The sequence below is a fragment of the Protopterus annectens genome, chromosome 3.part1 (assembly GCF_019279795.1).
Source record: "Protopterus annectens isolate FY-2018-M chromosome 3.part1, PAN1.0, whole genome shotgun sequence".
In the NCBI taxonomy this organism is placed as follows: Eukaryota; Metazoa; Chordata; order Ceratodontiformes; family Protopteridae; genus Protopterus; species Protopterus annectens.
Window position 1 is genome coordinate 1,403,178,769 of NC_056732.1, and position 72,089 is coordinate 1,403,250,857.

A 72,089-nucleotide genomic window follows, 5' to 3' on the forward strand; every position below is an offset into this window, starting at 1 on the left:
GCAGAGGGGGGTTCACAAAACCAGGGAAACAGAGAGTCTCTCTCTGACAAGCCCTTTCAGCATCCCTGAGATGTTGCCCGGCTGTCCCTCCTTGGAGGCAGTCGGGGGAAGACTATCACTGTACCCAGAAGCCTGGCGTTCTCTCACTCAAGACAGATGGGTACAGTCGATCATATCCGAGGGTTACAAAATTCCTTTCGAGGAAAGTCCTTTCTATCCCTCAAATTCCCTTCCAGATGTACCACCCGGTCTAAGGGAAATTGCAGAGTTGGAAGTCTCAAAACTACTGCAAAAGAGCCATTCAGCCAGTTACAACAGACCATTCAGAGCCGGAATCTACTCAAGGTTCTTTTGGTCCCCAAAAAGACGGGAGACTGGAGACCAATATTGGATCTCAGCAGACTCAACAAGTCTGTGAGGAAGACAAGATTCCGAATGGTCACTCTTCAGTCGATTCTGCCCTTCTTGCAGAAGGACAACTGGATGTGCTCAATAGATCTTCAGGATGCGTACTATCACATAAAAATTCACAGACGCTCCAGGAGATTTCTCTGCTTTGGCTGGGGTCCAGTCATTTCCAGTTCAGAGCCCTGCCCTTTGGTCTCACCACAGCCCCCAGAGTGTTCACCAAATGCATGGCAGTGGTCACGGCTCACCTGAGACGCCAAGGATTCCAGGTGTTTCCGTATCTCGACGACTGGCTCCTGTCAGCCACCACCAGGCATCAGCTTGTTCAAGCCAGGGATTACACAATAAATCTTTGTTCTCATTTGGGCATCTCGATCAACTTGAAAAGTCATCCTTATTGCCCTGCCAGTCTATTACTTTCATAGGCGCAAACTTAAACACTGTTCGGATGTCAGCTACCCTTACAGACCAAAGAGTTTCAGACATTCAAAGTCATGTCAGGATCATTCTAGCCAACAAGAAAGTACAGGCCAGAATGGTTCTAAAGGTATTAGGTCTCATGGCTGCGGCCATTACTCTTCTTCCCTGGCTCGCTTCTACATGCGCCTTCTTCAGTGGATGTTGTTCACTCAGTGGTCTTACCAACAACTTCCAATGCGTCACCAAATTCTGGTGACACAGATTTGCAAAATCATCTTGCTTGGTGGATCACTTCTCCCCAGATTCACCAAGGCAGACACTTTGTACCCCATCCCCGGTAGCCACTGTCACCACGGATGCCTCCCTGATCGGGTGGGGGCATTATCAGGGCAGGATGGTTCATGGCGTGGCAACCGTTCGAGTACCACCTGCACATAAATGTCCTAGAGATGAGAGCAGTGCTTTTAACGTTGCAAGCCCTCAACGACTCTCTTCCTGTAGGGACAATTGCAGTCCACACAGACAACATGTCTGTAGTTTGGTATATCAACAAACAGGGCGGAACCAAGTCCTACCCCTTGTGTCGAGAAGCGCTCAGACTGTGGCAATGGGCGATCTCCTCTCATCGGTTTCTGGTAGCAACGCACATCCCTGGGAAAACCAACATTTTAGCGGACAGATTGAGCAGAGCTATTCTCATGCCTCACGAGTGGTCTCTCAAGCAATCTATAGTGGAGGAGATTTTTCTGGAATGGGGTCGCCCATGTTGCGATCTTTTTGCTACTCCCCAAAACAGCAAATGCCCAGACTTCTTCTCTCTCTTCCTCTGTCAGGCCATCCCCCCAGAGACGCTCTGACCCAGGATTGGCCCCAGGGACTTCTTTATGCCTTTCCTCCTTTTCCTCTGATCCCTCAGGTTATCCAGAAAGCTACCGTTTTGAGAGCCAAAATGATTCTCATTGCTCCTTATTGGCCTCGACAAATTTGGTTTCCGTTCCTCCATCGTCACCTTTTGGTGCAGCCGTGGCATCTGGACCCGGTGCCAGATCTTCTGGTTCACCAATCCGGTCAGCTGCACCGGTCTATCCCTTCTCTCAACCTCTCAGCATGGTTGCACCACTTCCTTCCTTAGCCAGGCTTCCTTTGATCTCTAACCCTGTTAGAGACATCATAGTAGCTTCTTTAAAATCCTCTACCAGGAGGATTTATACAAGCAAATGGAAACGTTTCTCTTATTGGGCTAAAGCTAATAATATTGATCCCTTCACTGCCCCAGTTCAGGCAGTTTTGGACTTCTTAGCGGAGATTTTTCATGCAGGCTCCTCTTCTTCCACAGTTAGAGTTCAATTGGCTGCTATCTCGAACTTTCATGTCGGGATCGCAGATCACAATATTATGTCCCATAGGCTTTGTAGAGCCTTCTTGAAAGGAATTTTCCTGCTAAAGCCTCCAATCAGGAATCCTCCTCCTCAATGGGATCTAAATTTAGTGCTGACATCCTTGATTCTTCCCCCCTTCGAGCCAGCTGTTTCTTGCTCCCTAAAATTTCTTTCTTGGAAAACATTATTCCTAGTAGCTATTACATTGGCCAGGAGGGTGTCTGAACTTCATGCTCTATCGGTTCGACCCCCCTATTTGGTCTTTCACAAGGACAGAGTATCATTGAGAACTAATCCGACCTTTTTGCCTAAGGTCACCTCAAAGGCTAATTTGAATCAATCCATTGATCTCCCTGTATTTTTTCCAAACTATTCAAACAGATCGGAACAAAAATTACATTATCTTGATGTCCACCGCCAACTCAGATATTATTTGGACAGAACTAAACAATTTAGGAAATCCGATCAACTCTTTGTTTCCTATGGATAACAGGAAAGGCCTTCCTGTCTCTAAAGTGACTTTATCTAGATGGCTTTCTTCTGTCATCTCTGAAATTTATCTGCTCAGGGGAAAACAGCTGTGCTCAAAACCTAAAGCACATTCAACTAGGAGCTTAGCTACTTCTACAGCCTTTCAAGCTAGACTTCCTTTAGACACTATTTGTGCAGCGCCACTTGGGCCACTCCTCATACTTTTGTTTCCCATTACAAATTGGACTTGGCCTCCAGGGACAGAGCCAGTTTTGGCTCTACAGTCCACAAGAGTCTGTTCCATTGAGCCACCCAGGATAGAGGTGCTAGGACGCGGTCCCATCAAGCAAGAATGAAGGCGAGATTGACAACTTAACATTAAGAAGTTATGTACCTACCATAACGTTCCATGTTAGTTGTCTTCTCGCCTTCTTTCTTGACCCTCCCTCCTTCCCCCAGGCCTGGACAGACCTTTCTACAAGAGATTATTATGCTGAAGACCATTCAGAGCTGGTCCTTCTTTCATCCTGTAGGCTTTCTTTCTTCCTTTGGGAAGTATTTATGCTTGGTGCTATTGCCCTTTGTCATCAAACGAGATCTGGGTACTTACCGTCTTGCATCATGGGATATGGGGCTGCCTCGAGCTGGTAAAAGTGACTCTCGAGCTTAGCAAGTGCCGAGTCGGAGCCGAGGATCAGCTCCGAACCCATCAAGCAAGAAAGAAGGCGGGAGAAGACAACTAACATGGAACGTTATGGTAGGTACATAACTTCTTATTTCTGCCTAACAGACAAAGACTCTGAGATTAAGTCAGAGTGCTAAAGAGTTTTAAAAAAAAAGTATGCAGTCTTGCAGAAGCACATAGCAAATGTACAGAAACCGCTTGTAGACTACATGGTGAAAGGAAGGGGATGGAATACATGGTCTGATGAAAAAGTACGCAGTATTGCAGATGCACATAGGAAATGTACAAAAACAGCTTGCAGACTACGTGGTGAAAGGAAGGGGATGTAATACATGGGGCAGGATTCACGAAACCTCTGTGTAAGAGTTAATATGTCTTATACGGAGGCTGCAGTCTAATGGTATGACATCAGCATGCCATGCATATTCATGAGGGCATGCAGAATCACACCCTAGGCTAACACGGTCCATGTAGGAAAGTAGGGGGCATGTCCGAATGCCGAGTTCTGCAAAGGGACACCCCCCCAGAAGAGTCAGAGTCCTGAAAGTAAACTCCCACGAGCGAGTCCTCGGAAATGTCAAGGAACACAGCACCACACATGCCCCCACAGACTATAAACCCAACTGTAATGTAAAACGTAAAAATAGCAGTTTCATTTTTTTTTTTATAATTTCCAAAATGTTTGCCCGTAGTTGTGCTGGTTTGCACGGGTATTCCCTCCGCTCAGCCACAGTTAGCAGTCATTGAAAAGCATGTAAGATCTAAATATGCAAATTAAGCCAAGTAACAATAGCGTAGTGGTAGAGACGTTGGCCAAAGAGGAGGTTGTCACGGTTCGGGCCCCCACAACATCATTTTCTATTTTTAGTTAAATAAGCATGAAACAATCCCCTGACATATATGTATATATATATATATATATATATATATATATATATATATATATATATATATATATATATAAAACTATAATTTAAGTAAAATGTAATGAAACGGGCCATGTATTTTTGAAGAAATCCGACACAAGAAAATATAAAAAAATTGTATAAGTGCCCATAGCTGAGCAAGGCTTTACAAATCCGAGTATGAGTGCCCATAGGTGAGCAGCGCTCTAACAAGCGTAATATGACTGCCCGCAGGTGAGTAGCGGTTTAACAGGTGTAATATGAGTGCCCGGAGTTAAGCACCACTTTAACACGCTTAAAATGAGTGCCCGTAGCTGAGCAACACTTCACACAGCGTAATATGCGTGCTCATAGCCAAATAACGCATTACCCAGTGTAAGCCATTTGCGTGGAGCTGCGCAGTGCGCCAACCGGCTTGCCAGCGGGCAACGTTGAGCAAGCTGTATCAAAACCGCCTTTACACAGACATACCTCCTAGCCTGTCTAGACAGTGGTAAAAACAAAAAAAGCAATGCCCAGGTTCGAACCCAGGATACTGTGCACCATAGTCAAAGTATTGAACCACTAAACCATGACAGTTGTACTGAGAAATGCAGTATTAGCATATATATAGGAATGAATGGAAATAGAAGCATGACAAAGCAGGTTTTCTTAAGCTGATAAATATCCAAAATGGCCAATCACAGATAAGTGTGGGAAAACGGGCATATATGAGCCCCATAGGCGGGAATACACAGCATAACTGATTGTGGTAGCCATTTGCAGTCAGGATGGCAGGTGCAGGAGAGGGAAGTCGCTTTAGAGCACAGAGGTGGGGTGTTGAAGAGTCCAAATATATGGTTTGGCTCCTAGTCCACGATCATGAGGCTCAACTCATGCAGGGCCAGGTTCACTGGGGTGCATACAAGGCAGAGGCTTGGAACCGGTTGGCACATGATCTCACCAGTGCCACAGGCATACCAAGGACTGGTGAACAGGTCCGTCACCACCATGCGGACCTGAAGAGACGTAAGCAGGACCAACTGAACTGTTGGATCCAGGAGGCCCAGCAAATGCCCAATGTCCCACTACTGAGTAAGTATCCATGTAATTAAGTATGTAAGAAATTATCCTAGCCTATATTATGGAGATGTATGTTCCAATATTACTTCATTTATATTACAGCTGCAGGTGTCCGTTCCATGAATCAGCGAGCCTATGCTGATAGGCTGGTGAGGTTGCGCCACCAGGCAGGTTAGTAATTATTTTGCTGGAATTGTTATACAATATAAGTGAGACAGCTTGTAAAAGAGTTCAGTGTTGTTACATATTAATAAAGTTCAAATAAGCCTAGAAGAAAGATTCTGCTAGTACTGTAAGATTAGATAAGTGATGCAGCCTGTAATCCAGAAATAAACGTTAAACAAGTCTGAAATAGAGTTTCCACCTGTATTGTAATATCAGATAACTGCTTCACCCTGAAAATGACTGGTAATCAATCTACAAAGGATAGACATGTGTCAAATACATCCCCTTTTAAAATCTGCCATATGAAATAAGTGAGTCTGTTGGAAAAGATTGTTGTAACCAAGTAAGAAATGTTAATAACGCCTAGAATTAAGTACCATCTTGAATTGTAAAAATAAAACAAGAGAGAGTGTGAGAAAGAGGGTATGAATCGACCAAGAAAGCTGTAATAAGTCTGGAATAAAGTTATACTGCAGTCAGTACATAATGAAATGAATGAGACAGCTACAACCAATCAGTGAAATGTTTGTAATAAAGTACTGAACCTGGAATGTGTCTGTCCCACAATTTGGATATGGTGCTGTACCCTTGCAATATGGAGATAGTATGGTTGTATGAAATACTGAACATCCACAGTTGTCTAGAGCCATATAAATCAAATGTAGCAGGATGCTGTACCTGAACACAGCCAGATATGAACATGTATGAATAAAAATGGAATGTATATTAATGTAGCAGTAACATTCCCATCACCAGCATTCCTAAGGTTACATATAGGAAACTGTAAAAAGACATGTAGGGGATATATATCTGCAGCTACTAGGAATGTACAGCATATGTATAGGTAGTTTATGTTGTTAATGTAATATTTCTTCACCCTACCCCATTTTCACAAATGATGCCATTCCACGCCAAACTGGGTATGTGTATACACAATTAATTCCCATGAACATTTGTCCTGTTGGTTCATACATATCTGCATGTACGTTGATGCATGTGCCCTGTTCACATATCCAAACCTGATGGCCTGTTGCCATCAATCAACCATGCATGCTGTTGGATTGTGTACTGTTGTTCTAAATATGCATGTGTTATGCTTGCTGTTCAATGTTTGGAATTCATGGGTGTTTGGTTAATGGGAATACTGATGCATGCTGTTACAACTAATTTTGAATGGTGTTGTTTGTTACTAACCCAAAATGTCATAAAATACTGATAAACATAGGACAACAGGGAAGGCGGGTTCCAGCAGACCCACTTCTCCCACCTCAGCTGGCGAGTGCACCTGGCACCAGTGCCCAGGCCGGAACCTCCTCCGGTGGCCCTGTGCCACCTTCGGGTGGAAGCGCTGCAGGGGATGGGGCTCATCCCCCCTCTGCAAGCGTGGCCGGAGAAGAACGTCCACTCACCCTCCATAGTGTCCGGTCTGTGGTGCGTAGCGAGATAAGGCATGCTGTGCTTGATCCCCTACGCCAGCTCGAGGCAAGGGTGGCGCAAGTCATGGGTGTGCCTGCCCATCCTATACAGCCCCCAGCACAGCCCCGTCCTGGGCAGTGAAGGTGCAGTGGTAACTGCCCATGTGTGGGGATCTCAGTTCCACTGTTGCTATCTGTGGGCTCATGGGCTTGCGATATCCAAACATCCATCCCCGTCAATTGTGTTTACCCCCCACATGTGTCTTACTCCGCCCCTGTATGCGTCTTGTTTGTCTTGTCTGTTAACCTCCCCAACCAACCTCCCCAAATATACCTACTTCCTGTACCTCACATTCCACTCTCACCTGAAAAAAAAAATAAAAAAAGGGCACTCTGTTCCCACAAAAAAAATTACGCCCCATACATAGCTGCACATTTTGCAGACATGTCTGCTGGACATGTCAACTGATAATTAACATTGGCTGTACAACATATTTAGTTGTCCTCACCCCTCTCTCAGGGGTGGAAGGTTTCAAAATTCACACCAAATTTCACACATATGCACAGCTGTTGCTGGTAAAGAAATGGGCAGCTATCGGCCTTCCCTACATTCTTCCTGCACATCCCGAGCTTGTTTTCCTACTGTCCTACCCTCTTTGTGCCCCCTTTTTCATCACTTTCCTATCTCCCCATTTTCTTTTCTTTAAAAGAAATTAGCGTGGGTGTTAGCGGAAGTAAGCACTTTTAAGCAGTTGTAAGCGCGTGTGCTCTTGTGTGCCCTAAGCTAAGCGAGGGTGCACTTAGCTAGGCGAGTGTGCGCATGTGTAAGCATCACGCAAACCAGTGCAAACCTGCTTACAACTGTTTAAAAGTGCCTTAGTCACTCTGTATGACAAGGCCTGTAGTCTGCTCATCAGCAAAATAAAATCCCCCTGTCAGTCTCGAACACAGGACCTTGGAAACACTATCTGCATGACTTACCACTAAGCCATAACTGATATACAAGAACTTGGTGCTGAAAGCAATATATCATGACATAGAAGGACTGAATGTAAAGGGAATATAGGAAGGCCATTACACAAAGCTGGTTTCCTGTATCTTTGCTGGCAATGCAGACTAGTGTTCCCCCCCTTCCCCACCAAAAGGGCAAATATCTATCCCAGCAGAGTGCTGCCCCCCTGACATCTCAGATGCTCAGGTAAGAGCCGCCCTCTCCAAAGCAAAAAACACAGCATCAATGGGACCAGACGGTGTCCCGGGCTGCGTCCTACATGAACTCCAAGAAGAACTAAACCCAAACATAAAACTACTGTTCAATCTCAGCCTTACTACAGGATATGTACCCAAAGAGTGGTGTACAGCAACAGTGGTCCCTCTCCACAAAGGTGGTGCCTCAACGGATCCTGGAAACTATCGCCCCATAAGCCTGACTAGCTTGGTCTGCAAAGCTATGAAAGGATCATCATGGACCTCATAAATAAAGATATTGGGGACCTACAGACACTGGATCCTACCCAGTTCGGCTTTGTTAAGGGCAGATCCTGCCTCTTAAACCTGGTTGATTTCTTTGAAACAGTCACCAAGGCCATTGACGAGGGGAAGGTGGTCCACACAGCCTACCTGGACCTTGCAAAAGCCTTTGATACAATACCCCACTCGGGCATTATAGATAAGCACACCAGCTTAAATATAAACCTCTATGTCACTAGATGGGTTGCAAACTGGCTCAAGGACAGAACCCACATGGTTAGAATTGCTGGAGCCATGTCAGACTCCAAACCAGTTACAAGGCTCAGTCCTGGGACCTCTCTTGTTCGGTATATATTTCTCGGAGGTAAAGGCTAACACGGAAGGACTGTGGCTGACCAAGTTCGCAGATGACTGCAAACTGGGCGCCATAATAGACTCTCCAGCCGACACAAGCATCCTACAAAAGGGCCTCATAGAAACAGACAACTGGTGCCAGAGCCATGGCCTCAAGCTAAACACCAAAAAGTGTATAGTCATCCCCTTTGACAAAAACAAAGTGCCCACAAATTACCACATAGGTGGTAATCCATTACGTACGGAAGAAGTAATTAGGGACATGGGGACCCAAGTTGATAGCAATCTCTCATTTGACAACCACGTGGCCATAGTGGTTAGAAAAACATTTTATATAGCCCACCTAATCATGAAGGGATTCACATCTAGATCAGGGAAGGTCATCGTGCCTCTTTACTCATCCCTCATCAGGCCCATAATTGAGTACAATGCCCCTTTTGGGATGTACCTTACCAGACACCTGCAGCAACTGGAAAGACCCCAAAAGTACCTCACCAAGAGGATCAAAGGGCTCAAACAGATGCCATATGCTGCCCAGTTAAAGAAACTCCAGCTCTACTCAGTGGCATACCGCCTGCTCGGAGGCGATCTGTGCCTGATGTATAAAGCCATGTCCAACCCGGAATTAATGGACATGCTGCACCTCAGAAAATCCAAATCCCATTGAGCTACGTGCTCGAGAGACTTGAACCTCAGCACTGAAATAAATAGGACATGCTGGAGGGACAGATTCATAACCCAGAGGCTCCCTTCACTCTGGAATAAAATCCCAGTGCAGGTTAGGCAGAGTCCCTCATTGACTCTCTTCAAGAGGAATCTTGATGAGTGGATGGGAGATAGTAGGTTTACCCTGGGTATCACTTCTGTGTCACTGTTAGACAGAGACATGGTATACTAACCTCGAAAAAGGGCATAGCAAAATTAATTTAAAATGGGTGGCGAAAGCCAAACACACTCTGGCTAGGCTTATAAATGCCCTAGGGCAGATAGCCTAGTATGAACCTGTGATCCTATGAACCTATGAATTCTTGTGGAATTGCATTACGTTAGTGTGATAAGAGAAACAGCCATGCTAGGAGGTAATAATGTTAGAGTAGCACCTTACAAACCACACACGGTATCAGAGCAGGATAAACACCACCATATTTGAATAGGTATGAGGCCAGACATCCCAACTGTGACTGATTTACAGGGATGTCCTTCATTTGTCAAATAATGTTACCTGTGCCCCACTGACTCCCTGTGAAATGTACTAACAGTAGGCAGAAAGGTGGGGAATCCCACATAATGGTGACCGTCAATAAGTTAAAGTACACACTACTTGCATGTCAGAAATGGTGTAGTAATACATATGCTCAAAATACCCCACAGTCACAACTGCAGAATATCTGAAATATATCACGGGTGTATCCCACTGATATGTACCATTCCCTAAGGCTGCTCAGATATATAGCCGAGAGTATCTGAGGCCTGCAAGTGTCAGAAACACACAGGCATATCAGCCTGTCTGCTGTTACACACTCTACGAATAGCTGCAGAATTGCTTCCACAAGCACACCCTCATGTAGGAGTACAACCCAGAAATATCAAAGGATGTAGCCATCTAACAAACTAAGGACAGTATAGCAGTTTACAAGCACTGCATGTGCCTGATATTCATAACTGTTAGTACAAAGTACAAGGCCCTACTACTGCTCAGCAGCAAAATAAGATATCCTTGTAAGTGTGCTACAACATAGCCTTAGATATGAGAGACATACCGACCTTTTGACTGACACAACAGTGTCCACAGCAAACCAGCATGGTCCCCACCTTGCAAAACTGAAAGGCCTACACCTACCTAACCTAACATTTTATAGCACTGTCCTGAAATCACAGTGAGAACTGCAATTACCACACAGCAGGCTGCATGCAATTAGTAAATGCTGGCCAACAATTGGTGCAGAGGCCATCACATGCACATGTGCAGATACCTACAAAAGCAGCCTGTACTGCCAGTCCACACATGCAATAATATCATTGCAGCAACTGGAGGGAGAGAGAGAGAGAGAGAGAGAGAGAGAGAGAGACCAAAAAAAAAAACAGCCAGCCAGCAAGCCAGCCATCCAAAAAAGCTGTCAGAAACAAAGGTAATGTAAACTACATAATCTAATAATCTACATACTGTGAATCCTCCATATGTGTTAGCAGTCTGTATCTATATGTATATGAAGATGTGCATAGGGCAAGGGACATACTGCAACTGTTAGTGAAGGCTGGACATACATATGTAGTTGAAGGTTGCTATGTGCACATATCAATGTAGGTTGTAGTACAATGTACAATGTAGGTTGTACAGCAATGGATATTTAGAAGTATGTTAGTGTGTGTATGTGTATGTAGATATATATATATATATATATATATATATATATATATATATATATATATATATATGGACATAGAGAGGTATGTATAAATAGATAGACATATATAGATAGATAGATAGAGTATGTATATATATATATATATATATATATATATATATATATATATATAGATGTAATAGACACATACATATATATATATATATATATATATATATATATATATATATATATATATATATATACATACACATATACAGACAGATATGAATGTCTATAGATATGTATGTATATGAATATATCTATCTATCTATCTATATATATATATATATATATATATAGAGAGAGAGAGAGAGTGAGAGAGGCACATGGGGGCAGATGTATTGCAACAGGTGCCTGGTGACGAAGGCATGGACTGAACACCAGTGTGGATACTGGAGTACCATACCCCATTCCAAAACACTTTAACCACTAACTACCACATAGGTGGTTGCCTGCCTGCTACTGGAGGTGTCAGAAGGGAACATGGGAAACAAGTGTACAATAGCCTCCCCTTTGATATTCACAGTGGCACACTAGTCTTTTAATCCCTGTACATGGTACGTGTCATCACAAATGGTGTGTCAGCTAGGGAAATGTAGGTCAGTGTACCCCTCTACACCTCACAATGTCCTACATGGTATGTACCTCCCATGACAACTACAGCAAGGGAAAAGGCCACAGACATACCTAACAAAGAGTGATAATGCCCTCAAACACATTCCCTATGCAGAGTGACTGACAAAACCAAAGATAGAGTGCCTTTCATACTACCTACACAGAGGTTACCACTGCTGGATATACAGAGTTATGTCACACCCATACTAGTTGTCCAACCGCCATGGTAACACCTCACAATCTGTCCAGCCTAAATGACCTATGGCCCTCATCCTTGTCACCGCAGTAAAGAGCACATGCTAGAGGTACAGGTTCCTATCCACAAATAAGCCATACCCTGGACTAAACCACCCAGCATTAACAAGCAAGGCTCCTTATTAGTAGATGTCAGACATACCCCTGATGAATGTTATGGAGATAGGTAATATGCCGTATGCGTCACCTCTGTGTAACTGTTTGACAGGAGCAAGTACAATCACATTACATGTGTCCCAAGGGGCAGGGTAGCATAAGGCTATGCTGCCGTAGGCCCAGGGCCAATAGCATAGTACCTACCTATGACACAATGCACACACACATGTACTCATTGCAATACCAACTATGTGAGGTGGCATGAGTGTGACACTGACTGTGTTCAAGGTCTGTAATGGTGTGATTGCTCAGCATGACTTTATGTCTGTCATGGTAGTTTGTGTCCTCGGTGTGAGGCCAGAGAAGGATGCATCAGTTATTGGGATACAAACATACTACATTGCCATATGTTGTGCTGTAGTTCCCTGTGTACGACTGCAGTGTAGGTAGGGGTATGGCAGCAAAGACTAGGGTGGATTACCAGTGAAACTCTAAATGTGCATTGCATGCATTGCATGGGATGACAGTATTCTCCATCCATTAGCTTGATACATACCCCCAGTGTGAGGTTGTGCATTGTACCTCAAACAGTGTGCGGAGTGCTGGTGTATACTAGTTTGTTGTATGGAGTGTGCCAGGCACTGTCACACAGTTGTTGGCTGAGCACTGATATGTGGTAATTTACATGTGTATCCCCTGATAGACAGGCAGATGCTATATATGGCAGTTCAGTGATATCAGTACAGTAGAGTATTAAGTGTGCCATATTACTTGCTCACATATTTTTCTTTTCCTTCCAGGGCGATGGTGCATCAGCGCAGCCCCTGTTATTCAGCTGCAGAGGATGAGGAGATACACCAGAGCCTGGTGCGGGATTTTTCCACACTGTTTTCCAGGACCAGCCAGAACCAGCAGGAGAGGGCTGCACAGTGGCAAGACCTTGTCCGTCGGGTAAATGACATAGGCATGCATAACCGGACATATGAGCAGGTACGCCATCACTGCAGTGATTTAATTAGAAATGTCCATCAGCGTGCATCTGATATCCACAGACAACAGCTTGCCACAGGTGGTGGGGTACTACACACACCCCCCCGCACCAGAGTGGAGGAGCTCCTCCTAAGTGTTGTGGCTCCAGGCCAACAACAACAACATCCACAAACATGTGTCATGATGGAGACTGGAGCCACCCAGCATGTGGGCATGGAGTGTGCAGGTAACATGCCATATCTGTAGCTGACTGTTCTCTGCACTGGTAGTTCATGCATGTGTGAGATGTGTACTGTGTGTGTAGCTGTTATCCTGCCTATTCTTGTGCAAGATTGATATTCTGAATATCATCAGTACACCTGTGAAAGCCAACTGTTGTACTACTGTACTGTATCATACTCACAGTATCAATGGCACAGTTGTGGCCACTGACAATAACTCTCTTATTTGTGCAGGTCCCTCTGGAGTAACAGCAAGGCAGCCAATCCATGCTGGTGAGTGTGTAATAACAATACTATTAATACTAATAATAATATTAATACTAATAATACCCTCAAACAGTATTGTGTATGTGTTGGCTTGTAGGTGTGTGTGTGTGTTTGTATCTGCTGTACTGAGGATTGTGCATGTGTGCCCGTGTGCATGTGTGCATGTGCCTGTGTGCATGTGTGCATGTGCCCATGTGCATGTGTGCATGTGCCCGTGTGCATGTGTGCATGTGCCTGTGTGCATGGTGCATGTGCCTGTGTGCATGGTGCATGTGCCCATGTGCATGTGCCCGTGTGCATGTGTGTATGTGTGCATGTGCCCGTGTGCATGTGCCCATGTGCATGTGTGCATGTACCCGTGTGCATGTGTGCATGTGCCCGTGTGCCTGTGTGCATGTGTGCATGTGCCCGTGTGCATGTGTGCATGTGTACATGTGCATGTGTGCATGTGTGCATGTGCCCGTGTGCATCTGTGGTAACATTGTGTACACATTGTAAACTGTGTTTCCTGTCTTCCTCTCACAGGTTCTGGTTTTGCTCTGTTGGCGTGCAGCAGGGAACCTGAAGCCACTGCTGGGGATGTTGATAATGAGGATACATGTGTAATGGCACAGGGAGGTGTGACAGGGTCTGTTGTTAATCAGCCAGTCGACAGTACACAGCAGTCAACACCATCAATGCTCACAGTCATCCTGCCGATACATCCATTGTCACCAATGTCCTTAGCTGAGGGACAGCATACAGTGGGCATTGACCAGGGTAATGTGGTATCAGTGGCACATGCATCCCCTCACAGCAGCCATGGCCAGAGTCCTGACATGGTACCACACAGGCAGATGTCCAGGGGTTCTCGTGGGAGCATCCATGGTCGTACTGCCCCTGTCAGACATGCCCACAGAGGTCTTTCAACCTCAGCTATGTTCCGGGCTGTAATGCAGGCACAGGCATGTATGGAACGGTACACCAAACAGGGTCTGAGGGAGCTTAAAGCACATCGCACTGCTATGAATGACACTATGCGTGACGTTGCGGCTGCCATCCGTACTGTTGGCGAGGTCATTGACAGACGTTGGGGGGACACATTAGATCTGTTCCACATCTACATGTCCATGAGCCAGGGCAATGCAGGACGGTTGAGGCGTCGACGTGGACGTATGCCAGCAACATCATCAGCTGGCAGTCGTCGCGGACGACAACAAACCCACCGCTGCTCCCATAGTGCCAGTACCAGCCCCAGCAATGCTGGGTCTGTGCTGTCATCAGACCATCCTTGAAGACCACATGCACGTGGCTCTGGATAGTCCCAGCAGGGACATGTGTCCAGTCATCAACCAACTGCTTCTGATGACAGTACCCAGTCTGGTTTAGTACCTGATACTGTCCATAGCACCCCTGCCAGGCACAGGTACCATGTCCGTGGCCAGAGACAGTGATCTGTATGACCTTGCAGGTACAGTCTGTGGCTGTCCACAAACACCCGTATATGGCAGCCATGTGGTGGAACTGTGTGCATGCATACATACATACATGCAAAATGCTAACACTTAGGGCTAACACATACACACACACACACACACACACACACACACACACACACACACACACACACAAACACACACACACACACCGCATCAACATTGCCCCATTTTGTAATGTTGTCCCTCACTAACACACACACACATACATGTTGATTGGATGTGTCAATGGCAGACTCTGACATACCAAGTACACACCCTGTGCATATGATGAAACTGTGCCACCTCTTGCAATCTGTAACATTGATGCAGGAACAGGATACCATGGTGCTGATGCACAGGGTGACTACATAGCACTGTAGTAATATTATCATGTTGTTTACAGTACAGTGTAATGATATCAATGTGGGTATATCCCAGCATGCCTGATGCATTAACAGTATGATTGTCATTGTAGTTTTTTATACACCAGTGTTAATTCCAAAAGTGTAATGTCTGCACATGTTTGCATTCTGGTGGTAAGGCTGAAAACACAAACCCACCTACATAGGTATCACAGGGGATAAGAAACTGGAAGTAATTATACTCAGGGCCAGACATCTAAACCGCAAGATGCATGCAGTTCAAACCCTACTCAGCATGGAGAATGTTGATATCTGTGCAGTAACAGAAACCTGGATCAAGGCTCCCAAGAGCACCCTCGCACTACCAGGTTACACCTCATACCATGCTTTACAGCCCCAAAACATGGCACTAACTATGAAAGGAGGGTGAGTATCAAAACATGTCAAGGATACCCACACCCCCAGGTTGGTGCCACAGCATGAAGCATCACAGACTATCCACGTGCAACTAACAGTGGGTAAAACTGCCTTCCAGTTCATAGCCTGCTACAGACCACCCTCCTAAACCCAGGAAACCCACTTGGCCTACTTAAGAACACATGTAAATATGAATGTGTCTCCAAACAACATTATATTGGGCAACTTCATCTACCCACACATAGACTGGGAGCAGTACTGTAGCTCCAACACCCTAGGCCAAAGGTTCTTAGAATTCATAAACTCAAAAGCTATGGAACAACTTGTTACCACTCCCACAAGAGGGGAAAACATACTGCACCTGATCATCACCAACATGGGGACTCTATGCTCCAGACCAGAAGTGTATCCCTCACTGGTAAGATCAGACCATAGAGTAATCTCACTGTATATTCACATACCAACCCCAGCCCCTGCCCAGAAAACCACAGTGAAAAAGTTGTCTATAGCAAATTCCGCACACCTCAAAACCGAGACAGAGGTGGAATCCTTCAAAGCCCCCGGGCCTGTGGAAAATACGGCCCACACTGCTGAATCCTTTATAAACACATTCTATGAACACCTTCAGGAATGCACAGATCATGCAATTCCAAATATAACCATGACCCAATCCTCCAAAGACAGGCGTCATGTCTGTTGGACCCCAGCCACATAACAGAAAACAATAGAAGGAAGAAGCTACTACATGATCGAGCAATATCCCACAAAGGGAAGGCATCTCTGATCAGTATTTTGAAAACATTACAGGCACTCATAAAATCGTCTAAGGCCAGCTTCAAGAGAAATATTGCACAAGACACTAAGGATGATCACAAGGCTTTCTTTACTTATGTTAGGAATCTGGGTGGGAATTCCCAGATATGCTCAGAAGTTGTCCTAAATGACAAAGAATACACCTAAGCCACATACATTGCCAACATCATTGCTAACAGGTTCAGCACAAACATCTCACCCCCCTCCCCACCACAAGGGCAAATATATATCCCAGCAGAATGATGCCCCCCTGACATCTGAGATGCTCAGTTGCCCTCCCCAAAGCAAAAACACAACATCAATGGGAGCAGACAGTGTCCCAGGCTGCATCCTACATGAACTCCAAGAAGAACTAAACACAAACATAAAACTACTGTTCAATCCCAGCCTTACTACAGGATATGTACCCAAGGAGTGGCGTATAGCAACAGTGATCGCTCTACACAAAGGTGGTGCCTCAACAGATCCTGGAAACTATCACCCCATACGCCTGACTAGCTTGGTCTGCAAAGCTGTGGAAAGGATCATCATAGACCTCATAAATAAAGATATTGGGGACCTACAGACACTGGATCCTACCCAGTTCGGCTTTGTTGAGGGCACATCCTGCCTCTTAAACCTGGTCGATGTCTTTGAAACAGTCACCAAGGCCAGTGACAAGGGGAAGGTGTTCAACACAGCCTACCTGGACCTCGCAAAAGCCTTCGATACAATACCCAACTCGGGCATTATAGAGACGCTCACCAGCATAACTATAAACCCCTGTGTCACTAGATGGAGTGCAAATTGGCTCATGGACAGAACACACATGGTCAGAATTGCTGGAGCCATGTCACACTCCAGACCGGTTACAAGTGGCGTCCCACAGAGTTCAGTCCTGGGACCTCTCTTGTTTGGTATATATTTCTCAGAGGTACAGGCCAACACAGATGGACTGTGGCTGAGCAGATTCACAGATGACTGCAAACTGGGCGCCATAATCAACTCACCAGCCAACAGAAGCATCCTACAAAAGGGCCTCATAGAAACAGACAACTGGTGCCAGAGCCATGGCCTCAAGCTAAACGCCAAAACGTGCATAGTCATCCCCTTTGGCAAGAACAAAGTGCCCACAAATTAACACATAGGTGGTAAGCCATTAAGTACTGTACACATGATTAGGGACCTGGGGACCCGAGTTGATAGCAAACTCTCATTTGACAACCACATGGTTGTAGTGGTTACACAGACAGTTTATATAGGCCACCTAATCATGAAGGGATTCACAGCTAGATCACGGAAGGTCATCATGCCTCTTTAGTCATCCCTCATCAGGACCATAATTGAGTACAATGCCCCTTTTGTGGTGTACCTTACCAGACACCTGACCTGCAGCAACTGGAAAGTCCACAAAAGTACCTCACCAAGGGGATCAAAGGGCTCCAACAGATGCCTGACATATAGAACCATATCCAACCTAGAATTAATGGACATGCTGCACCTCAGAAAATCCAAATTCCATGGAGCTATGCGCTCGTGACACTTGCACCTCAGCACTTACATAAATAGGACATGCTGGAGGGACAGATTCATAACCCAGAGGCTCCCTTCACTCTGGAATAAAATCACAGTCCAGGTTACGCAGAGTCCCTTAAAGACTCTCTGCAAGAGGACTGTTGCTGAGTGGATGGGAGATTGTAGGTTTACCCCGGGTTTCACTTCTGTGTCACTGTTACACAGAGGCTGAGTATACTAACCTGGAAAAAGGCCATATCAAAATACATTTAAAATGGGTGGCTAAAGACAAACACAGTCTGGCTAGGCTTATAACTGCCCTAGGGCAGATAGCCTAGTATGAACCTATTACATGATGTATCCTCAACTGATGCACAGATGTAGGAAACCCAGTGTCAGTGATATCCCTGCAGTACTACACTATACCAGTAGCCATTCTTACTGAGCTCCACACATCCCTGGGAAGAATACTGTTTGGCATATAGCAGTCTCACGTACATGCCAACACACTAGCGATATGTTCATCCACGACTGGAAATGTATACAGTGGCCTACAATGCATTCTGCACATGACACACATGACCACTACAAGGGTATCATACAGATAGATACCTGTTGTCCAAGCCATGCTCTATTACTGTAACGCAACTGTAACTTTGTCATCAGCATGTACTTAACATAGTATTCCAGTAGTACCATGTAGGTGGCAGCACCCATCATGTAGAACGGGTAATGGTGTGTACATATGGACAAGTGTTTTCTTGTCTATCCTGTGATAGTCACATTTCCAAAGGTATTGTGCAGTCCCTTGGTGTATCGCCTAAGCAAGAAGGTGTCTTTATGCATATCAGCAACAGTTGCCATACACCTACACTAGATGTCCATTACTCACAGACTTTGCTGTGTTATAACATGTGTGACATATACTCCAGACATGAACCCTCACCCACATTAATATATCACAGCTTTCATGAGTGTGTGTCACCCAGTTGGCCTAGGACACAGATCACTGCAGTAGCCTGCATTGTCAACAACATACATGTATGGCGTACAGTCTGGGAATCTGCAGGACATGCTGGCACAGGTAACAACTGTATTCATATGAGGCGGGCTTCACACATAGGAACTATTGAAGGTCACAGGTACATATCTGTATGTGGCACACACATACCTGATGTGTGCATTGCAATTACTGTAATAATTATATGTCATACAATAATAAAAGTAAAACCCACCACACATTGACAAAGTGTGTGACAAACACACACATGACTTTTGTAGGATTCAAACCCCTACCTAACTATGTTATGACACTTGAGAGAGACGCATTAGCACAGCGCACTATTTGCATTACTGGGTGGTTTCTCTTCTCCTGCTGTACTTATAGGGTGCTGACATCATCAGTCTTTACAAAGAGGAATGTACATCATGTAGTGTGTTATTCCAGTTGTCAAAAGGGACATTTCTTTCAAAGAGAATTGCACGCATGCACACCCCCTGCCCCCCCAACACACACACACACACACACACACTGAGCATTTGCAGGATTCAAACCCCTACCTAACTATGTTATGACACTTGAGAGAGATGCATTAGCACAGCACGCTATTCGCATTACTGGGTGGTTTCCCTTCTCCTGCTGTACTTATAGGGTGCTGACATCATCAGTCTTTACAAAGAGGAATGTACATCATGTAGTGTGTTATTCCAGTTGTCAAAAGGGACATTTCTTTCAAAGTGAATTGCACAGATCCTGCCCCCCCCAACACACACACACACACACACACACACACACACACACACACACACACACACACCATTTGCAGGATTTAAACCCCTACCTAACTATGTTATGACACTTGAGGGGGACGCATTAGCACAGCTTGCTATTCGCATTACTGGGTGACTTTTCTTCTCCTGCAGTATTTATAGGGTGCTGACATCAGTTTTTACAAAGAGGTATGTACATCTATTACTATCCCTCAGTATGGGGGATAACAATATATATGCATTAACAGACGCCTAGTTCAGGGTCACATATGCACATCAGCACTGCCTGGTTATATTTTATACCATGCTTCGTGAACACAGGACTTGTAACACACAACACAACCAGGGAGTGTATCCATATACATCACAGATACACACACCTCTGGGTTGTTACCACTGCACTAAGCATGACAGGCCATACATATACAACTACCATTGTGCAAAACTGCCTTTTGGTTTGGTGTGTAGTTCAGACCACCCCCTCCCATATCCAGGAACCACACTTGGCTTCCCTGGGAACAGTGTGGGATATGAAGGTGTTCACATACGCCATTACAGTGGTTAACTTCAGGTACAGGAATATTGACTGGGGGAGCTACTCAGGCCTCAACAACATCACCCTACAGCCACTACAATTTGTGAATCCATGTGCTATGGCAGAACCAGTCACCACAGCCACAAGGGGGAATACATATTGGACCTGATCATCACCAACATGGGGACTCTGTTCCACACCAGAGGTAGACCACCATTGTTAAGATATGACCATAACCAACTTTCCCTGGACGTCCATATCCCATCCCCACCCCCAGGCAAGGAAATCACTGCTAACAAAGTATTTCTCAAAAGCAGACTTTGCACTTGTGAAGACTGGGGTGGAATACTTCAAAGGCCCTGTGCTGGAGGATTATACAGCCCAATCTGCAGAATCCTTTACTAATGCATTCTATGAGCACCTGAAGGTTTTCATTGATCATACTATCCTAAATAAAACCAAGACTCCTCCACAACAGGAGACCTGTCTGGTTGACACCAGCCATATATAAGCTGTACAACAGAAGGAGTGAGCTAATACATAACAGAGCAATATCCCACAGAGGGAGGACATCTCTGAACAGTATTGGCAGGACACTTCAATCCCTCAAAATCATCACTTGCAAGTTTTGACAGTGAAATTGCCCAGACACTACAGATAAGGCTCCCCTCAGTCTGGAATTGAATCCCAATTAATGTTAGACATAACCCCTCGCCAACCCTCTTCCAGCAAACTCCGGCCACATGTATGTGACATTGCAAATTCAACCCCTGGGATCTCCACTGTGTCCCTGCTTGACGGAGGCACAGCAAACTAGCCTTAAACGGTGCCTTCTGTGACCTACTTTACAGAGGCACAGTAGGCTACTGTACTGGGGAGGCAGACGCCAAATACACTCTGGCTAGGCTTATGTATTCCCTAGGGCAAACAGCCTAGTATCGACCTCTGCACCTATATGTTTATGTTTGGGATGCACAATGTTTGTTGCTGATAAACTGTTTGCCATAGCTTTCCCTGTTTCTATGAACAACTTGTGTATCTGTGGAAGATGTTTGATCATGGCAGGGTTCCAGTATATTACTTATGTCTCTGTTGTCATTTAACTGTGTGCACTGGGCAGATTGCTGTATTGTGGGAGGTTCCTGGCTTAACACATACAAATGCCAGATATGTGTGTCCGACTGCTATACTGAGACATGGCCTAAGTGTGTGAGCATGCCCAGTTCAGGCTTTCCATGGTTTGTTGCCTAACATATGTCTCATTTATCAAAGTGTGTGAGCTTGACCAGTGTGACCTTTCCATGTGTTGAGATCTGAGGTCCACTACATTTGTGGTTGTGTGTGAACTTAAACAATATTTGACATTTATAGTGTGTGTGTTGGAAGTCATGTTGTGTTCTTACTGCCCAACTGCTTTGTGTCTGAACCCAACAGGGATTATGCTGTGCCTGCAGGGTTTCCATGGGACAGTTTGCATACACTTGTCAACATTCTTTCATACTGACCAAACACTGTAATATTGTCATAGTGTAGTGGTTCAGTCCTTTCACTCTGGTGCACAGTATCCTGGGTTTGAGTCCCATCACTGCTTTAAATATTCATACTGAGCACACCAGACTAAGGTATGACCATGTTGCATTTTGTTCAGCTATGGCCTACTTAAACCAGGCTTGTCCAACATTACTAGTGTATTCCGCAACTTGGGTGGACATTGAGAAACACTAGGCTATGTGCCCTAGGGCATTTCTAATCCTAGTAAGAGCGTGCTTGTCCTTCAGCACACATTTTAACTGGAGTTTGCCAGGACATTTTTCAAGGTTGGTATACTGTGTCTCTGTCTAACTGTGACATAAAAGTGATACCCAGGGTAAACCTACAATCTGCCATCCACTCATTAAGATTCCTCTTGAAGAGAGTCAATGAGGGACTCTCTGGCTAACCTGGACTGTGAATTTACTCAAGAGTGGAGGGAGCTTCTGGGTTATGGATCAATCACTACAGCATGTCCTAATTATTTCAGTGCTGAGGTTCAGGTCTCTCATATGCATAGCTCAATGGGATTCAGATTTTACAAAGTGCAGCATGTGCATTGATTCCAGGTTGGACATGGCTATATACATCAGGCACAGATCGCCTCTGGGCAGGCAGTATGCCACTGTGTGGTGCTGCAGTTTGTTTAATCAGGCAGATTTGGGGTCTTTCCAGTTGCTGGAGGTGTCTGCTAAGGTACATCCCACAAGGGGCATTGTACTCAATTGTGAGCCTGATGAAGGATGACTGAAGAGGCACGATGACCTCCCCTGATCTAGATGTGATTACCTTCATGATTAGGTGGGTATATGAAATGTTTTTATAACCACTACAGCCACATGATTGTCAAATGCATGATTTCTATCAACTTGTGCCCCCAGGTCTCTTATTACTTCTTCTGTACTTAATGGGTTACCACCTATGTGGTAATTGGTGGGCACTTACTGTTTTTCCAAAGGGGATGACTATACACTTTTTTGTGTTTAGCTTGATGACATGGCTGTGGCACCAGTTGTCTGTTTCTATGAGGCCCTTTTGTAGGATGCTTGTGTCAGCTGGAGGGTCAGATATGGCACCCAGTTTGTAGTCATCTGCAAACTTGTTCAGACACAGTCCTTCCATGTTGGCCTGTACCTCCGAGAATTATATACCAAACAGGGGGGTCCCAGGACTGAGCCTTGTGTGATGCCAGTTGTAGCTGATTTGGACTCTGACATGGCTCCAGCATTTCTGACCATGTCATTTCTGTCCTTGAGCTGGTTTGCAACCCATCTAGTGACATAGGGGTTTATATTTAAGCTGGTGAGCTTATCTATAATGACCACGTGGGGCATTGTATGGAAGGCTTTTGCAAGGTCCAGGTAGGCTGTGTGGACCACCTTCCCCTCATCAGTGGCCTTGGTGACTGTTTCAAATGACTCAACCAGGTTTAAGGGGCAGGATCTGCCCTTAAGAAAGCCACACTGGGTAGGGTCCAGTGTCTGTAGGTCCCCAATATCTTTATTTCTGAGGTCCATGATGATCCTTTCCATAGCTTTGCAGACCATGCTAGTCAGGATTCTGGGGTGATAGTTTGCAGGATCCATTCAGGCACAACCTTTGTGGAGAGGGACCACTGTTGCTGTACACTGCTGTTTGGGTACATATCATGTGGTAAGGCTGAGATTGAGCAGTGGTTTTATTTGGTGTTCAATTCTTCTTGGACTTCATGTTGGATGTAGCCCGGGACACCATCTGGTCCCATTGATGCTGTGTATTTTGCTTTAGGGATGCTGGCTGTTACCTGAGCATCTGCGATGTCAGGAGGCCAGCACTCTGCTGGGATAGATATTTGGCCTTTTGGTGGGGGGGGGGGGTGGTTGCACTGAACCTGTCAGGTCGGATGTTGGCAATGTCTGTGGGTTTGGTGTATTGTTTGTCATTTTGGACTAATTCTGAGCATATCTTGGAATTCCCACCCAGGTTCCTACCATCAGTAAAGAAAGCCTTGTGATTATCCTTAGTTTCCTGTACAATTTTTATCTCGTAGCTGCCCTTAGAGGGTTTTATGTAGCCATAGTTTTTTGTCATAATACTGATCAGTGATGCCTTCCCTTTTTGGGTTTTGCTCTATCATGTAGTAGCTTCCTCCTTCTCTTGCATGGTTTGTTAATGGCTGGGGTCCACCAGACAGGATGCCTGCCTTTGGAGGATTGGGTCTTGGTTTTATTTGGGATTGAATAGTCCATACATTCCTGAAGGTGTTCATAGAATGCATTCATAAAGGATTCTGAGGTCTGGGCCATATTTTCCACAGGCACAAGGGCTTTAATGGATTCCACCTCAGTTTGGAGGAGTGCATAATTTGCTTTACACATGTTTTTCACTGTGGTTTTCTGGCCAGGGACTGGGGTCAGGATGTGAATATCCAGTGATATTACTGTATGGTCTGATCTTACCAGAGAGGGATACACTTCTCGTCTTGGTCATAGAGCCCCCATGTTGGTGATTATCAGGTCCAGTATGTTTACCCCTCTTGTGGGAGTGGTGACAAGTTGTTCCATAGCATTTCGGTTTATGAAGTCTAGGAACCTTTGGCCTAGGGTGTTGGAGCTAGAATAATGCTCCCAGTCTATGTTTGGGTAGTTACAGTCACCCAATATAATGTTGTTTGGAGAGACCTTCATATTTTCATGTGTTCTCAAGTAGGCCAAGTGGGGTTCCTGGATTTAGGAGGGTGGTCTGTAGCAGGCTACGAACTGGGAGGCAGTTTTAGCCACTGTTACTTGCACATGGATAGTCTGTGCTGCTTCATGCTGTGGCACCAACCTGGGGGTGTGGGTATCCTTGACAATTATTGATACTCACCCTCCTTTTGTAGTTTGTTCCATGTTTTGGGGCTGTAAAGCATGGTATGAGGTATAACCCGGTAGTGCTAGGGTGCTCTTGGGAGCCTTGAACCAGGTTTCTGTTACTGCACAGATATCAACATTCTCCATGCTGAGGAGAGTTTGGACTGCATGCATCTTGCAGTTTAGACTTTTGGCATTGGGTAGCATTACTTCTAGTTTCGTATCCCTTGTGATACCTACGGAGGTGGGTTTGTGTTTTGAGCCTTACCTATTCAAGGCACTATGGGGGTGACAACAGCCTTTGCCAGTATCCAAAAGGCCAGGGGTGATAGGTGCAAGCCATCCATAGTGGAGCATCATGTCTTGCTCAGCATGTCATCTCAGGCTGACAGGCATTGGATCCCCTTTGACTAACAACAATACTTACGCCAATTGTTGTAATTGATCATCTTGTCTTCATATTGTGGCATCATGCTTGGTGAGGGTAGGATGTTACTCATGGGTCATCAAGTTTGCATATACTACATGGTGTTACATTGCTTAACACATGGCAATCATGCCTCAGGTGGTTTTGCAGGGCTGCCTATGTTGGATGCACATACTACACTCCCTGTACATGTTTGAAAGCAGGTTGTGTCAACTTAGGCATCCCTTTTACTATATGTGTGAGTCAGGGAGAGGTATCATTTCCAGGGTTCCTACTGAGCCAGTGTATGTGCTATGCGTTGCCTCTTTGCCAAGGCCAAGGCATACTGGGCACGCCTCCTTCTGCCTACTGGGGCAGGCTCAGGTTGTTCCTCCTCCAAGTCACGCTCTGCCTGTGATGGCCTTGGCAATGGTGGGGGGGCTGTTTGAGCCGGGCCTATGCTTGTCCTGCTGCAGCTGTTTTCACAGAATCATATTATGTAGCATAGCACATACCATGACAATTTGGGTACATGTAGTTGGTGAGTACTGCAAGGCTCCACCAGATGTGTCCAGGCACCGGAACCGTGACTTGAGCAGCCCAAACACACACTCTATTACATTACGTGTTTGTGCGTGTGCCTCATTATGGCATTCCTGTTCAGGTGTGTGTGCGTTTCTGATGGGTGTCATCAGCCACAGCTCCAGTGCATAGCCAGCATCCCCCAATAGGTGACCATGTGGGATGTCCCCATTGGCAAATGTCTGGTACAGCTGCGTCAGATGCCAGATATGGGAATCATGGTAGCTTCCAGGGCAGCCAGCACACACATTAATTATTATGCCCTGGGCATCACACACAACCTGGCAGTTGATGGGGAAGCCCTTGCGGTTAATGTAGGCCCTACCCCGCTCACTGGCTGGCGCTTTGATGCATATATGTGTGCAGTCTGTTGCACCCACTACCTCAGGGTATTCCGCTATTTGCTGGAAGAGATGCATATTGCTGGCCAATACCTCACGGGAATTGGGGAAATATACATGATCACCGACATGTGCTGACATGGCATCCAGGAACTAGTGCAGTACCCTGTATGCTGATGCCTGTGATATCCCCATCATATCACCAGTTGGTCTCTGGAAGGTACCTGTTGCTAGTATCTCAAAAAAACACTTTAATCCTGACAGTTTTATAAACAAACTAAAAGCATGTAATTGGTCACCACTAACATATCTGGAACTTAATGAGGCTGTAACCTACTTTAATACTAACTTTATTCAAATACTAAATCACCATTCTCCATACCGCTCCATTAGAATAAGAACCAAATCTTCCCCTTGGCTAACTAAACAAACTAGGCAGAAAATGCTACTTAGAAACAAAATTTGGGCTAAATGGAGAACTACCAAATGCCCATCTGATCACCTTCTCTTCAAACAATTAAGAAATGCTACCAAGAGAGATACCCTTAGGGATAAAAAAGACTTCTACCTAAACCTCCAACAAACTTCACAACATACACCAAAAAAAATTTGGTCAGGAATTAATAAACTTCTTCAGCCAGGAAACACTACTACTCCCACCCCTGTAGGTTTCAACCAAAATAATTCCAACCTAATCCCTGATGCCTTTAATAAATACTTTACAGAAGCCAATCAATCTCTAGCAAACTCTCTACCACCTTTACCTGCTTCACAATTGAATACCTCTAATACTTCTTCCCCAGCCTTTCATATACACCCTGTTCCAACATCTCTTATTTACAAACTTCTTACTAAACTAAAACCTTGTACCCCATCCGCTGACCATCTCCCATCTGAATACCTACAAATTGCTGCACAAGCCATTGACTACCCCATATCTATCCTGATTAACAGAACCATCACTGAAGGCAAAATCCCTACCATATGGAAAATATCACATATTATCCCTCTACACAAAGGTGGAACTTCAATTGACCTCTCTAACTACCGACCTATTGCCTTACTCTCCCCATTAGCCAAAATAATGGAAAAATGTATTCACAAACAAATACTTAACCACCTTCTACAAAACAACCTACTAGCCAACTGCCAACATGGCTTTAGACCATTTCATAGTACTACTACTGCTCTTCTCTCCTTCACTGACACTATAAACAAAAACCGCAATAATAACTCCTTTTCCTCTTGCACTATTTTTAGACCTGTCAAAAGCCTTTGATATGGTTAATCATACCCTACTTCTTGAAAAACTAAAGCACCTTTCTCTCGACCTACAAGCATTACAATGGTTCAGATGTTATCTTCAAAATAGACAGCAAGCTGTACTCTGGGATAACAATTTGTCTTCCTTACTTCCTGTTAATATTGGAGTCCCTCAAGGCTCGATCTTAGGTCCACTTCTTTTTCCATATTTATTAACGATCTCCACTTGAACATACCCCACGCCACTTGCATCCAATATGCAGATGACTCTATCTTAATCTGTACTACCAATAATATATCCTCACTCCAATCCCTAACCCAAACTGTATTCCAAAAAGTAGAAAACTGGTTCATGCAACATCGTCTTCTCCTGAATCCAAAAAAAACAAAACTACTACTTTTTACACCAACTCATAAGTCACCCACTCCATTCTTCTCTATAACCTCCAATAATGCTACTAATATAGCACCAGATACTACCACCCGCCTACTAGGTGTCACAATCGACAATCATCTTAACTTTGATGACCATATTAACTCCACCATAAAGACTGTTAACAAAAAACTTGGTACCCTCTACAGAATCAAACCCTTCCTTACACCCTCAGCCAGGCAAACTATCGCACAAACTCACCTCATTTCTACCCTTTTCTATGCCTCTGCTATATATACCATACTCGTTTCTATCTTTTAACGCGTAAGGTTTACGTCATTCTTCAAAATGTACCCTGACAGCATTGTCCTTACCTTCTTAATAGTGAAACGAGTGCTACCATGGGTCCTGTGAGGGGGAAGATCGCTTACCTGAAACGTCGATGTTATGAAGTGTCGATGATGTGGAGTCGAACATGTGAGTGTCGCTGTTTTGACTTGTCAGTGAAGTAATAGGTACCCATATATATATATATATATATATATATATATATATATATATGGATCTACTACTATTCACCAAAAGCACATTTCACTGAAAATCAAATTAGAGTGCACTTTCCACAGAAAGCTCATTTCACCGAAAACACAATTCACAGAAACACATTTCACCGAAAGTTTGTAGATGGCCTTTACCCCACTGTAGTGCGACCCTGGAGTTAGTATATATAGTAAGGGGGGGGTTATTGTCAGAGAACATTAATATATTGCAATTACATGTATCCATGTATATAATTCAAAATATTTAAAATATGTGTTTTGCTAGTGCCTCCAAGAAAAACATTGTCACTCTCCAGACTATCTCTAACAGCATCTGCAGATTCATTACAAGCTCGACTCTCTGTGAGCATCACTGTATCACCCTAGAAAAAGCCAAATGACCCAAAAACAAAGATCAAACCTAGCATTAGGATTCCCAGTACTACAAAACACTCCAGCTCCACGCATTTACTCCCTTTGCAGCTAGACTTCATGAAACAGCATAAGATCAAGGAACTTATTGAGTATCCGTAAGACAGATGCCTGGGAAATAGTCATTCTGTCCCCACTTGGTAAACAAAAGGTTCCCGGAGCTAGGATGGTAAAAGCTATATATTTCTTGCTAACTATAAGTATAGGAAGATCACTTAATCCAGGAGATTCAGCAAGTGGGTGAAATATATTGTCTGAGCTTCTGATGATATTCCGGTCGACTCTATAGAGAGCTTTTCTCTGGTCATCAGTGAGGGTTATGGTAGGTCAGGTGCTTCTGTAATGCTTGCAAACCCTAGGTCTGAGAAGACACACAACTACATCAGAACAGCTGTCCACTAGGGCAAGATAATGCTGCTCAACATTAAACTGCTTGCAACTCGCTACACATCTGATGAGCTGGTCAGATGTTTTTTTTTTTTTGAGCATTTCCTTTATATCATTATGTATAAAGAAGGTGTGTGACCTTTGCACTGACATGTATGCATTGCAACACTTGTTTATTGGTTCATTCACATAACATAGTGCAGTTCTCTCCCTGTTATCTTTTATGTTTAATTATGCATTCACTTGCATATGCTGTGGTGGCTCTTATTTGACTGTGCAGCTACAGTCTTCACCATGCATGTTGCCAAGACCTGTGCAAAAGGCCCTAATGTGCTACGCAGTTTGTTTATGAATTCTAACCATAGTCAAGATTGCCAGCTGAAGTACATTAAAGTTTAAAGTATTAAAGTATAGATCAAATCAGTTCCTGTTAAGTGTAATGAAATGTAACAAAAGCATTCAATGCATTAAAGTAATACTGTTAGAACATTACTTAAAAATAAACCAATGCCAGGAAGCAACTATTACCGTGACTGTTTTTTTCCTGGTGGAGTGGAAGAATGTAGTTACATTGCCCACTAAAAACTAAACAAAACATGGAAAAGACTGTATTATAGCAATATATATTGACAGAGTTTAAGTAATGCATATCTTGCATACACCATGTCTTAGTGTATCCCCATAATATTTTGGATTACTTGGGTTTTTTTCTTCTTTAGTTTTTGCCTACTCATGCACTAAAATGTTGTTTTATTAGCATGCACACACTGGCCAAGTCTTTTGACTTATTTCACCTTGTAAAACTTTTCTTGAAAGGAACTTTGCATTTAAGGCTACTTCACCCTAATATAGTTTCAGTACGGGATCCAAACTTTGTGCTAGAGAAGTTAAACTTCACTCCAGTGTGAGCTAGTGCATCTGGCTAGAATTATATTTGTGATGTGGAGTTGTTTTTATTTGCAGTGACATCTGCCAGGAGAATTTCGAATTGCATTCTTAATGTCCTTTTAGCTTTACTTAGATTTTCAGCAAGAAAGGGTTTAAGTGCTGGCTATTAATTTCTAAGAATAGTGGTATATCCTGATTAACCTGAAATCATTATTCAGACACACCTTCATAATGTTTGAACTGTAGCAGCTACTCAAAAACTAGAAATATAAAAAAATAATCTGTACACAAAGACATTATCATAGTTTTCTTTCATGCAAGCTTGTATCTTTGATTTCTTTTTTTGTTTGTTATTTGATAGCTGCAGTAGTATGTTCTTAGGTAAGTGCAAACCTAGTTGTCCTTTTGGGCCATTTTAAGCCTAGCCAATTTCCCTCAAAGGTGAGAATCAAACCCTGTACCTTGTGTCTGTGAGGTACCTTAACCATTATGCCAACTCCCATACTTGATTATTGCATTCAGTTATTATGGTGATCAGTACATCTGCGAACTTCACTCACCTAACCACTAACATTTGGGGCAACTGGGAATAAATATGGCTAGGCTTGTAAGTGCTCTAGGGCCTAGTAACCTCCTATGAACCTATATATATATATATATATATATATATATATATATATATATATATATATATATATATGCATACACAACAGTACCAACTACTCAACTTCAAACAACATGGATTCTGGCCTGGGTTAAATAATATGGCAGTACTTTAACCCCTAACTAATGACATCCTGCTAAAATCTGTGGCCTCCTTACAGGTGCCCTGTTTATAGACTCGACAAATTAATTTGATCTCGTTGACCACTATCTTCTCCAAAACAAATTAATTGTAATTTGGTATCAGTCCAGGTCCCACTCCCTGCTTTAAAAACCTCCTCAGTGACAGACACTTCAGAGTTAAAATAGGATCCTCCCAACTAGAATCTGCACCTGTTATCAAACGTGTACCACACTCCAGTGTAAGCTACTGCATTTGGCTAGAATTAAATTTGTGCTGTGGAGTTTTTAGTGGCACTGACATTTGCTAAGAGAAGTTTGAATTCCATTCTTAATGTCCTGTAAGCTTTATTTGCATTTTCAACAAGAAAGGGTTTTAAGTGCTGACTTTTAACGTCCTTTGTAAGAACAGTGGTATATCCTGCATTATCCTGAAATCATTTTACAGACACATCTTCGTAATGTTTGAACAGTTATTATGGTGATCAGTACTCAAGTTAATATTGATACCATACCATACCATGGATTTAATTATTTAGCCAATCAACGATTAAGTGCCACTGTGCTAAACCTTTTTTTATAACCTTACTGGAATGAATATAACCACTAAATGAATAAGAAAGTGCAGTGATTCAGCAACCATAACAACTGTACATATTTTGTTTTCTGTTACCAAGTCTTAATTAGGATGCCATTCAAGTTACTCAGGGATTGACTAAACAGCATTTTTACATAAATTGTTTAACTGTATTTTCAGTATGGTCCAGTAAATAGTAACCCACCATTTAAAAAAAAAAAAATCAGAATGACTGGAAAATTGAGGTATTCATCCAAATGATGAGCCACTGTTCCAGAATCTGGGCCTGTTATAGTTTGCATTTAAAGAGTGTTTTATTTTTCATAAATACCCTATTTTGCTGTACTAATAGCATTTGTTATTTGTTACATGTTGCTTTGTAACCCGCCCACCCCACCCATGAGCAGGTGTGTAAATGATCAGTGCCTACCTCAGTTAACACAATTAAATAAATAAATAGACAAATTATGCTGGAACTGTGAAAAGAAGAGGAAAAAATATACTACAAATTATATGACTGCACATACAGATTGAATATTTAAAAGATACAGTGCAGTATAGCCATGTGTATCTGTCAATGAAATGTTAAACAAAATGTGATAAAATGTCATCTTTACAAAGTTATCCCAAATATTCCTTCTTTTCTGTTCACCCCAAACACTCCATGTCCATATTAATTTGTATTTAGTTAAAGTACCTATTTTTGATAATGACTATACACATCTGTAGGGCAAACTCAGAAAACGTTACTACGAGAAAAATTAGTAAAATATATTACTTTTTCGCTACCATTCATATAAACAAATTATAATTCCTCCCTTGCATTTGTTTTGTAACATACCTACTTTATCTTGAGCATTGCAAATAACTTTTTATACATTAATTTCTGTTCAAACCAAATATACCTTATATGTACTGTATTGTTGTATTTAATGTATCTGATCCTGACCATAACTCACAAGGCACACTTAACAATTATTAGTAATATATGCACTTGTTTTGGAGAGTCACAGAATCCTACAACTAACCTTGCTCAGTTGCAAAATTCTGAGATAGAAATCCTGGAATGGAAAGTACTTAAAAGTTCAGTATCCCAAATGAAACGCTATTAAAAAAATAAATGATCGCTAACAGTAATACAAAAAACAGTTATAAAGCTGACAATATAATTACTATAAACTTCTCAAGTCCATGTTTGTGAAAGAAGGAAACCACTCCTTGCAACTCCTATGTGGGTGGGGAGGCTGCACTTCCCATGCCTCCACTACTTAATTGTTGTCACTCAAATGTTCCATGACTTCTGAGATTAGTGTAATACCTGATTTAAGATGAACCCGAATATTTCAATAATTTCTGAGATTGTGTTTGTGGCCTGTGGCCTGTAGGTATTACTTGCCCCTTATGTATACAGTGCTATATGGATTGTATTCTCAGTAACTACAGTAAGCTGTCAGTTAACCAGCACCAATGGGGATTGGAAGATGCCAGATAACAGTAGTTTCTGGTTGCTTGAGAGTTACTATTAAAAACAGGCCTGACTAATACTGTACCTATACTATTTGTTTGGTTTGACTTGTTCTCGGGTTGGGGAGAAAGGGAATTTATTTCTGTCTTCCTTTTTAAAACTATAAAACTATGAAAACGTAAGGTATGTTTTACAAGAGGAAAACAAAGTGCAACACATGAAACTTGTACTGTATTTCTTTGATATATTTTTTTTTTTTTGCCGGTTGCTTGCATTCCGGTTAACTGAGAGTTTACTGTATGTTGTTAGTGTTGTATTTAACCTTTTTCAGAATACTGTTTGTTGGGTATTTTCAGCTGTAGGATTTTAGTCTCTGAATTTTGTTACTCATCAAGAGAGCTTTGAATTCAGCTATGCCCCCCAAATTTCCTTAACTATGTCAGTAACTCATATCTTTATTTTTATGATTTATACCCTAGCTATGTCACACACAGAAACACAAACTCTCATGGAGTTTGACAAAATCAAGATTAAGTTTTTATAATTGCTTCTTGTTAATGTTAATGAATCGTACGTACCCAATGACTAGTTATAATTCTGAATAATTAATAAAAATGCTGCAGAGCAGAATTGGTAGTGTAGAATAATAAATAAAACATTTGCAGACTTGCTTAGGCTTTGATTGAAGTAGGACCAGGCATTCCCATGATGAATGATTTCTCAAAAAAGTTAGAAGCTGAAAGCTACTGCATTTCTTAAGATGATGTGTTAAGACTAACAATAAACAGTTTATGATACCAGAAAGCTAGAAGCACATAACAGTCACCAATTTGTAGTCTGTTTTAAAGATACGTTGCTCACTACATGCTTTTATCTTTTGCCTGATGCTTGCAAGAGAAAGCTTTATAACAGGATGCATCAGTGTGCAGTCCTATCATAAGGGCACATTACATACTGTACATTAATATAGCAATAACCCACGCCTGGGTGTGGGTAAAGCTAAATTTACCCACGGTTGGCGTAGTTCGCCCGAGGGACCAAACAAAGCCAACCGTGGGTAAATTTAGCATTACCCACACCCAGAAGTGGGTTATTGCTATTATACCATGACATTATTTAAGAAAAGAAACTATTACTTTTCTTAAATAATGGCATAGTATAATGCCTGTTTACTGCCCTTCCGCAGATGTCTGGCATCCGGGCAGTTCTGATGTACTGCGCGCCTGCGCAGTACATCAGAGCTGTGGGCAAAAGCAACGGAGAAAGCAAGCTCTCTGTTGCTTTTTTTTTAGTGTTTCGCTATGTTAAATGAGTTTAACATAGCGAGACAGTTTTAAAATAAGCAACGGACATCTCCGTTGCTTATTTTAAAACTGTCTCGCTATGTTAAACTCATTTAACATAGCTTAAAAAAGCAACGGAGATCTTGCTTTCTCCGTTACTTAAAACACTGTCTCGCTATGTTAAATGGGTTTAACATGGCGAGACAGCTTTAAAATAAGCAACGGAGATCTCCGTTGCTTATTTTAAAGCTGTCTCGCTATGTTAAACCCATTTAACACAGCGAGACAGTGTTTTAAAAAAACGAGTTATACTAATGGAAAAAAGTCCGGGCGACCGGACCTTTTTCCATTAGTATAACTCGATTTACAACGGGCATGCTGGCCAATCAGCGTGCACGTTTTGGGGGGGTCATGGTATAATATGAGTGTATACTGTGTATACTTCCTAAGTTCCATTGGGAATGAAAGCGCTAAACTCTTTGTGTTCTACAATAAAAAAAGTTTGTTTTTTTGAAGCACGTGTGTTGAAATATCATTGGAAGAATATCTGGTGTTCTTCAGCTGCCTTTTGCCAGGGTTTTGTGTGGATTACTGGTTTGTGTGCATTTTTTCTAATTGCCATAATATAAACATGCTTTGTTTCTGATAAAATGTGCATTGTTATACACAGCTATATGTTTAGGCAAATTTCCAGCAAGCAGGGTAACTGATGCAACAGCTATATATAAAAATGTAATTAACTGCTAGATCAGTTATATTGTCAGACAAATAATTTGCAGAGTAGAGTATTTCAGAGAAATATATGTCTATGTAGCGTATGCCTCCATATTCCAAAAGATGGTGTATATAAATATGGGACAAGTAGTTTACCCCAACAAAAATAAATAAATAAATAACATGTTACAACAGGCAAAGGTTTTCGGCTCTATTTTTTTGTTGACTACTTATTATATTTATAATTCCTTATTTTATTTTGTTGCCATTGTTATTCTTATTGCAGTGCCACACTTTGCAAACCACTATAGTATTTGATTTGTAAAAAAAAATAATTAAATGATTCTGTTTAAGCTGGGGAATACATGTCAATCCCAATATGTTACATTTAATTTCACTATAGCTTGACAAGAAAGAAGGTATACTTGATATGGCAGTATTGTCACACTGTTTAAATTTAGAGCAGTATGTCTGAATTTTATAATAATTGCTAAGATATATCCCTATATAATTAATTCATTGAGCAATACCTTATTTATCCTAGTGAGGATTGTGGAGTAGCTGGAGCCTAGCCTGACAGTCACTAGACATAAGGCAGAGAACTGATGCAGGACAAGACACCAGTCCACTGAAAGTATAAAGAAATAGGTAGCAAATGATGATCTGTAGGGGTGTATTAGTTTATAAGGAGGCTGTAAGACTTATTTTCAGAGCAGGGAATATAGTACTTGCTAACAACGTATCTAATTTGCAACCCACCACACAAAAACTGCTAACATTGTAAGATATCAGTTAACACAGTTAAGTTTTATTCAGCTAAGATGAGGAAGGGTGATCCAACGCAACACAATATATGGTTTATATAAAACAAGTATATGATTTCTGTTCAAACTGAGAAACAATATTTATTTTTGACCCCGAAGTGTGACATTTATTTTCACTGTAGTGTGCATTTATTGCATACTTAGGGAAATATATAAATACATATATTTCTTATTTATAAAAAAAATGCCGTGGAGATATGTGATTAGACTAGTGAATGCTTTGAAATGGATGTATTTTTTTTACAAGAGATTGGTATTGAAATAGTGCAACAATTTTGCCCTTTTTAATACTGTTTTCTTGCCATGCATACTATAGTAAAATGCTATAAAAATCCATGCTTCTTTGCTATGTGTAAAATATATTAAAACAATTTATTGCACGCGGCATGCAGAGATTTTAGGATAATGCTCTGTAGATAGTAATGAAGGATTTAAGACATGTTGCACAGTTAATGAAATGTATGCCCCAAACTTTACTGACTTAGGCAAATGTGCCTAGAGAATCAGCGAAACAAACCAGAACAATAAGCAGGGTGGTTACCCCTTTTTTTGGACCAGGAATGAAAGAGAGAGAGACACAACATAAAGTCAGTGACAGCTCACAATAAATTGCATACAAAGCTGTGGTGGCTTAAACTATCAAGAAGCCCTGTAGATAGAGAACAGTATCTTTCTTTAAGAAATTGAAAAACAGAATCCAGTAACCTGCATTGCCTCGCAGCAGTGGAATTTGAATGGAACAACTGGAGACTACAACCTTTTAATTCGGTACTGTGGTTGGGGCAAGTTGCAAGCCAGATTGATAGGTTCGATGTGGCAGTCACTGATTGAACAAATCCATTTCAGTATGACTGTCTGATGCTCAGCAGTAAAGTCACCTCCATGCTGTTATGCGGGGTAGACAATTTGTTTGAAGGAAAATAGGGAAACATTTTCAAATAAAAATTGAAGTCATAAAATTGGCACAGATGAATCAGTGGTGTAGATGGCTATTTATGAAAAGTGTCGCCTTGTATTGTAAGTGCAAGAGTTAGCAGTGATCATCTGTGTTTGTTTAAAAGATGTTACTCTGTTTCTAAAAGGCTTTTTTAATACTGTTAAATGTAGGTAATTATTTAAGCTCTCCTGCAGAATTTACTCAAGATAAACCTCTCTTTTATGCCACAGTTGGATTTTGAAGGGATATTGAAACATGCAGTACAAATTCTATATACTCTCCAGGAATAATAATTAAAAAAAAAAATAAACAGTGAGAAAAGTGAATGTCGCATGGCTTAGCTGTCCATAAATAACTTGGATACCATCTTGAAAAAATGATTATTTCAGAAAAAAAATCAGTTGTTCAAGTTACTAGGCTAGCAGCCCTAGAGTCCTTACAAGCCTAGCCATTTTTATTCTGAGTTGCACCACTTATCAGTGGTTAGGTGAGTCAAGTTTGCAGTGATAAGGGACTATGGTAGTTAATACCAATTTTCCCTGAGATAATTTAGATTCATCGATTAGTAGTAGGCTAATTGTACTTGTGGGCCATTTTAAGTCAAGTCAGTTATCCCGTGTGAGAATAAAACCCTGCAGCTTGGGTCTATAAGCTAAATAAATACGTTACCCATTATGCCTACCTCCTATTGTTTGCATTCTTTGCCTAAAGAAAGCAGGCCATGTCATTTGGAAAATATTGCCAACATGGCTAGACATATGCATTTCATTTTTCTGTAACAATTCTGGTAGATCATTCAAGATTTCAGGTCTTGCTAAGTCAAAATAAGTTCATAGCTAACACTTCTTTCTAAAAGTGGCTTACATGACCTTTGGTATGTCCCTGAAACTTCATGATGTCCCTGCTGGCATAGTGCTTGACTTGCCGAGTTTCCTGTGTTAAAATTATTGGTTTGAATTATCACTTACCTTTTGAATATCATTTATTTATTTATTTAGCTGCCTTTGTTAATCTGGAAGTTCTAACTGGGTATAGCCCATTTTCAGTGGCAGCCTTGAGAGAAATAGTGATGCATAGCAAATGACATAGCCTTGACATCAGTTACACGCCCTGCAGGCATAGTTCACATTGTTGTTATTCTGTTTACAGTACTAAACAGATACACTCATATACAGGAAAAGAAAATGCACATATTATACCATATCGTATCATATAAAAATGACAAGGTGATGTTCCAGAACTAGCAGTCTACCTACTAAATGAAGGCTCAGCAATGAATATTGCTTTTTTATATTTACAAGTTTACATAGATTGTTTTAGGACCTATATCCTAGAGATCATACCGTAGGCAAGGAATAAGATACAGGATCAGAGATATATTGGTTATGAAATGTGGGACACAAGTTAGTAGAGGAGTGTTGAGGCAGAATTCATTGTGCTGGCAGGAAATGTTTAAGGGAGACCAGAAGTATGATAGATAATAAGGGGAGTGAGATATCCAGGAAGTAAAACAGAAGTAATGAGATAAGGCAAGGAACTAGTAAAGGAGAAATAATTAAGATAGGGGCTGTGGAGAGAGAGAGAGAGAGAGAGAGAGAGAGAGATTATGATAAAAGAGGGAGAAAGCTGGAGGGAAGAGAAGATTACAATGGAGGACAAGATACAGAGAAAGTGAGGAGGATTGTCATATCATGAAGTTTTAAGGTCTGTTTAGAGTGTGCTGCACTTACTGTAAGTAAGAACAAAGGCTAATAACACCAGATCTGAAGTAGGGACTTCATTTGTCAGCAACCTGTGGGTCTTGGATCCGATATCGGATCCGAGCCGGCAACTTGTTTCAAGCTAATGGATCCGAGCTCCTAGCTCCACCCCTCACCCATAATCCCCTGCCAACCCTCCATGACCTCAGATCTAGTTTGCCGCGCTTGTGGATAGCTGGATTCCTTTGAGCTCGACTAGTAATCGTTAGTTAAGTGTGTTTTTTTCTGTCAAACTTTCTTCTTTTTTACAAAAATATAAAGTGTTTAAGTGTTAGGTACCCTGTAGTGTAAAAATATTTTTCTTTTAATTATTTTTTCCCTCCCTTCGCTGGTCGTTAGTGAGTGTGTGTGTGTGTTGTGTTTTGGGGCCTGTGTGTTTGTGTAACACTACCTTTTCTTTTAAGTATGGCTGAGGCCCCAAAAGCCATTTTTTCTAAATGTACCGAGTGTGGCCATAAGCTCTCCCCGGCTGATGGCCACACTCTGTGCGTTCGGTGCCTTGGGGTTGAACACCTCACCTCAGGCTGTACCATTTGTGCAGCGTTCAACCCCAGGGCACTGAAAGAGCGGAGGTCGAAGCTGGTCTTGGTGGGACTTTTACCCCTGGACTCGGCTCCGGCCTCCGCTGCTCCCGTGGCACTACCACAGGCTGTGGTTGCTGCCACTCCTGCCCCCCTTCCTTCGGCCGGGACTCAAACTCCCGCTAAAGTGCTGGAGGACAGGGAGGCCAGGAGGGAGAAACGGAGGGAGAAGCACCTCAAGCGGTGGGCCGAGGCCTCCGCTTCGGCCCCGCCAGCTAAGCGGGCTTCTCCCTCCACTGCTTCTAGGTCTCCTCCTCCTCAGCTACGATCCCCTTGTTTCTCCCCAGGGCCCGAGGAGGAGGAGGCCCGATCTCCATCGAGGTCATCGAGGTGGCATTCCAGGCCTGCCTCGGTGGCCTCTTCGAGATCGACGTTCAGCATGTCTGATGCAGACTTGGACCGGATGATGCGAAGGTTCATCCAGGCCCAGCTGCAGATGGGAGTGCTCTTGCCTCCCCCCCCTTCGGGGGGGAGCTCGACACCTTTTTCCCATCCTATTGCTCCTTCTCCGACCCGCTATCCGGGCTCGGAGCGTTCGGAGCCGAGCAGCGTTGGAGCCGGGGGTGGGTCGGCGCCGTTAGTACTTGGTACTTCGGATCTGACCCTGCCCTCGAGCCTGTCAGATCCGACCTCTCGGAGCCATGGCCCGAGCTTTGGATCCAAGGGATTCAGTGTGCCTTCGGCTCCGTCCAGGTCGGAGCGCACTGGTCCTTCGGATCCGATGGTCTCGGTGCCGGTTCCTATCCCTTCATCAGATCCGAGTGGGAGTCGACTCTCGAAGCCCAGAGAGAGTGGTTCCCCCTCAGCCTTCGATGTAGTGGAGAGGGCTCTGTTGAAAGCATCCGGACCCCCGGCCCTTGTCTCGGCTCCACCCTGCACTCCCTCTCTGCTGGGCCAGGCTTCCATCACCCGGCCAAAGGGACAGCCTGCTTCAATGTCCCAGATGGTTCCATTGGAACAGGATGTTGCTGGCGAGGCCTCCTCGGACAGCCCCCCAGAGGAAGTGCCCCGCAAGCATAAGTGCAAGAGGAGGTACGTGGACTCCCCTGAGTCCTTAACTGAGGACACGGACTTGGATGAAGGGGAATGCTCCCCAAGATCACCCCCTGAGGATGTCTCCTTTGGAGACATCATGGAGATGCTGAGGATCAGAGGTGGGTGGTCTGCCCCCAAGTCTTCCTCCGACGAGTCCGTGTTTCTGGAGGCATTCGAAGCAGGCCCGTCTACCTCTTGGGTGTCCCCTCCGGCTGACCCCTTGGTGGACCTTATTACCACCAGGGCGTGGAAGGATCCAGACACCGTGGAGCCAATACCCAAACGCCCAGACAGAATACTAAGCCCCCCCTCAGACCGGTTGCACTGAAGCAAGGGTCCCCGCGTAGATGCCATGTTGACGGCGGCAGCCACGAAGAGGGAACTAGCTCAGGAGAGCCCCTCAGTCCATCCACCGAGCAAGGAGTCCCGCTCGATGGACTGCTTAGGGAAGTGAGTTTTTAGTTCAGTGACCTTCTTGGTAAGGTCTCTGAACTATATGGCACATGTTATCAGGATGCAGCGGGATCTTATCAAAGAATACGCTGCCTCCCCCCTGAGTCCATGTCGGCGGAGGACAAACAATTGTACTCCACCCGAATGGCCACTCTGAGATCCATTTCAAATACCTCTATGCGGCTATTGTCCCACGCCACCAAGGGAGCCGCTAGAGCTAGCGGAACAGGCCTAGTCATGAGACGTCAGGCCTGGCTCCGTCATTGTGACTTTGCGGAGCCCTTTAAAGCTTCTTTTGCGAATGCCCCTTTCGATGGTTCTGCCCTGTTTGGCAAAACGGTTCGCGAGACACTTGTCCAGAGTGAGAAGGACGGGAAGACATTGTCTGCCATCAGAGTCCACTTCTCTGTGCCCCAGCGGTCCTTTTCGAAGAACCAAAAGGGTCAGTAGAAGATGTGGTTCCGGAAATCGCATCCTAGCGGACAAACTCAGTCGCACCCTTCTTACCCGGTACGAGTGGTCTCTCAACCCACTAGTAGCGAAGCAGATATTCGCAATATGGGGGCAACCCTGCTGCGATCTTTTTGCGTCTCCCTCAAACACCAAATGCAGCAATTTCTTCCCTCTGATTCCCCCTCCAGCGGAAACTCCAAGAGACGCTCTGGTGAATGCTTGGCCACCCAGTCTACTTTATGCCTATCCTCCTCTACCCCTGACGCTGCAACTCTTACAGAAAGCCTCATGGTTGGGGAGCAGGATGATCCTCATTGCCCCATTCTGGCCTCGGCAAATTTGGTTCCCTTACCTGTGGTCTCACCTAGTGAATCCTCCTTGGATTCTGGATCCCAGTCCGGATCTAATTTCCCATCCGTCGGACTTACCGACCCCAAATCTGGACAATCTGAAGCTGACAGCTTGGTTGCTCCAGTTCCACTCCTAGTTAGGACTCCCGGTATCTCTTCACCAGTCAAAGCCATCCTTGTGGCAGCGCATAAGCCCTCCACCAGGAAAGTGTACCGCAGTAAATGGAAACGTTTCTCCATCTGGGCGGAGCAACATAATCTAGATCCCTTTACGGCTCCTCTTCCGTCCATATTAGACTTCCTAACCAAACTTTTTCACCAGGAAAGTGTACCGCAGTAAATGGAAACGTTTCTCCATCTGGGCGGAGCAACATAATCTAGATCCCTTTACGGCTCCTCTTCCGTCCATATTAGACTTCCTAACCAAACTTTTTCAGGAAGGCGCTAGTTGCTCAACTGTCAAAGTGCAATTGGCGGCCATCTCACATTACCATGTGGGACATGATATAGGGCCTTTGATGTCGGCCAAGTTGTATAAAACCTTTCTCAAGGGCACCTTTTTGCTTAGACCCCCTATAAAAGAAGCTGTACCACTGTGGGATCTTTTACTAGTTCTTCAAGCCTTGACTGCTCCACCTTTTGAACCTGCTGCTTCAGTAGATCTCAAATTCTTGTCCTGGAAAACAGCATTCCTTGTAGCCATTACTTCTGTGAAAAGAGTTTCGGAGCTTCAAGCCCTTTCTGTGAAGCCTCCTTATTTGATCTTTCACCCTGACAGAGTGTACCTCAGGATCAATCCCTCTTTCCTTCCCAAAATAGCATCAGAAACCAATATAAATCAATCCATAAATTTACCGGTTTTCTTTCCTAAATATCAGAATAAAGGAGAGTACAAGCTGCACTCATTAGATGTTCATAGGCAGCTACGTTTTTATACTCATAGAATGGCTGGTCATAGACAATCCGACCAGCTGTTCGTTTCCTTTGCCAAATTTAATTTGGGGAAAGCAATATCAAAAGTATCTCTATCACGCTGGATTTCACAATGTATCCTATTAGTGTACCAAGCCTCTGGGAGACCCGCACCTGAAGGAGTTTGCGCACATTCCACTCGTTCCATCTCTACTTATGCGGCCTTCAAGTCTAGAGTGCCATTGGATGATATTTGTTCGGCAGCCACTTGGGCTTCATCTCATACCTTTATTAACCACTACAAACTGGACGTGATTTCTAGAGGGAGAGCATCCTTTGGCTCTGCGGTGCTTCGCAATATCCTTCCGTGATGGCCACCCAAGGTTCAGGTAGCTGGGGACTCTGTCCCACAGATTGCTGACAAATGAAGTCCCTACTTCAGATTAAGAAGTTATGTACTCACCATAACATTCCATCTGAGTAGGTAGCTTCATTTGTCTGCAACCATCCCCCCCTCCTTCCCCCTGGCCTTCTTCGGATCTATCTTAGTTGGATACCCTTTTTGGGTACATATTGAGGGGCAAACTCGACCTGAGGTCATGGAGGGTTGGCAGTGGATTATGGGTGAGGGGAGGAGCTAGGAGCTTGGATCCATTAGCTTGAAACAAGTTGCTGGCTCGGATCCGATATCGGATCCAAGACCCACAGGTTGCAGACAAATGAAGCTACCTACTCAGATGGAACGTTATGGTGAGTACATAATGTCTTATTATCCAATGCAAATGTTTAGTTTCCATAAGCAGTGAGCTGACTTGCATTGCATTTTTTTATCTGGTGGCTGGATAGTGGGAGCAGACTTGATGTTCAGAGATGGCTTTTTCTAGTTTTTAGGAGACATATAACGAGAAGAATTTTTTTTTTTTTTTGAGGGGGGGGGTGATGGGTGGGTGAAGTATTGGTTAATTCTTTTTGCGCATTTTTGCTCCCTACAGTTGGCCATCAACTGCTCTGAGGGACTGTTCTCTTCCACTGGGTCTACCAAACCAGATTAGCATTCCCTGGACTAACTCCACCCCATTTTCAGGGCTAGAGGGGGACGTTGCAACATCTTGGGCAAAATCATACTGCTGCCAAGGAGTGTTTGTTCTACTTCTTGATCTCAGTGCCACCCAGTAACACCAGTGGGCTACTGTGGGGAGGACCACCCCACCAGCTGTCAGGCAACACCACATAGTTGTTTTAGGGAATCCAACTATGTGAATTCATCCCTAGAGTTCACCCTCTCCCAAGATTCCCACACTCTTTGCATGTCACCTGAACCATTGTTAAGGCTTTTTCCTTCTACACCTCATGCTCAGGCTAAGTTTTGTCATCTAGGTATAGTCCACTTTGTGACATGAGCAAGATGAGGAATATACCAGTGAATGAGGTCTTAAGTGGCACGACACTTGGGTGAGTAGATCCTTGTGAATGATTTCTGTTTGAGATGGGATAATCTGATGAGTAAACTCTAGCTAGTAACTTTTCTTTCAGGTTATGCAACACATTTTCTGTGTTATTGCAAACATTGCTATTTTGTTAGAGATTTATTCAAGTTTGGTGAGCTGTATTAGTTGGTCAGAAGTAGCAGACAGGAAAGTGCAGTGGTTAAGTATGATCAGATGAAATGATATTTCCTGTATAAAAAACGCCCAGTAGGTTTAACAGTCACATTCATTTATCTGTTATAACTAGCTTTTTTTGTATTCAGCACATTATTCCTGCAGCTGTTACTGCAGATGATTCATCATTAATATGTACAGCCTCTTCAAGCAAATAGGTCCAAGTGGACCTGCATTCCTTTTGAAATAAACTGAAAACTGGCTGGAACAATATAAACTATCTAAATAAAACTAAACCATTAGTAATTTTCACCACCAGCCAAACAATCAAGTTATTGCAAATTTGCAATATTAATAGTTTATAATACCTAGAACTGAGCCTAGTACAAAATATAAAAATACTGGGAGTAATAAATGTCATTCATTTAAGATTCAATAAGCACATCCCAAACAGTTCAGAAATCAACCATAAAATCAGTCTTAATTATAAAGTCAAACATTTCCTAACATAACATACACACAAGACCATAGCTCAAAGCTCTCTTCTTCCTTCTCTCCTTTAAGCTACATCAGTTTTTACTAACCTACAGTCATCTAAGCTTGCCACATTGACTGAACATGTCACTCCCTCACATTTCAGTGTCTTTTAACTGGTTAGAACTACGTAATCTACTAGTCTACACTCACTAGACTGTCCAAAACATCATCTATACACCAAAAGTCCCCTGTCATTTGACAGTTATTAAATTGTTACACACAAGGCAAACTGTATTAACTGAACCCACACATGGTACTCACTCAAAAAAAATAATAATCGAATTTTGTACTTCACCTATTACACCTAAACATATGGTTTGTTACCCATTAAATATTATTATTAGTTACCGTAACTTTATATTCATGTACCCTAAGTATAGGGAATGGAATTTTATTGTATTTCCTATAATGTATACTCAGGGTATGCTTTTGTCATCTACTTCTGAAGGAACTCATTTAGCTATAGATAATGATCTAAAGTACTGGTATCAGTTGATATCTGATAATAAAGTTAAAAATCTAGATTTCTTAAAACAAGAATTTGATCTAAGAGAAACTTGCTGGTTAGAGGTTCAGACCTTTAGACAACATCTCATTAATAAAATAGATTTAATGTCTATAACTGTTAAAGAATCTATTCCAACACTGATTGATTACTTGATATTAAATTTACAACATAAAGTTTCTGATAAAGGTAAACTTTCATACATACATAAAGTTATCAGACAAGAAACTTTTTACAGTGTAGATTCATACTGGAATTATTTCACTTCTATTAATGGGGACCCACCAAATCAACAAGATAAACAATATATATTGGAATCTGCTTATAGAACTACGTCTTCCATTGTCTGGAGACTTTATACATGGAAATTTTTACATAGATCTTTTTATACACCTTTGATGATGAATAAAATAAATAATAAAGATAATCTATGTAAGAGATGTAATGTAGAAATTAATGCTGACTGGGCTCATATGTTTTATGACTGTATAAAATTGAAAGAATACTGGAAGTCAATTAATGAATTTTTGCAGGCTCTTTTTACAGATAATTTCATTATTTCTAAATCTCTTATATTATTCAACACACCTGTACCGCAAAGTGTTAAAAAGGTTAAGCTTCCCTTGATATGGTCTATTCTAGCAGTGGCTAGGAAAATAATAACTAGAAATTGGATTTCAGATACACCTCCTTCGTTCAATGAATTTAAAAATGTTATGAATATAGTGTGCCATATGGAAATAAACACAATTAGGACTAGAACAAACAGAAAAACATCTTATTTTATTGTATGGGATAATTTACAAAATTTGTTAAAAAAATTTTAATTTCAATAGCATGGTATTTTAGTTTAATTAATTGATCTGATTGTAGTGGATGTCTTTGTAAATACTTTAGTTGTTTTGTTGAATATTATAATAATACCTATTTTTAATTACTTGTATAAAATTGTTATGATATTTCTCTTATATGTTAAAACAATAAACCTGTTTTGAAAAAAAAAAAAATAATAATCATAACAGTTACCATCTATACTCTGCATATGTTGCTAAACTCTGAAACTCAATTCATCCCTTCTGCAGTTTAAAATTTCACTGAAAAGTTATTCATAAAATGATCCAAGCAGTTAAAATTCATTTGAAACCTATAACCAGGAGAATATTGCAATAAAACTGACAAGATTATCCCATTTCAAACAGAAATCATACACAAAAATCTACCAACCCAAGTGTCTTACACACTTAGGACCTCATTCACTGGTATATGCCTCCATCTTGTCCATGTCACAAAATGGAATATTCCTAGGTCACAAAACATAGCCTGAGCCAGTATTGTACTTGAAATAATTATTGGAATATATATTTACAATATTTATGTAGTAATAATGCATTTAATTAGTCAGGTCATATTAACTATTATTATGGTAACAGTTACATTGAGATTCTGTCTGAAGGTTGTATTTTAGAGCATTCTTAAATTGTTTAGTGGTTGTTTCTAGATTTTTAAACTCATTAAACAAGTAGATCCAGTTTGCTGGTTCCAGTCCAGAGAAGGTTTTTTGTCCAGTGGCGGTTTTACATGGGGACTGAATTAAGGTAAGACTGATGCCCTGTGAGCTTCTAAGATATCAGCTTTCCTTGATGCAAAGTTTTCTTTTAAGAGGTGAGCAGCAATGTTGATTTAGTATATTTTAGATAAGGTACTAAGTAGAAGGGTTGCTCTGTTGGTCACGGATGGCCAATTCGTTTTTTGTTTTTTTAGTGGCTGGCAGTGGTGTGGATCTACTAAAAAGGTGAATCTACAGATGCTATCCTGTACTACTTCAACCCTATTGGTGTTATGAGACAATAGATAACACAGGAGGCAGAGCTGTTGTAGTACACCTAGAAGGTCCAGCCCCTAAGGTAGTTTTAAAACCATTGAATTCTGTTCCCAATAAAGTTGAGTCTTTTAAGTTTGTGTTGAGGAGCAATTCATGGTTAACGTACCTCTCAACCTCTTAGCACAAGAAATCTGGGCAAAGTCTAAAATAAAGGGGGGAAACGGCCCAAAAATAAGGACAGATTTTAAATATCTCTTTTATAAACTTAGAAAATTGCTAGAATAATGGGTTTTGCATTAGCATGCATTTTCTGAATAATATGAAGTCCAAAACTCAAATGCATGTCATTGTTTAGTGATTTCAACCATATGTGATTTGCCAGAAAACCACAGTTTTTATGAGGAACAGTCCGAAAATATGAAGCAAAAACTGGACATTCTACAACAATCTGTAAGGTTGAGAGGTGTGATTGTTAACCGTGTCAATAAAGAGGCCATGTGTACTTAACATCTACTTCAACTTAAATGAAAACTTATCAGTTGCTATTATAATGGCTTTAAAAGTACTACAGTCGTTATGGAATCCATGCTGTGCATCGCAGAGTGGACCATAACAGTTGATGTGTTTTATTAATTGTTTTATAAAGAATTTTTTTTTTGAAGTTTTTTGTGATAGGACAGAGATTAGAAATGAGTCTGTAGCCTTTTAGTAGACCATTGGGTATGGCAACTTTGGGTAAAGGGATTATTGTAGAGTGTTTGAAAGATGAGGGGACAGTGGCTGGTGTAAGTGAGAGGGTGAAGATATTAATAAGATGTTCAGCTATGTTCTTAGCAGGCATTTGTAAGACGTTAGGATGCAGCTTGCTGCATTTGACACTTGGTTCATTAAGACTGAGAAGAAAGGACTTAGTCTGTTTAATTGATATTTGAGAGAAATTAAAGGTTACTACATCAGAGGCTAACAAGTCTCTTTGAGGGTATGAAGTATTGTCAGGCTGTGGTGTTTTGGGCACATTGTTGGAATGCTGTTTGTCACATCATTAACAGTAGCTAGCAAGAACTGGGCATTATCTGTTGCAAAAGTAGAGGGGTTAATGATTGTTAGGTTGATCTTAATAGTATAAGGGCTACTAATTGTGTTTGTCAACTGTTTTATTTCCCTCCAGAATAGCCTAGGCTTGGAGGAGCTAACTTCTTTTTTCTGTATGAGGAATATTGTTTTTGCAGTATTTGCTGCTATCCTGATTGTCTTCCTTAGTCCAGGGAAAGACTAATGTTGAATGTTCTCTGGATCTCTTTTCCAGGAATTATCTCTGGCAATAATTTTGTTGTAAATTTCTGTTGTGGGCCATGGATACATCTGTGCTCTAAGTCTTCTTTTTCTAAATTGGGTAAAGTATATCCTGAATAGTGGAAAGCATAGCAATAAAGTACTATAAAGCACTACAAGAGTTTGTCATAAAGAAGGGGGTGTTAAGCGTTGGCGGTTTATCCTTAGGGAAGGATCTTATGTTTTTCTGGTGAGGGTTTCTTGTGTCTAGAATCACCATGATGATTTAATTGGTGAGTCGTCACTTAAGATATAGGAGAATACTTCTGTAAGAAGACATCTATGTGGCATGTTGGTTAATATTAAGTCAAGTGAGGAGTCGTTTCCTGTTCTCATATTAGTTCAGGTGGATGATTGTACCATTTACACTAGAGTAAACTGCTTTAATATCCTATCAAGGTGCACAGATTCCTTTCCAAATGCATCTAGAATGAGAGATATTTATTATACTAAACAGCAAGGCATTACACTTTGTATAATGACCACTCTGGCCACAAAACTCTCTTTCCTTTTCAACTTGCAAAAAGGCATGTATAGTAGCAAATACATGACAGGTCTGCTGTAAGTGATTATTGTTGATTTGTAACAGAGTTTGTAGCCTAAGTTAAATTGCTTGTTGGTAAGACATGCACCTTTTCTCTGTTACTCATTTGTAAAAGCAAATGCATCATTTCATGCTAAGGAACTCCACCCCACCCATTAACTCTATCATTTGAATTACTGGCATAGTGTCATCACACATATTTTCTCAGTTGCTAGCCAACCTGTTTTTGGACTTTTAATGAGATTTTATATCTCAGCTAATAATGAAGCATTTTTAGTGCAGCCATCAATGCAAATGATTTAAAACTTGTTTCTTTTACCTTTACTTCTGCTAAAGTTGATCATTTCATTACAGTGGTTCACTAGTTATCTCTATCTCTGTAACAGATATCAGTCTGTCAAATGGAACTCTAACTTCTCTCCTTACCTGTTAGCACTGGGGTACCCCAAGGCTCAATACAAGGTCCACTTCTCTTCAACATTTTTATTAACCATCTTAATACTGCCAGCATACAAGCCACCCTAATTCAATATGCTGATGTCTGTACATTAATGTACTCTGCCAGGACACTCTCTCATCTACAGAATTTAATGCAAGAAGCATTCAGTTCCATTGAGTCTTGGCTCACCAACAACCATTTACTACTTAACCCCCAAAAAAATTACACTTCTACTATTTTTACCAAAACACTTTTCTCCAGATGCCTCTAACTTTGCTATTTTTTCTCTAAAGTTAACAATACTTTTAATCAATGTGGTTTCACATTCAAACCTGTTAGGTGTAGCTATTGACAACAATCTTATGTTTGCCTACATATCAGCAACATCATAAAAAAACTAATCAAAAACTGGGAATGATGTATCTTCTTCTTCTTCTTTCAGCTTTTCCCGGTTAGGGGTCGCCACAGAGGATCACCTGTCCGCTCATGATTGGCAGTGGAGTTTTACGGTGTTGAGTTGCCAGCCCAGCGCCCAACCTTCCACAGAAGGCACACACACTCATGCACTCACTCCTAGGGCCAATTTAGAGTGTCCAATCCACCTACAGCATGTCTTTGGGATGTGGGAGGAAACTGGAGCACCCGGAGGAAACCCACGTGACCATAGGGAGGACATGAAGACTCCGTACAGAAGGCACCCCAGCCGAGAATCAAACCAGAGAACTTCTTGCTGTGAGGCGGCAATGCTAACCGCTGCACCACCGCGGCCGGAATGATGTATATGGCTAAGAAATTCATCTCCAACTCCACAAGAGTAACCCTTGCCACCACCTATCTCTTACCCTTCCATTCTATACACTTCACCTATCATAACCAATCTTCACTCTTCCCTCAAATCAAAACCTTAGTCAATGTTATAATAAAGTAGCTAAATTTGTCACAGTGTAGGCCCACTATTCGCCATTGCTCTTCTATCAAGTCCCTAAATTGGCTCAAACTACCCCACCTTCTCACCTTTAATCAGCTAACATTAACTCACAAATTACTGTACAGCTCCTCATTTTCGCAAACTACATCTTCACTATTTCAGCACTATATTCCATCTCGTGACCTACACTCCTGTCATAATTATCTGCTATCTGTTTATAAACCTCAAAGATCTAACAGGGTTAGTCTGTACTCTCACTGTGTTGCCAAGTCATGGAATAGCATTCCAGAAGCAGTCATACTTATACCCCACTACTGTTCCTTCCAGTCTAGGTTGAAAGAACATCTAACCAATAATTGGACCTGCCCATGCTCCCTGCCATCTTAGTACTCTTTTCTATCCTTAACATTCTCATGTTGTCTCTTTATATTCTTACACTAACCTTTATCTATCCCAGAATTTGACTGAAATTTTCCATCTAGTTCTCCTGCCAGAAAAAGTGTATAACTTTTACGACCTATTACTTATTCTATTATATATTTTTTATGTATGATTATGTAACATGCACATTAGGAACTCTCTTCTACAGTGTATATAATGTGTGATTATCTTTATTTCTTGCCTTTATATGTTGCTTATTTTTCTTTTATTGTATTTTACATATTGTACTACTTTATTGTCTTAATATTTGTAACCATTGTTCAATTTTTTAATTCTGTTTAAGGTGTACTGTGGAGCTTTTCTCACCGGGCCTCCATTGAAAATGGGCTGATACCCAGTCTGACTTTCCCAGTAAACAAACGTCAAATAAATAAATAAATACGTAAAATTTCAGGAACATACTCTGTTTATATGCAAAGTGATTGTCTCTTGATACTTCAAGAGATTACTTCAGGCCATTAAGCTCCCCTCTCACCCACAATTCCCCACCTATCCCTTGTATCCTTACATTTATTTCCTCTTAGCTCCTCCCATAATTTAAACATTTTATCCACCCCGTAAAGAAATATACATTAAAAATTATTTCATATTGATACCAATGCTAATTCCTACTGTAGCCTAATCAGCAAACTTAAACCTGTCTTCTCAGACATTCTCAACCTACATTTTATTCCCCCTACTTACCAGCATCTTTGAGTCTATTCACTAACACACACACGAGTACATATATATATATATATATATATATATATATATATATATATATATATATATATGTGTGTGTGTGTGTGTGTGTGTATATATATATATATATATATATATATATATATATATATATATATATATATATACTTATTGCATTATTTTTGTCTCTCTCTCTCTTACTGTGCCTCTTATGTTTTTATGTATTTTATTTACTGCTTTTATTTCCTGTGTTGAGAAATCTGTAGGCCTGTGTTTTGGGAAAGCCTGTGACTGTGTGTGTATCTAGAAGAGAGCTTGATATCCTCCTGATCCAGCGAAGCTTTTAATACTTGGGCCTGAAGTTTTTCCCAGCCACCCACACACCCACCAATCCAATTCCTGTTGTGCCTTTTAAAATTGGTGGATTTTGAGTTGCCCACCTCTACTGCAGTTTTTTTTATTTTTACGTTTAGAAGCTCCTTCCCATCTCATCTAGTCTACTCATTCTACTGGGCACTGAAAGATCAAACTGGGAAGGCCCTTCCCTTAGACCCTTAAAGTTGGTGCTAGTCTCTGATATCACTCAGTTAGTGCATGCTGCAATATTACTCCCTTCTTTCCATCTTACTTTTGAAATCTGTTTAACATCTGGGACTAGACTACCAATCACTGGAGATCCTGGAAAATGCTTTTCAGGAATCAACTTGGGATTAATGCTTCTATTTTCTTCCTGCTGAGGGAAGGAGCAGAGGGTCATTATGTTCTTTCTGAAGATTGATGCTCTCTTTTCAAATTATATATTGCATTTTTATGCATTTCATCAATATAAAGTGCATTTACTTTTCCTTGGTGTAGCTGCTGCTAGTGTGCTTTAAAATCATCTTAAGGTGTGTTTTCTTGATTGTCTTAGAATCACCTGTAATTACTTGTTGTACCTAGTTGTTTGATTTGTTTCTGGCATCTTTTCAATAATTAAAGTGTGTTTCTACATTAAAAAGACTGGGACTGCAACTCTAGTGGCAGTAGAATGGTAGCCTGGTCTGTACAAATTGGAAAACAGACAGGGAGGCTTAAAGTGAGTTAGTTTCATTGACCAGAGGGCATTTTAGTTGGTTTGGTCACTTTTCTTTGAGTCTATAAATTCCACTGTTCATCACACAGCTGCGTTTTGCAGTACCTTGTATAGAGGCAGACACTTAGAAACCAAATTTTCCATATAAAATGTACCCTGTAACTTTATCCAATACTGAGTTGTGCAAAGACAATTTCTTTGTGCGCTGAGGAGTGCTGCCACATGAATTCAGTCATACATAGCCTACCTGTAGTTTTTTCCGTCTTAGCTCCCAAGTCAGCTTGCTGTAAAACTCTGTTGCACCACCCACTTTGTAGTTCACTTAAAGACATGACACCATGAATGGGCACTTTCCCAATTTCTCTACCACCAGCTTGGTAGATATGGGTATCTTTAGGCAATGTAAGAATTCTCATATTCACTGACAATCAGCTAATCCTTAGAGAAACACTTGAAGTATGTGAAAGATGTAATTACACAATATCACTGATCACTGGAGACAAGACTCTCACATAAAAGCATTCAAAGATAGCAGACAGGCTTGTCAGTAATGTAAGCATTACACTCACCTCATGTAGTACTGCCCTAACACATAGACCAGTATATGCTAAGGGAATTAAAATCAGGTTTCCTAATTCCCAAAGACCTCCTTGGCATTCATCCTACAAAAAAAGAGTCATCAGCAACCCTAAAAGCACTCTAGAGAAAATTGTGGTCAGTTGTCCATCAGAGGCCAGGATCAGCAAAATTATCCAGGTACTCAAATCATTAGACTACAAGTACCAGTATGACTCAGTCATAGTCCATGTAGGTGTAAATGACTTGAGATATACCTCTCTAGACTATATGAAGAGATACATTATGGAGCTCTTGGACTGTGTTCCAGGCTGCTATGTCTCTTGCATTGATCAGCATTCTAGCTTCTCCATGGATGATGCCACAGTGTGAACAAAAGAAGATAGATTTCAATAACTGGCTTCATTTCTAGTGTCATTCCAAGGGGGTATATATTTCTCAGCATGGAAAGATATGGTCAACAGACCACATTGCTTTGCCAAGGGTGGTCTGTACCTCTCCCTTCTAGGCTTTTTGAATACTGGGGAAGACATTGTCCTTCCCATAGTACCTCTTTTAGGCAATGCCAAACTGATAAACCTTCTGATATAGCAAAACCAACCCAAAGAAATTTAAACTTGTTACTGCACAGTGCCTGGCACCTTCACAAGAAACTCCACCCCCTCCAGGCTCTCCTCACCCTGGAGAATGTGGACAGAAGTGGTTTAAAGCCATTCAAGGCACCGTGACAGTGCAGGGCTACAATGCTTTCCACACATTTAGGTCAGCTACTGCACAGGCAGGGATTAAGGTGGAGGTGACTCAGTCTATACCAACAACAAATTCACCTCAAGGCTAATCAAACGAAAGGGTGTGCTTCAGCTTCTCCATGTCTAGATTTCCACAGGCAAAGTCCCATATCATATAATTGCTATCTATAGGTCACCCGCTATAATCCAAGAAACCCAAACCTCATAATGGACGTATGGGAGGCTGTCACCATTCAACCCAGTACCATATTCATGGGCAAGTTCAACTACTGCACTGTAAAATGGGATACTTATTTTACTTCAAACTTACAGGCCCAAAGATTCCTGAACTTTATATTCTCAAACACCTTGGACCAAATAGTCCATATGCCTAATAGGGCTGCAGACATGCTTGACTTGGTACCTGCTCCCAGTGCAATGTGTTCTCTGGTAAGGCCAGATCACAAAGCTGGCTTCTTCATAATAAAAATCACTTCTGTGAGCCCAACTAACCCCATAACATTTAGGAACTATTTTTAGTCAAACTTCCTACTACTGGGTGATCTACATGATAACCTGTTAAAAATTTCAAGCCCCCTCAAACCCTGAAAACCCAGCTACCTATGCGGAATAGTTCACATAAGCCTTGTACAATCATGTCCATAAATACATAAAGACAGCCCAGAACTAACTCAATAAACAAACCACCCTGGCAGAATCCAAACATAAACAGGTTGTATAACAAAAGGAAAAAAGTCATAAACAAGATTAGGAAGTGCTATGTCCAGAATGGGGGGGGGGGGGGGGGGACACTGTCATCAATCTAAACAAACAATGTAGAGGGCAGACTACATCTACTAAAGCCAAATTTGGGTTAAAGATATAAAGATATCCTCCATGTCAAAGGACAATCACAGGGCCTTCTTTATCTATATCCAAAACCTGAAAGACAGTATACAGCAGTGTGCAGAACTGACTGTAAATAGACCCACCTACAGAGAGCCAGAAGATATAGCAAATCTGCTGGCTGATAAATTCAGCTCCAGTTTTACCTCCCCTCTCTCCTAGCAACCCCCCCAACTATCACTAGGAGCAGGTCCTAGATGCATGCTCTAAGGCTACAAACACGGCATCAGTAGGCCCAGATAATATAATATTCCAGGATGCCTCCTAAATAGCCTAAAACATGACCTATCAGGACTACTAGAGTCACTGTTTAACCGTAGCCACCAGATAAGCTTTGTGACATATGAATGGAGAACTGCAGTGATTATCTATCTACACAAGAGCGGGCCATCAATGGATCCTAGGAACTACAGCCCAATTAATCTGACTAATCTCATATGCAAAGCCATGGAAAAAATTACCATGGAAATGATTTATAAGGGCATAGAAAACCTTCAAACACTAGATCCAACTTTGTTTGGTTTCATCAAGGGCAGATAATACCAATTCTACATGCTGGACTTCTGTGAGAATGTCATCAAGGCAATGGATGAGGGCAGAATGGTGCATATTGCCTACCTTGATCAGCTAAGATGTTTTATACACTTAGACTTTGTAAACAAACTTATGAATATAGGCATAAACCTTTATGAAACATGTTGGAGAGCAATCTGCCTCACAGATAGGACCCGGGAAGTTAGACCATCTTCACAAATAGGAAGGTGACTAAGAGTCCCTCAAGGCTCTATGCTGGGTCTGTTCCTTTTGGCATCTACTTTTTGGAAGTCAAGGCCATTGTCAAGAACCTCTGGATGACCAAGTTTGCAGATGATTGCAAACCAGGAGCAGTTATAGAATTCCCCCACGACATTAACATCCTACAGGAAAGACTAACAGAAAAAAAATGACTGGTGCAAAAGCCATGGCTTAAAACTCAATGCCAAGAAATTCTTAATAGTACCCTTTGGTAAGTCATCCACCCTAGCAAATTACCTTATTGATAACACACCCCTAAGAGTAGAACCAGTTTCCAGGGATTTGGGTACATATGTAGATAGTGGCATATCTTTTCATCAACATGTGTCTATCACAGTAAAGAAATCATTCCATGTTGCTCAACTATAAGCAATTGCATGGCATTTGAGTCCTAGGAAGTGATTGTTCCACTGTACTCTGACCTCATCATGCCCATCACTGAGTACAGCTCCCCTACATTATGTACCTGACCAGGCACATACAACTGTAATGCCCATGGAGGTTACTCAGAAAAAGAATGCAAGGTGTAAACAGCATGTCCTGTACAGATCATCCCAAAGCCCTATCTCTATATTCTGTTTCCTGCAGACTGTTGAGAGGCATTCTATGCCTGACATACAAGGCATCCTTGAATTCCGATCTGATATTCCTTTTGCATATCTGCAAAATAAATATCATCAAAATTATTCTATATAGGGATTTAAACTTTGCTTGTGACATAAATGGGACATATTGGAGGGACAGATCTGTATCTCGGAGAGTTCATTTTCTCATGAATAGGCTTCCCATTCATCTGAGTCAGAGCTCTTCCCTAACATCGAGAAACCTTGACCAATGGAAATATACCTGGGTCTAGTATCTACAGAGGCAGCCTGTAAATCTTGTCCTAGTTTACATATACTCCTTAAAATAACCTGTAAGGCACATAAACTTGTGGGATACATTTCGGAAGATACGGTAGACTAATAAAGGCCAGCACATAATCTTACAGGATAAGATAAGATTGGGATGCTTGGCTAGGCTTATAAAGATCCCATGGATCATTAACCTTGTATACACCTATGAACCTACTAGTTTATTCTCCATTTTCAACAATGCTCTCATTCTTTCATACATTGCCCAATTAATGCAAATCCTTTCATAACCTATTTCAAATGCTGTTTTACCTCCTACATGTTACCGTACTCCTTAAACACACACTTTCCTGACTATTCACTATTTATCTGTCTCCCCTTCTTTACATAATACTTTTCCCTCACTATCCTTGCAGTCTATTAGGCTAATCCCTTTTCAGCACTAACTCTTTTTCATTCTCTCCTTCCTATCCAGCCTCATTCCTCAAAGCCATCATCCCAAATAGCAGTATATACCATTATTATTCACTAATACATGCCACCCCCATCCAACCTTTCCCTTACAGGTGCCAACCTATCCTTTATACTGTTCTCCTTTAGCATTCATAGGCACTGCTATACATCTCCAGTTAGCTTTCCTGCTTTTTGCCAAACACTCGCTACTTACACATCATTTAACTCAAATGTCAGCAAATCACCATCTTACCTGTCAAACACCAAATAAAGCGTCCTAAATACTTATGGAAGCTAGTTCCTGTCTTATTACTATGACTCCTTCAAAGAAATATCAAGCACAGCCCTGGGCCATTGCTTCTCCCTGTTGTCTTCTCAATGCCCAAAACATTGCAAACAAAATGGATCAAAATAATGGTATAATAACTCTTCCCAACCCAGACCTACTAGCAGTTGCTGAAACTTGACTGAAACTAGATAACCCCTCTTTCCACTAACTTCTACCTGAATATAGCTATTTTTCTAGACTGCAAACCAGGCAGTACTACCTTACTGCTATGCAAATCTCACTTAAAAATTAAACTTGTAAAACAAGCCTCACTAACATCAAAATCTCAACCAAATTGGCTTTTAACAAAAATTGCCTTACCTGTTACTACACATATCCAGTTTAGCTGTTACATACCGCCTTCTCCCTTCAGTTAATTTTATCCCATATGAACAAGAAAAATATAATTATTCTAGGTTACTTTAATATTAACATGTTAAAGGCCATTAATTTAGAGGTTTTAGACTATATGATTGATCAACAACTGACACAACTAGTCAAGTAACCTACCAGAGCCAATCTTTTGACCAAAAATACTCCCTCTTTGATCTCATCACAAACATAATCACAATTCACTCACCCTCATTTAGCAATTATTTCCCCATCAGTTTCTCTGTTTTATGTCCAGGTCCCTAAAAAGCAAACAATTAATCTCCTTCAGATCTAAATCCACTGCCAATATCACAAAACTTTCTTCAACTCTTTCTTCCCACGACTGGAGACCTACTCTAGACACCACATATCCTAACAAAGCAACTGAACTCGTTACACACACACATTCCATTCTGCAAGACGGACACTTTCCCTTAATCATTAGACTTTCTAACTCCAAACCCAAAAAAAGTAACCCATTAGTTAAAACCAGTCTTCAAATTCTGGGATGAATCATGCTACTCTTGGAAATCTAATCCTGCTCCAGAAAATACAGATCTTAGGAACCTGTCCAAAAAACCCATTAAAAGACACAATTCCAGGACACACCTCCAAAACTCTCTGAAACATAGGCCTAGGAAATTTTGGAAAGAAGTTAATAACCTCACAGGACGTAACCTGCCTCACACTTCACGTACTTCTTTCCAGGTTGTCTACAGATGATTTCTACAGACATTTTAGCTACTTATCCAAATGTGCTGCAAACACCTCCACAAATGCTCCCTCTTTCCACCCACAATATCTTCCTTTTTTTCTAGCAGATCTCATCCAGAGATATTATCGCTTTACTAGAATAAATACAGATGAAAGTTCCCACAGGTACAGACCGCCTACAGCCATGTTCTTATACCATTATTGTGACTTCATTGTTGCATCCATAAAATATATCTTTAATTTTTGTCTTACTAACATCACCATACCTGATATATGAAAATCTGCCATAGTAAAACCACTGCCCAACTAAAAACAATCCACGCTCCCATCACACTATTGTCCCATTTCCATCCTCCAAACCCTGTGCTAAATATTGGAGAAAATTGTCTTCCTTCAACTCACACTGAAAAGGGGCTTTGCCCACTCAGTCTTTCCTGGCAATCAAAGGCAAGCAAATAAATTCAATAAATATGATATGAAATCCATCTGCCAAGTCTCGTTCAAGTTGATTGCTGGTGTAAAGGATAGCTTTCACTTTATTGTGGTTTATATTTATATTAAGCTGGAATCCGAAAGCAAAGTCTTAAAATTTGTGAAGGAGAGCAGAGCCTGATTAGTGATCTCTGTCACAGATTTTGGGGATTAAAGAAGTATAGCATTTTCTGTGTACTGTATCAGATGAACAGAAGAAGAGGTAGAGGACATTTTGTTTGCAAGTATGTTAAATAGTGAGGCGCCCAATACAGATCCCTGACTTCTCATGTTTTGTGAGTATGTCTATCCAAGGAACCAGACTGGGTCCAGTTACTTAACTGGAAAACAAATTATGGCTGTGAGACCAACACCAGGGAGGAAAGGCGTGTGATTAACAGAGTGTAGGATATGGTACCAACGACCTTTGAAAAATCAAAAAAAATAAAGTGCCTACAGGTTCTCCATTTTAGGATAAAAACAAAGAAAGCAGTATGTATTTATCTATATACCTTTCTAGGATTTTACAGAGAGGAAGAATTGCATTTGGCTTGTAGTTGAATAGTTCAGTGGATGAGCTCCCTTTATGAAAAATGATGATTAAGGCTTTGCACGTCTACAGAACATATTTTTTGGTTGATCTTCTTCTTCTTCTTTCGGCTGCTCCCGTTAGGGGTCACCACAGCGGATCATCTGTTTCCATTTCTTCCTGTCCTCTGCATCTTGCTCTGTCACACCAACCACCTGCATGTCTTCTCTCACCACATCCATAAACCTTATCTTAGGCCTTCCTCTTTTCCTGTTACCTGGCAGCTTCATCCTTATCATCTTTTTCCCAATATACTCTGCATCCCTCCTCAGCACATGTTCAAACCAACATAATCTTGCCTGTCTGGCTTTGTCTCCAAACCTTCCAACCTGGGCTGATCCTCTAATATACTTATTCCTAATCCTGTCCACCCTCATCACACCCAGTGCAAACCTTAACATCTTTAACTCTGCCACGTCCAGCTCTGACTCCTACCTTTTTGTCAGTGTCACTGTCTCCAACCCATATAACATAACTGGTCTCACTACCTTCTTGTAGACCTTCCCTTTCACTCTTACTGGTACTCGTCTGTCACAAATCACTCCTAACACTCTTTTCCACCCACTCCATCCTGCCTGTACTCTCTGCTTCACCTCTCTTCCACACTCACCATTACCCTGAACTGTTGATCCCAAGTATTTAAACTCATCCACCTTCGCCAGCTCTGCTCCCTGCAGCCTCACCATTCCTCTATTCTCCCTCTCATTCACACACATATATTCTGTCTTAGTCCTGCTGACGTTCATTTCTCTTCTCTCTAGAGCATATTTCCACCTCTCCAGGGTCTCCTCCACCTGTTCCCTACTCTCACTACAGATCACAATGTCATCTGCAAACATCAAAGTCCATGGGGACTCCTGTCTGATCTCGTCTGTCAACAAAAGGGCTCAGAGCTGATCCTTGATGTAATCCCACCTCCACCTTAAACTCATCTGTCACTCCCACCGCAGTCCTCACCGCTGTCACACTACGCTCGTACATATCATGTACCACTCTTACATACTTTTCTGACACTCCTGACTTCCTCATATAATACCACAACTCCTCTCTAGGTACCCTGTCATATGCTTTCTCTAAGTCCACAAAGACACAATGCAGCTCCTTCTGACCTTCTCTGTACTTCTCTATCAACACTCTCAGAGCAAACATTGCATCTGTAGTGCTCTTTCCTGGCATGAAACCATACTGCTGATCACTAATCATCCCCTCCCTTCTTAACCTAGCTTCCACTACTCTTTCCCATAACTTCATGCTATGACTGATCAATTTAATCCCTCTGTAGTTACTACAGCTCTGCACATCACCCTTATTCTTAAAAATCGGTACCAAAACACTTTTTCTCCATTCCTCGGGCATCCTCTCACTTTCCAAGATTTCATTAAACAATCTAGTTAAAAACTCCACTTCCATTTCACCTAAACACATCCATGCTTCCACAGGTATGTCATCTGGACCAACAGCCTTTCCATTCTTCATCCTCTTCATAGCTATCCTTACTTGCTCCTTGCTAATCCACTGCACTTCATGATTCACTATCCACACATCATCCAACCTTCTCTCCTTCTCATTCGCTTCATTCATCAGCCCCTCAAAGTACTCTTTCCATCTGCTCAACACACTCCTCGCTTGTGAGTATGTTTCCCTCATTATCCTTTATCACCCTTACCTGCTGCATATCTTTACTAGCTCGGTCCCTCTGTCTAGCCAATCAGTACAGGTCCTTTTCTCCCTTCTTAGTATCCAACCTTTCATACAACTCTTCATACGCCTTATTTTTAGCCTTTGCCACTTCTCTCTTTGCCATGCACCTCATCTCCTTATACTCCTGTCTGCTTTCTTCATCTCTCTGACAATCCCACTTCTTCTTCGCCAACTTGGTTGATCTAGTTATTAAAATAAAGCCAGAGTTAATTAGTTGGAAGGGAGGCTGTCAATAGCTAAAGATATTTTTTATAAGTTTGATGAGAAGCTTATTAACAGTAGTAGTTGATATGGGAAGACTTAAAAGATGGTATGACTTATATGTTGATTACTGTAACCATGTGGATGGTGGCTGGGGTGAGGATGTACAGGGATATGTATAGATAGTGTTCATAAGAATTTGTTTGCATTGTCTTGAATAGAGAGCTTTAGATGTAGATAGTGTGATTTCTTTCCAATCCTTATGAACTGATTAATGTATTTCTAAAATACATGTGGGTTGCTGCCATTATTCATTTTGTTGCTTAATGTAATAAGATTATTTGCCTTATCATTATATTGACTTTCAGTAAGTTTAACAATGAAAGAGCACATATATACATGTTTACAAAGATACACTTTGTAACAACATTCTGTATAAAGTTATATTCTATAACCTACCATCTGCACCTTACCAAAAGAGCTACTTCTGAATTAAACACACAACCCTTCCTCAATATGTCCCCTCACTAGTCACATTCAGAGGAAATTTATACATATTTTGTATAGCATTTTATTTAAAATTTTGTAATTCACCCCCCTCCTCTCCATCCCCCTTTAGGATCATGACACGTGAACGAATGTTCAAAAGCTCACACCACAGACAGCAATTGGATAGATTGTATTACTCTGCGGATTTCTATTGTCCCTCACCCTATGTAATATTTTTGCTCTATGATTTTCTGTACCATCCCCTTCATCTTCCCCTAACTTGTCATCTAGTCCTCATTTTCGGCCATACCCCTTACTTTCTGCTATGCCCATCATTTCCCCTCATTTTGTATTTCCTCTTCCACCTACCAATTCTTACACTTTATTCTTCAAGTGCTACTATACTTTCTTCTATACCCATAATTTCCCATCATTTTGTATTTCCTCTTCCACCTACCAATTATTTTACTTTATTCTTCAAGTGCTACTATTTCCAAGCCATAGCAGTCTTTTTCTTCACTCACCTCACTGTCATTTGAAGTTTCACACATTCCTCCCTACTCCACCAGTGCCCTGTTTAAATAAACAAAATTCCCCTATTTTTTAAATGTATTTTTATTTAAGTCTTTGTTAAACAGAGTAGAGTACTGATGTCAATGAATCATTTTCAGGCTCAGCAAAATAAAAGGAAATATAAAGTGGAAGCTGTGGTGGTACAGTGGTAGCGCTGTTGCCACACAGCAAGAGGTTCTCCTGTTCGATTCTCAACTGGAGTTCCTTCTGTGTGGAGTCTGCATGTCCTCCCCGCGGTCGAGTGGCCTCCGAAAGACATGCGTGAATGGGCATGACTTCGCTGAAGGTTGGGTGTTGGGCTGGCAACTCAAAAATCTACTGCCAATCATTAGTGGACCGGAGTTCCGCTGTGGCGACCCCTAACTGTGAAAACCCAAAAAGACAAACATAAAGTGCTAATGAAGAAAAATGTACAAAAGTACATAAAAGGTACATATATGTATATATAAAATATATATCTATATATAAAATATATGTAGAAAAAAATTGTATTTTCTGCCAGCCTACCATATATCTTTTTGACAAGCTCCTTTTGCTTGGCACCTCTCAACCTGCATGAGAATTTTACTTATTTAAAATGGGGGGGGGGGGTTCCTGGTAGAGTTGGAAAATAAGTACAAAGGCCCTTGAACATAGCTATAACCAAAATCTGGACCTCTTAGCATAAAATGTGAATACCAAATAGCGCATAACTTTTCCTGCTTCCAGTAGGAATGTGGGATACTACTCCAAAACATATGTTTAAGAAACAGGGAGTGACAAAAATGATGGAATAATATAAGCACATTATCAAAGAGGGAGTGTAAAATCTGTAGACTTTAATGAATGATATTGCAAAATTCTACCACACAAGGTCATATATATTTTCCTTTTGAAGAAGGGAAATGTAAGATGTGTGCCCTTTTTATTTAAATCATTGTTTCACTAGTATGTTGGTCATGTAGTTTGGTTTTTTACCCTCTACTGACATAAACACTTTTTAAACTACTCTACTAGAAAAACACATGCTCAAACATTTCTCCTACCTTCTCTCCTCTATGGTGCCCCCATTCTGACAAACATCCAATCATCATTAAAAAATAAAATGGAGAGCTGCTATAACAAAATTGCTAAATTCGTTACTAGAGCAAAATATTCCTCCCACCACTGTCACTCATTACAATCCCTGAACTGGCTAGAACTCCCACAACACCTAACTTACATACAACTAGCCACAACACACAAATTCATCTATAATTCCTCCAAATGCCCAGCCCTGGCTTCACTTCTGACTCTTTATCAACCAAACCATATGCTAAGATCTGAAAATCAATCACTTATCCAAGTTAAGAGACCTAAACTCCATGTAGGCCAATACCTTTACTCTTTCACTGTAGCTAAATTCTGGAATGCCCTTCCACCCTCTCTGTGGACTATAAGTAATGTCCCGTCATTCAAAAAATCATTCTACCAGCATCTCTTCACTCATTGGCTATGCCCTTGCACCATCCCCAATTCCTCAGTCACCTGATTACTAACCTGACTCATCTCTCAGATACCCACACTCTTTTTCACTCTCCCTATTGTGCACTCACCCTTAATCATAGCACAGTGTGCCTCACATGGTGTGTAAAAATTGTGTAAGTGCAGATTATCATCTGTCTGATCTATTGAATACCTGCCAAGCACGCGAGTCTTCCACAGAGTGTTGTTATAAATTGCCTATGTTACTGTGTCACTTCTGACTCCTATATTTTTCTATTGTATATTGTTAAATACTGTTATTACTCTTGTATATTGATAAATGCTGTTATTAACTCATTAAATAATCTCTTAATTATGTACTTTTTTTTGGTAGCTTTTCTCCCTGGGCCTCCACTGAAAATGGGCTCATTTCAGCCCAGTGGACTTTCCTAGTTAACAAAAGCAAATAAATAATAAATAAATAATAAAGCAAAATATAACTACAGGTAGCAGTTGTGAAACAGAAGATGGCTTTTGTTTAGAACTAACCTTTCCAGAGGAGAAATATAAAAAAAGCTATAGTGACAGTGTTTTTGGAGAAGAAGTTGTATCTTCCACTTCATGACAATCTAGTAAAAACAGTAACTTTGAGTTAGTTGACTTAAGGTAATCCACATAAACTTTAAAATGCTTGAAACAAATTACGACTAATTATCAGATCTATCACTAACCCTTCAACCTTTAAAATAGCACAAAAAGATAACCTCCATAAATTATGCCAAGCACCTGAGTCTTTTGTAATGACCCAACATAATTCCTACCTTCTTCTTCATACTCTCTATGTGGCTTTGTCTATAAGACAAAATAACACTACTAATCAGAATGTTTTTCTCTTAGCTTCTACTACCATAGTGTTTTGCCTGACTTTCCTTTACAACTCCTTCCTACCTGGGGTCTTCTCTTCTCTATATTCTATACTATAACTTCTCTATGTCTCTCCACTTTATTTATTTTTCCTAGCTGGTGACCTCTTCTTTCATTTATTCTTCCTTCATCTTAGCTTGTAAGTGGCTTCACGCTATTTTGTCTTACATATTGTACATTTTCATTATGCTGTTTTACCTGGCTTACTTTTGTCATATTTGTAATGTGCAAGCTTATTTTTTTCTTTATACAATATTATTCACCTGTAACAATTGACCTTGTTATTTACAGTTAGCCTATTTGTTCTTTAAAATATTAGTTTTCTGTAATTATTTTACCATGTTATTTACTCTGGAGCTTTACTCCTCGGGCCTCCACTGAAAAGGGGCTTTTCCCCAGTAGGACTAACCCGGTTAACAAATGTCAAATAAATAAATAAAAAGTACAACAGGAAGATGACACTTTGAGGAAGAGAAAGTATAACCAAGGTTGTTAGGGACAGTAGTGAATAGGATTTTCCCATTACTTCGTACCCCTAGTTTGAGTTGAAAAAACAACTTCTTATATAGAGGAAGTAAAGGTGACAATTCCTTAAAGGACCTAGTAGTGAAGGTAGCCCATAGTCACCTGTTGAGTGACAAAATTAAACCAGTATTAGTCACATTTTACTCACCAGATGTAATGAAAGAGAGAGAGAGAGAAACTTTCTGTGGTTCTTGTCCTGAATACTAGAAAACTATACCCATCCTGGATTTGAGAGTCCATTGATCTCAATGCCTGTTACGGCGGAGCTATTCAAATGTACTGCTACTGCAATTTTGGGGCCTTTAATAAGGTTTAGCAATGGGTATCACTGTATTATACTACAAAATTTCCAGAAACTGTGCCATTAAACAAAACTAATGCTAAGGCTTTTGCCATTGAACTGTCATTTTCCATAGTGGCTACCCTTAAAGAGACATTTACTAACCAAAATACTCTCATTATGTCAGGAGTATTGCAATAGTTATACCATTGTTTTAAAGTTAAACAACTGAAGAAATCAGTCTGCCATCTGACAATTGATTAGTAGAGAGATTCAATAAAATACTGAAGTCCATATCATGAAAACTTACTGACACCGATGGTAAGGATTGGGACTGGTTGTTACCCTACCTACTGTTTGCTATAAGAGAAGTGCCACTCATTTCAATGGGATTTACCCCATTTCAACCCTTGTATTGCATGCGTCCCTGAAAGGCTACTTTACATTGTAAGGAAACATTGGAAGAAAAGGAAGTATAGCTTCTCCAAACTACCACACAGACAACTTAAAACACAAAAAAACGGAAAAATAAGAAAGCCACTGCCTGTGGTAAAGAAAAAGCACTCACTTTAATGTGTCCACACTATAAAAACATAAAATAAATTAACATACAAATTTCACGGACTAAGCGCTTTTGCCTGATAAAATATTAAGGCATCATCAGAGTCAGTGAAAACATATTTAAGCTCTATTTAAATAGCACCAGATCTTAAAGTCAATCATTACATCATTTCCTGTCATGTCAAAGTATGTAGTATGAAGAATAGAATAAATAAATAGTAAAAATGTTAAAACAGTTAAAAATAAAATATCTGGAATGCAACTTTAGCCTGTTATGAAATGGTAAATGAAACAAATCTTTGCAAAAAGGTAGATCATGAACACGTTAAACCAGATAAAACATATAAAACATATCCATCAGGTGTAAACTTCACATAAAAAATCAAACATCTTTTGCTCTCCTTAACACACAACAGAGATGTATTGTCATTAATGCCTGGCTTCTCTTTGGCATTTAAGCTAAGTTGCCATTCTAACTCTTTGTTTAAAAGCTCTAATTCAGGGTCACCCTCTCTCATTCCTGCTCTTGTTTTGTCTATCACAAAAAATATAAATGTTTTATATTCATTGCATTCTCTAGTGTGCATGTATAAAGCACTAGTCCCTTTTCTTTTTCTTATATCCCTATTGTGCTCCAGAATTCTGTCATGTAACTTCCTGATGGTCTTGCCTATGTAGAACGCAGGGCATGACACACATGTAGCGATGTATACAACTCCTTTTGTATTGCAGTTGCAGTGTCTAGGACACTGCAGTGTGCTGTTGTGTGTTTCAATAGTCACATAAGGGCTATCATTAATAAACCTACAACTACTGCATGCACCGCATTTACTCATCCTGGAGATGTATGTCTTTTTAAACCTTTCATTGTCACATTCAAGTATTTTCTTGATATTTCTGCTCCTGCTGTATACAACTTTAGGTTTTGCACCTAATTTGTTTTTCAGTTTAGTGTCAAGCACACTGTCCCATATCCTACATAAATATTTTGCCAAATCTGGAGCTAAATGATTGTACTGCAAGACCATAACATCATTCTTAGGTATTTCTACATTCACCATCATTACAGTACTCATCCCACCTCTTAAAATGGGGCTAAATCTCATAGAACAATTTTTTATTACTTATTTCTTAACTGATGTCAGAAGCTTAATGGGATAGCCCCTTTCTTTGAACATTCCAATCAAAACATACATCTCACATAAGAATTCATCATCATTACTGACCAACCTGGAGAACCTAACCATTTGGCCTTTAATGACACTCCGTCTTTGGTGAAACGGATGGCAACTATGAAATTCTAGGAGTGTGTTTGTATAAGTTCTTTTCCTAAAGATGTTGGAAGAGAGTTGTCCACTTAAACTGTTTTTGCTCAAAAAAATATTGAAGAAATCAATATTTTTGCTAATATATTAAGGCATCATCAGAGTCAGTGAAAACATATTTAAGCTCTCTTTAAATAGCACCAGATCTTAAAGTAAATCTTAAAAAAATCAGTCATGTTCAAATAATTTATACATTCTAACAGCTCTTCAGAACCCCCTGTCCACAGAATAAGGATATCATTCAAAAATATCTGGTAAGATGAAATTTTGTTCATGTAAACTGAGGTGAAAACCTCCCTTTTCTACCATTCAGCTACAACAAGGTTGGCAAAAATCGGGGCGCACTTTGCTCTCATTGTTCATGATCTACCTTTTGCAAAGATTTGTTTCATTTACCATTTTATAGCAGGCTAAAGTTGCATTCCAGATATTTTATTTTTAACTTTTAACTGTTTTAACATTTTTACTATTTATTTATTTTATTCTTCATATTACATAATTTGACATGGCAGGAAATGATGTATTGACTGACTTTAAGATCTGGTGCTATTTAAATAGAGCTTAAAGATGTTTTCACTGACTCTGATGATGCCTTAATATTTTATCTGGCAAAAGCGCTTAGTCCGTGAAATTTGTATGTTAATTTTTTTTATATTTTTATAGTGTGGATACATTAAAGTGCATGTTTTTACTTTACCACAGGCAGTGGTTTTCTTATTTTTCCACTTTTTGTATTGGAAGAAAAGGGCTTCTTTACTTTCTGTCAAATCACTTTACATTGAGCAGTGTGACATTGATCAAACAACATTGAATGTCCATATCTGTGATGATTTGAAATACCGAGAGGACTGCAGTTAGATTGATGTTACATATTCTTGGTGAGGTTTCTCTTGGGAATGTGGTGTATTCTTGGGAAGATCTTTCATGGTTTCCTGATCCATGTTAAACTTTCTTTGCTCAGTGCTAGTGTGGCCTTTTTTTTTTTTTAACCTTTTTTTTTTTGCTTGATGTTCTGCTCTCGGTATTTCAATTGTGGACATTCGACACTGTTGGACTGATGACAGGCTTCTCAATATTGCATGCTTCATCTGGAACATAGGTCACTGAAGAGAAGACATCATTTAAAAGTATGATAAAATGCTTTTTTGCTTTGCAGCATAGACTAAAACTTGTTATGCCCATAGTACAGAAGCATGTGCAGAAAACCCAGGAAGTGAACAATGACCTTATAATAAGAATGCCCGATTTAGAGAATTTAACCCAGGAGATCAGGTATTAATATTAGTATCCTCAATAGAGAACACATTTTTGGCTACATGGCAAGAACCATTTGAGCTAATTGAAAGAATAAATGCTGAGAACTACAAGGTTAAGCAGCCAGAAAAGAAAGAGAGAGAGTGCATTCTCACATTAATGAACAGAAGCTTTGCTGTGAACTTGTAAAATGAAGTTCACACTGTGGAGATCAGAGAATCTCCACATGAAGTTTGACTAGAATACATGCCTGGAGTAGTGTTCTCTGATATGCCTGGAAGAACTAAAAATGATACACAATTGTATTTTCTATATCATTTTTAAAAGTAAAATTACCATAACAGTACATGTATCACTGTTGCAGTAGCACCAGTTATATAGATTATCACTTATAAGAATATAACATCTGGCCAGATTCCGAAACTTTCAGGGCAGCATTAGTCAGCTGGAGAAGAGCTGACTGAAAAGACAGGTGACTGAAGAGCTGACTGAAAAGACATTTTTGTGTACCAAGCCCTTTGAACTTTTTTTGCCAACAGGAAGAGGGACACAAAAACCCTGGCAAGGACAACACAGAGAAAATAAAAAAGGACCACACCCTGGCATAAAAGACATACAAAATAAGGGGGGTGGAGGGAGGGAATGGCTGTTGCAGAAGTCATTATTCAAACATCTACTGTTATGGTAAGTTTACTGATACAACTCTACTATGATCATCATTTGGATCATTGCTGTGGTAGCCTTACCTATATGGGTAGATTACCCTAGCTTAGATTGACTGGGAGGAGAAAGGATGAGTGTCCATTAGTCTGTGGAAAACTGTCTTAGCAAAGTCTATAATAGACCCAGAGAAGGAATCTAATTTATAGTGCTTTGCAAAAGTGTGCACAGAGGACCAAACTGTTGCTTCTAGAGTACTTCTAGAATCCACCCCTTTCCAAAAAGACACAGATGAGGCCAATGATATAGTAAAATGAGCCTTGACCCAGACTGGAATTGTTTTATTGTGGTGGACATAACAAATATCAAGAAACAAACATTTGTAAATAGTCTGCTTTGACACAGATTGTCATATTTCTTACATTGACAAGAAATGAAAAAACTTATCATAGTCCCTGGAACATTTTGTTCTGTCAAGATAGTACCCAAGTTGTCTGTGGAAATCCTAGGTATGGAGTATTCTTTCTCCCTCATTTTTAGGTTCTGGACAACTCTCCTAAGATCATTGTGGTGACTCTTTTCTGTTTGTTTTTTGTCTGCCACATAGTTCTGCTCTGACATATGATGAACATAGCTTAGTTGTGTAAGTAAACTTCACATAATAGTAGATGTTCAAATGCGACAGGGGGATAGACCACTTGGTTGAGAGTAAACTTGGATACCACGTCAGGCATAATGAAGGATTACTTTTCAAGAAAACCATATGAGCTAGATTTTCAAATACTGCTGTTGCAGAGGTCAGAACAATTAGTAATACTGTTTCCATGTTAACAACCTCAAACAGCCTAATGAGCTGATTCAAATGGAGGAAAAGTTACTTTTTCTAATACAAAATTGAGATCTCAAGGAGGAGCTGTGACAATGTGAGGTAATGCCAGCCATGCCAGGAGGAGTAAGGCAGTAGATGTGTAACATATGCCAGCATAGCTAGTTGGAGTTTTGTAAAGAATTATATGTCATTTTTATATCAGACTGATTTGTACAGGTGCTTGTGTTGAAATGTACTTGTAAAGTTGCTTGTATTAAAGATGTACTAACAGTAGGTCCTGCTGGACAGAAAAGAAATACACCTGTATATTAGACAGACTGTATTGTAACTGTTGAAATGAATATATTGTAACAGATGATACTGAAAAAGAAGAGGTTAATCTCAGTCTAGCTAACTTTGAACAATAGTCTGAAATTAAATTACCTGGTTTAGGCCATAAAGATTGTATTTTATAGTTCTGATTGCAGCCAAAGACAAAATGTTTGTGAGAACCAGGACTAGGCATCCTACTATATTGTCCTTAGGGGTGAACTAATTGCTACCCTGGAAAGGTGGAAGGTTTTGAAATTGTTTTATACCTTCCAGATGCTGTGACACATCTTAGCCAAGCTCTATGTGTGTGTATTACGACACATATGTGCTAGATTCTGGTTCATTTTCTAGTAAAGGGGGTAGTGTGGGAGTCAGAAGTCAGGTGACCAGATGTATGTGATGTAATTCTGTAATCCAACACTGAAATGATGTTTTAATACTAGATGCGACAGAAGTCTCAGGGTGTTTTGTTATTGGACCTGACAAAGCCCTCACCCACTTCATCTTCCCATGCTTGAGTAAGTGAACTAGGGGACAGTAATTCTTTAGATCAGTCAGGAAAATATAGTCAGATTAGTTAATTATTGTTTTTCTGTATCTGTGTGAACCTTTCCATCTATGTTATTTTTACTATTTTCTGCTATTGTAATGTGGGTGTTTATTGTAAATAGATATTCAGTATTTTCATGTTCTTTTTATTATTTATTATTAAATATATTTAAACTTTTCATTGTGGCTGGTCTTTTAGACACTTTTTAAATTTTGAGAGTATTTATATTTATTTGGTGACTCTGTGGCCATGCTTAAAAGCCTTGCTGCATTGGTCAAATATTACCATTTGTATTAGTATTAATTTCACTCAGTATAATTGGGTACCCTTGTAAGTGCCTTAGAGTAGCTGGCTTTAGAGTGTTCTGGTGGCAGTATCTACCTTATAATGTGGACAGAGGGGGCATAGCTGGTAAATCTGTGCCAGCCTTTCCCATGTGTGTGTGTGTGTGTGTGTGTGTGTGTGTGTGTGTGTGTGTGTGTGTGTGTGTGTGTGTGTGTGTGTGTGTGTGTGTTTGTGTGTGCATTTGTGTGCTTGTGTGAAAATCAAATCTCAAAGAGTGTGTGTCAGCTACTTGGAGCAGGTACACAGAGCAGTGGTTTCACAGAGAGGGTGGTGAAGGACTTGGTTTGGAACACTCGGCTGAGGATTCAACTCTACAGCTGTGCCAGTGGGGAGTCCTAGTGGGGGCCTGAAGAGAGAAAAGGAAACCCAGCCCCAGGATTGAGTGTGTTCCCTGTGTGCATTTAAGGGAAATTGTGCTTGGTGCAGAGAGCTGTATTTGGAAATGCTGTGTGTATCTATTTTTGTTCCAAGTGAATGTCCCTCACTGGTGTCAGAGGTGAGGATTGAGGCTCCTTGATTACTAGCCCAAAGGAGGGACGTTACAGGAGCCATTTGTTTTCTAGGTGGCTTTGTATGCAGCACTCCTTTCAAAAAAACATTTTTACATGAGACTGCATTGAAAGAGGGGATCCAAGGCAGATATGCTGAATGAACAAGAAATGAACCTTGACCAGAGATGTAAGACAGGCCAGAATATAGTAACTCACAAAAATATGTAGAATCATAGAAACACTCTTTGTGAATAGGTGCTGCTACTTTTCTTGGCAACAACTAGAAAAACCCTTTCCATTTACTAATATATGGTTTTCTAGGAGCAGGTTTTCTTGCTTCCTTTAACACCTGCTGCATGTCCTTAGAAAAAAAGTTTCCTAAAAGGTATTAAGAATCTATCATCCAGGCATTCATTTGTAGTTTTTTGGAGTTAGGATGTATCCAACATTCATGGTGTTGTATGAGTAGATCCAGTCTGTGAGGAAGCTTGTGATAATTGGTCCTGGATCTTTTCTAATAGAGTCACCACAATGATCTTAGGGGAGTCATCCTGAATCTTTATTAATGACCTAGGATATTAATGGAAATGGTGGAAAAGCATACAGCAATATTCCTATTAATGGAAAAGAAAAAAAAGCTGTCTTTCAGGTCTTCTTGCATGGAGTCCTCCAGCAGAATTTTGTCAACTAATTGTTGTGAGTGGAAGCAGAAAGATCTATTTGATGTGTTGTCCATAGTTAGACTAATTCCTTGAAGATCCCCTGATTCAATTTCCATTTGTGAGGGTCTGTCCTAGTCTTG